This window comes from Oncorhynchus mykiss, chromosome 18 (genome assembly GCF_013265735.2).
Source record: "Oncorhynchus mykiss isolate Arlee chromosome 18, USDA_OmykA_1.1, whole genome shotgun sequence".
Lineage (NCBI taxonomy): Eukaryota > Metazoa > Chordata > Actinopteri > Salmoniformes > Salmonidae > Oncorhynchus > Oncorhynchus mykiss.
Genome location: NC_048582.1, coordinates 36,752,960 through 36,822,249, shown reverse-complemented (window position 1 = coordinate 36,822,249; position 69,290 = coordinate 36,752,960). Strand labels below are relative to the sequence as shown.

The 69,290-nt window shown below is 42.5% G+C and overlaps 2 protein-coding genes across 2 annotated transcripts; both read left to right on the top strand.

Moving 5' to 3' along the window:
• The first annotated feature begins 8,704 nt into the window (after nucleotides 1-8,704).
• Nucleotides 8,705-21,734, top strand: LOC110496119 (protein phosphatase 1 regulatory subunit 36). Its single transcript, XM_021571823.2, has 11 exons — nucleotides 8,705-8,985; nucleotides 9,240-9,304; nucleotides 9,492-9,578; nucleotides 9,770-9,900; nucleotides 14,375-14,444; nucleotides 15,680-15,778; nucleotides 15,926-16,066; nucleotides 16,331-16,373; nucleotides 16,846-17,072; nucleotides 17,804-17,998; nucleotides 19,547-21,734. The coding sequence occupies exons 1-11, from the start codon at nucleotides 8,962-8,964 to the stop codon at nucleotides 19,815-19,817; spliced, it is 1,353 nt and encodes a 450-aa protein (XP_021427498.2). The 5' UTR covers nucleotides 8,705-8,961; the 3' UTR covers nucleotides 19,818-21,734.
• A 7,118-nt stretch (nucleotides 21,735-28,852) lies between these two features.
• sdc2 (syndecan 2) lies at nucleotides 28,853-63,065 on the top strand. The gene is made up of 5 exons (XM_021571819.2): nucleotides 28,853-29,313; nucleotides 57,195-57,309; nucleotides 57,706-57,875; nucleotides 58,772-58,892; nucleotides 61,004-63,065. Exons 1-5 carry the CDS (start codon nucleotides 29,254-29,256, stop codon nucleotides 61,165-61,167), a joined length of 630 nt encoding a protein of 209 aa, XP_021427494.2. The 5' UTR covers nucleotides 28,853-29,253; the 3' UTR covers nucleotides 61,168-63,065.
• Nucleotides 63,066-69,290: the final 6,225 nt, after the last annotated feature.

The window sequence follows — 69,290 nt, the reverse complement described above, 5'->3', positions numbered from 1 at the left end:
CTTTTACACCAAACGTAATCAGTGTTTCACCGCGAAATACATGTTTCACATTGCAACACATGTTCATATAAAGTAATTGCCTTTCACAATTAAATGTGCACATCGCTTTTAATATGATTCTCTTCTCTTTTGCTAAAATACATTTTACTATTACTTAAACCGACTGCTCTTAATTGATGATCACTTAAACGTTCGGTAAACCTATAGATTTTACATGGGCAGTGCAAGTGTATTGCCTAATGTGAAAACAGTGTAATGTGATGATATGTACAGTACTGAAGCATACGACATTCAAAGGGCAATTTTTAAACATGTACCTTACAGTTTGTTCTGTTGGATTAACTGGTTGTTAAAATAGCTCAATTGAGAGGATATCATTATGTTTTGGTGATTAAACCAATGTACTTGTTATATTTCACAGTACATTTTATATTTTGGATCAATTGTTGTGTGGTGAAAGATGTGCATTCATTTTGTTGTAGACATTGAAAGGTTTTGAATGTAAGACTGGCTTTGTTACAAGTGTTACTAGTTTAGTCATTGAGAGTATGTCATTGAGAGTGAGGAAAAATGTGTTTGTGTAACGTGTGTGTTCATGTGTGCAACCATGTTTGAGTGTGTGTAATTACTGGGCATACGTGTGTTTGACATTACCATATGTAACATATGATCATTCAACACGTCTCAAGTTACCTTGACTGTGCCTTTTTTAATACCTAGAAACATCGACTTTAAATGTATGAATAAGTGAAAAGTGAGTTAACATTCTAATTGTGAATGATGATAATTTGAAAATATTGTGTCTTGTTCCCATCCCTCAGATGCGTTTGAGCTCAAACTGGACCCAAACACATCACACAGAAACCTCTCTTGGTCTGAGGTGAATAGAAAGGTGACATGTGGGAATGGGAGTCAGCCGTATCCTGATCACCCAGAGAGATTTCAGGACCGTCCACAGGTGCTGTGTAGAGAGGGTCTGTCTGGGCGCTGTTACTGGGAGGTAGAGTGGAGTGGGAAATGGGTTATGATAGGAGTTGCATATAAAGGAATCAGCAGGAGAGGACAACATAATGACTGTGTGCTTGGAGCCAATGACAAGTCCTGGTGTCTGTTCTGCTCTGATAAACATTACAATGCCAGGCACAATAATGAGAGAACTGTCACCTCCTCCGGCTCCCACAGAGTAGGAGTATATCTGGACTGGGTGGCTGGCACGCTGTCCTTCTACATGTATGGTATCTCCACTGATACACTGATCCACCTGCACACATTCCACACCACTTTCACTGAGCCACTGTATCCTGGGTTTGGGGTCAGTTGGTCCAAATCCTCAGTTTCTCTGTGTCAGATAGCCTCCTGAAGTCACACTCCCATTGAAACACAATTGGGTGACATGATGGGTTATTCTTCACTCAAATATAAAAAATAAATAAAGCCCTTCTGTGCAGAAAAAAAGTCATTCTGATTAGCTGGGCCTTGCTCTCCAGTGGGTGGGCCTATGCCCTCCCTCCAGGCCCACTGTTAGCTGTGCCCCTGCCCAGTCATGTGAAATCCATAGATTAGGGTTTATGAATTTATTTCAATTGGCTGATTTCCTTATCTGTAACTCAGTAAAATCATTGCAATTGTTGCATGTTTTGTTTTGCTTCATATACATAGTATATGTTTTTTGGAATTCGTATGATATGTTATGAATCTAATTCGTACTTTATTATGTGAATTTGTGGTGCTTACGATTCCGGACTGCATCTTTAACAGATGATAATTAGATATGTAAATAAATTCTGTCATCTTTCTGTTGACCGTAGCATGTTTGTAAAATTGTTGACGCAACAATCCTGCTTCTGTGTGAACTCAATTGCACTGAATGTAATTGTCACAGTCTAATGAGGTTAATAAAAAAGTGGAAATAAGAGATGTTTAAAATGTTTAATTTATTTGATAAGAATATGCATTTTAATGAATGGAGTTGTGTAACTACAGTACCAGTCAAAAGTTTGGACACACCTACTCATTCAAGGACATTTATTTATTTTTGTTACTATTTTCTACATTGCAGAATAATAGTGAAGCCATCAAAACTATGAAATAGCATATATGGAATCATGTATTAGCCAAAAAGGTGTTAAACAAATCCAAATATATTTTAGATTCTTCAAAGTAGCCACTCTTTGCCTTAATGACAGCTTTGCAGTCTTGGCATTCTCTCAACCAGTTTCACGAGGAATGCTTTTCCAACTGTCTTGAAGGAGTTCCCACATATGCTGCACACTTGTTAACTGCTTTATCTTCACTCTGCCAACCATCTCAAATGAGTTGATGTCAGGTGACTGTGGAGGCCAAGTCATCTGATGCAGCACTCCATCACTCTCCTTGGTCAAATAGCTCTTACACAGCCTGGTGGTGTGTTTTGGGTCAAAAAAAAATCTCATATTTGGACTCATCAGACCAAAGGACAGATTTCCACCGGTCAAATGTCATTTGGTCATGTTTCTTGGCTCAAGCAAGTCTTTTCTCCATATTGGTGTCCTTTGGTAGTGGTTTCTTTGCAGCAATTTAACCATGAAGGGCTGATTCACACAGTCTCCTCTGAACAGTTGATGTTGAGATGTGCCTGTTACTTGAACTCTGTGAAGCATTTAACTTTAATTCACTTTTCCTCTGCAACGGAGGTAACTCTGGGTCTTCCTTTCTTGTGGCGATCATGAGAGCCAGTTTCGTCATGGCTCTTGATGGATTTTGCGATGCACTTGAAGAAACTTTCAAAGTCCTTGAAATGTTCCACTGTCATTTCTCTTTGCTTATTTGAGCTGTTCTTGCCATAATATGGACTTGGTCTTTTACCAAATAGGGCTACCTTCTGTATTCCACCCCTACCTTGTCACAACACAACTGATTGGCTCAAACGCATGAAGAATGAGAGAAATTCCACAACTGAACTTTTAACAAGGCAAACCTGTTAATTGAAATGCATTCCAGGTGACTACCTCATGAAGCTGGTTGAGAGAATGCCAAAGTGTGCAAAGCTGTCATCAAGGCAAAGGGTGGCTGTTTTGAAGAATCTCAAATACAACAAATATTTTTAATTGTTTAACACTTTATTGAGTACTACATGATTGCATATGTGTTATTTCATAGTTTCGATGTCTTCACTATTATTCTACAATGTAGAAATAGTCAAATTATAGAAAATCCCTGGAATGAGCAGGTTTGCCCAAACCTTTGACTGGTACTGTAGGTGCTGAGGAGTATTTCTGTCTGTAATAAAGCGCTTTTGTGGGGGGAAATTCATTCTGATTGGCTGGGTCTGGCTCTCCACTATGCCCTCCCAGGCCCACCCATGGCTGCACCCCTGCCCAGTCATGTGAAATCCATAGATTAGGGCCTAATTTATTTATTTCAATTGGTTGATTTTCTTATATGAACTGTAACTCAGTAAAATCTTAGAATCTGTTGCATGTTGCGTTTATATTTTTGTTCTTACATGTCTGTAAAATGTGTATCCCAAAATACAGTACCAGTCAAAAGTTTGGACACACTTACTCATTCAAGACATCAAAACTATGAAATAACGCATTTGTAATCAAAAAAGTGTTCAAATCAAAATATATTTTATATTTGAGATTCTTCAAAGTAGTCACCCTTTGCCTTGATGACAGGTTTGCACATTCTTGGCATTCTCCAGTGTAGAATTGGCCTTGTGTTTAAGGTTCTTGTCCTGCTGAAAGGTGAATTAATTTCCCAGTGTCTGGTGAAAAGCAGATTGAACCAGGATTTCCTCTAGGATGTTGACTGTTCGTAGCGCCATTCAGTTTACTTTTTATCCTGAAAAACATGTCGCAGCCCCCACTATGTTTGAAAATATGGAGAGTGGTAGTCAGTAATGTGTTGTATTGGATTTACCCCCAAAATAACACTTTGTATTCATGACAAAAAGTGAATTGCTTTGGCACATTTTTTGCAGTATTACTTTAGTGCCTTGTTGCAAACAGGATGCATGTTTTGGAATATTTTTTATTCTGTACAGGGTTCCTTCTTTTCACTCTGTCAGTTAGGTTAGTATTGTGGAGGAACTACAATGTTGTTGAGCCATCCTCAGTTTTCTCCTATCACAGGCATTCAACTATGTAACTGTTTTAAAGTCATCATTGGCCTCATGGTGAAATCCATGAGCGGTTTCCTTCCTCTCCGGCAACTGAGTTAGGAAGGATTCCTGTATCTTTGTATTGACTGGGTGTATTCATTCAGTGTAATTAATATATTCACCATGCTCAAAGGGATATTCAATGTCTGCTTTTAAATTTTTCCCCCATCTACCAATACTGTAGGTGCCCTCCTTTGCAAGGCATTGAAAAACCTCCCTGATCTTTGTAGTTGAATCTGTTTGAAATTCACTGCTCAACTGAGAGATCTTACAGATAATTATATGCGTGTGGTACAGAGATGAGACAGTCATTAAAAAAATCATGTTAAACACTATTATTGCACTCAAAGTGAGTCCATGCAACTCATTAAGTGACTTGTTAAGCAAATGTTTACTCCTGAACTTATTTAGGCTTGTCATAACAAAGGTGTTAACTTATTGACTCAAGACATTTCAGCTTTTCATTTTTAATTAATTTGTAAATATTTATAAAAACTTAATATCACTTTGACGTTATGGGGCCAGTGTTTATGTTTAGGCCAGTGACAAAAATAATATATATTTAATAAATGTTATATTCAAGCTGTAACACAACAAAATGAGGAAACAGTCAAGGGGTGTGAATAATTTCTGAAGGCCCTGTATGTGTTTGGACATTTAGATCAGATGAGGTTCTTGTGTAATTGTGTTTTTAATTCCAGGAAAGACCTGTGATATAGAGATGCTACAGTCCATGGACGTCCTGACAGACGACGAGAAGGCTTGGGGCCTGGACTTCTTCAAGGAAAGTGCATTTCATCACTCCAAAGACCAATTATGGAACATTTCATCAACCAATTATGACTCTTATTTAGGTTTCACATTTTGCATTTGGTTGGGATGGTTCTATAGGGGAGGATTAGTGTCACGCTGTACCTCGAAGAGGGTGATACATTTTTCTCATGCTGGAATAGATAGAACATATTTTTTTATTAATAAACTCATATCCTTTACTCGTTAGTAAACTTTAAAAGTCACACGTTTCCAGACTGAATTAATATAACTGATCCAGGATTGTGTTTTTGATTAGGGGAAAAAGTCATTGTAAAAACTGTTTAGAAATATGTTTACCTGAATGGATCAGTAGTAAAATATTCTGTAATAAAGATTGAGTAGACATTTTATATTGCAGTAGTTCATGAATAATGAACAGGGTCACTAAGACTGCTGGTTCCGAAGACTTCCTTCTGGAAAAATCATGTTTCAATACAGGTGTAGAGGAACATTCATTTTAATTTAAATATATTTCTCTACTCTTGTATCCATCATGTATACAGCTACTCCTGTCTTATGTCAATAGTACTATCATCCAGCTTCACACATGCAATATTTGATGAGACACTATGAATGAATAAATAATATTGTATGGCTTAATGGAATCTGGATGACTCATTCTTTGTTTGTAGCTGCCTGCAGTATGTGCTTGTGTAGTGTAGCCTATCAGCAGTAAAGTTTCCGTTCAATTCGGTAGAGTGATTGGGTCAGGAATTCCATCCATTTGTTATTCTCTTGATGTCTGATTGGGTGGAAGGTATTACAGATTGGAAGCTCGGGCTGATAGTGAGGACTCTTGGAGAATGGGAGTAAGGAGAGGGAGATCAGTACCCCGTGCACAAGTAAATACATTAGTGTCTACTACTGAATCTCCCAAGTAGTTCTTAAGGGATTACAGACTGTGATTTTAAAATATGTGAAATTACGGAGATGGCTTTCACTTCGTTTTTCAGTGGTACAACATTACTCTTTGTTCGTAAATTCACTCTGGGATTTGTTATATAAATATTCATGCACATAGCTCATATAAACAAAGACATTCCGTCGCAAGAACACATACACCCAGCCACAAGACTGACCCCCTCTATTGGTCGGATGCTCAGGATAAGGCTCTGCTGTGCACCAATGGGGCTTCTGCTCTGGCTAGAGCAAGGCCCGCCTCCAACCCTCCGACCAGTCAAGAAGACCGAAACGACAAGACTCCACCTACTTTATTCTATGTATAAAAATGAATGTAACCGTTGTATAAGGCCTCTTTTTCACCTGACTCCTTGCCGAGTTATGTGAACTAGGTCCGTGCACGTAAAACTGCGGGACAAGATATCTTTGACTCATTAAAACTGTCTTTTGTTACAACTGAAATCCACTCTGTCCAGCGTCCGTGATTGGTTCTCAACTCTCCAGTATTTAAACACTAACAGATTCCAGAGTGCGGTCAGAGTGCGCTCTAGGCGTTCGTAAATTAAGAGCAGTGTCATATTGTCCATTTGTAAATTCAGAGCGTACACTGGACGCTGTGGCGGAGGAGTAGGGGTTGATCCAAGTGTTCTGACCTGACAACGGCAGTCAAACACCCAAGCTAACTGGTAAAGCTGGCTAGCTACTTCTAAACACAAATGAGAGAACACCTCACTCTGACCACTTTACTCACCATGGCAGAACTGGTTAGGCTGATTTCATGCTTTCTAGAGCATTGATGACTGTCACTGTGCTGCTGGCAATAATTTAATTATGTTTTTTTTGCCGACGTTTAATGACACCGATCATATTCAACTGGCGTTGTGCGTTCATAAATTCATCAGTTATTCTGCGCTCTGGCACACTCAGACGAGAGTGCTCTGAAATTGGAGTAGATAGCCAGAGTGAATTTTACGAACGCATCTCTAATAGGATGTTGGAGAGCTTATTGACAAGGTTCTGTGTGGACAGAAGGGAGTCTGTTTTTTATTCCCTCTGTGGGAAAGCTGTTGATATGAAATGGTAGGTGGGTGAAATTCAACAAGAAAATATAAATAAATAATATTTTTGCTCTATTTTTGTATTTGGCAAGCATTTGCACATGACTGAATCATCTTCTCTTACCTGTTGATACATATGCTTGCAGACATGGGACACTCAGTTGTTGGATATAGCTTAGATGGAGATCAGAAGTTGACCTACAGTGAAGAAGTGGTCCCAGCTATACCTACTGCCAAGGTTTACAAGGTATGAGGAAGACGATGCTCTTCAGTTGACATTCTGAGGACCAATCTATTTTGATTGTCCCTCTACGTAATCACTTCAAATTGATTATGCCTTCACTGAAAATGTGCCTTTCCTTCACAGAGCTCAGATGAAAAGATATCCTTGTACCAGTGTGACCTATACAAATTCTCCAGCTAAAGATAATTTGAACAGTAACCCATTTCCTAAAAAAAAATGTATACCTTTATTTAACTAGGCAAGGCAGTTAAGACCAAATTCTTATTTTCAATGACAGCCTAGGAAGAGTGGGTTAACAACCTTGTTCAGGGGCAGTATGACAGATTTTGACCTTGTCAGCTCAGGGATTCGATCTTGCAACCTTTTGGTTACTAGTCCAACGCTCTAATCACTAGGCTACCTGTTAAAGAGTAACATTCAAGTTTTCAAAAAAAATGAATGTTTGCTTTTTAACAGTGTCATGTAGGGATTTTGGACAGAGGCTCCTTGGTGGCCATCAACCCACGGGACAGAGAAAAGTATGACCACATGAACTGGTCTTCCCTCTGTGTTTCAACAAGAAAGCCCAGATTGCTTTGACACATAATAAGTTCTGTCTGTTGTTTCACTGTATGCTACAGGTGTGCAGCACTGATCATGTCGTTAATGGACAAGGACTGCCGATACCACTTGGACACTTTTTTTTATACAATCCTGTATTGTTCAAAGGTACGATATTTCCTGAAATAACAGTGGAAATTCTATTTGTCTTCCATTCATTCTAGATTCATGCAAGTGTAACATATTGATTCAAACATACAGTACAGTATGCATGTATGTAATTAACCTTCCATTACCATTCTTTAACACCTCTCTATAGGTTCTCCATTTGATGTGCCCGATGAGGAAGTTAACAGACTTTTCAGTGAGTTTTATTAACACAATTACATGTGTCATTGATAATACCTTTATTACTCTTACTGCCTTTTAAAACATATCTATCATTGAACTGAAATTGATATTTAACACAGAAACCAATTGAATGGAATATAAGATGATGTTGTATGAGAGAATTGTGGTAAGGTAGTTTAATGGTATTTTCTTTTAATGTATTCCAGGGAGGAGTTGTGGTACTAAGCTTACACAGTTTTCAAATGCTCTCCCAGAGGTTAAAGATAAGGAATGGGGCTTGGATGTCTTCATAGAGAGAGTTCATCTCCTCACACCAAAGGCCTCATAAACATGATTTAATGGGCTTCTCTGAGACTACAGGGAGAGATATCTGAGAGAGATAGTGCATTGAAAATGATTGTCAGGATATTTGGTGTTCTGTTATTATATTTGATGTATTGTTATTTGCTTTGTTGACAGTTTGGAAATTACCTAATGTCGAAATATGCCAAGTCAATTCTTTCATATGGAAAATGAACTGAATTTCCAGTGTTTTTGAACGTCTGCCATTTTAATATAAAATTGCAGACATATTGCCGTTCCTTTTTATTGTTAGTTGGTATCATAGATATTTTGCTTTATTGAAAACATTTCTCTACAGTGAAGGCAAGGAACTTTTAGATACTCTAGATACATTAGATACTCCATAATAATTGTTATGATGATTCTGAACTGTCTTGAAATGCATAGGCCACGTCATTGCAAACACCGGATTAGCCACACCAAGGTCCTGCATTGGATTCTGCGCTTCTCTCTTTTCAAGTGCTGCCACATAGACCCGATTGGCTGTTGCCTAGATACTAGACCTACATTTTTAGTAAACATATCGAGGGTAGCAGGGAGGAAGATGAGCTTTATGGTATAAAGGAGAAATGCCGAAACCACAAAAGGAAACGGTACGTTTGTTAAACGTGACAAGGTTGGCCCAATGTGGCCGTTGAGTTTTAGCGAATGTCACAATGTAGCAGTTGTACGGTGTGCTACAAGTAGAACGACAAAAACAGATGCAGGTGTAGCAGCTGCCTGAGAGAGCTCGAGTGCAACATTTTAACAAGTGTACGTACACCTGTTGCTGCAATAGTGACGCTCGATCGTGAACGTGTCAATGATTCATTTTTGAAGTAATGACAATGGTTACTTCATATGACAGATCAGCATACCTCCACCTGGGCGATGGAACTGGAATGATGAAACCCAAGCCCTCGAGTTCACCAGGTAACGTTAATGGGTAGCTATAGCATTAGCACATGTTACAATACTTTCTGGACCTATTTCTGTGCAAACGTTTTCTCACTATTATTTGCGGGTGTATTATGGATGTATTTTATTATCTAATTAACTTATCGTTGAGTATGCACCTGTTGATAAGTATTGAACTATTTTCTCATCCTGTTATTTTCAGTTTTAGTACATCTGTGGAGGTAAAAGAAAAGAGAAAAAAGACTAAACCTGTCAATTTTCAAGATCTTGCCAGCAAGCGTCCAGAGAGGTAGCTAGCTATTCATTTCTAGCCTAAGCCAACAGCACTTTTCCCATCCATGCTGTTCAACTAGCAATGATATTAATAGATAGAGCATTCATTATATTACAAGTGATATGTATCCTTGATTGACACATAATTAAGGGCGTTACTGTGTCCTGAACTCTTTCAACGAATACTTTTCTGTCTATTATTTGTAGGCAAACGCAGTCATCGGCCAAGAGGGGGGGACAAAGCAGCAGGAAGACTGTGGGTCCTGCTCAACTCAATGCCTACAAGTCCTCAGTAAAACGGGGTCAGAGGGACTATGTGACCATCGAGGATGTGAAACGTAGGTGTTGGTCGGTCATACACAATGTATATTGTATATAATGTATATTGACATACAATGTCAATATGTCTTGTCCATTGCTGTTCTGGTTAGTGTTTATTGGCTTATTTCACTGTAGAGCCTCTAGTCCTGCTCACTATACCTTATCCAACCTATTAGTTCCACCACCCACACATGCAATGACATCTCCTGGTTTCAATGATGTTTCTAGAGACAATATCTCTCTCTTCATCACTCAATACCTAGGTTTACCTCCACTGTATTCACATCCTACCTTACCTTTGTCTGTACATTATACCTTGATGCTATTTTATCGCCCCCAGAAACCTCCTTTTACTCTCTGTTCCAGACGTTCTAGACGACCAATTCTTATTGCTTTTAGCCGCACCCTTATTCTACTCCTCCTATGTTCCTCTGGCGATGTAGAGGTGAATCCAGGCCCTGCAGTGCCTAGCTCCACTCCTATTCCTCAGGCGCTCTCTTTTGACGACTTCTGTAACCGTAATAGCCTTGGTTTCATGCATGTTAACATTAGAAGCCTCCTCCCTAAGTTTGTTCTATTCACTGCTTTAGCACACTCTGCCAACCCGGATGTTCTAGCTGTGTCTGAATCCTGGCTTAGGAAGACCACCAAAAATTCAGACATTTTAATTCCAAACTACAACATTTTCAGACAAGATAGAACTGCCAAAGGGGGCGGTGTTAGCCTGCAGAGTTCTGTCCTACTATCCAGGTCTGTACCCAAACAATTTGAACTTCTACTTTTAAAAATCCACCTCTCTAAAAACAAGTCTCTCACCGTTGCCGCCTGCTATAGACCACCCTCTGCCCCCAGCTGTGCTCTGGACACCATATGTGAACTGATTTCCCCCCATCTATCTTCAGAGCTCGTGCTGCTAGGCGACCTAAACTGGAACATGCTTAACACCCCAGCCATCCTACAATCTAAACTTGATGCCCTCAATCTCACACAAATTATCAATGAACCTACCAGGTACCTCCCCAAAGCCTTAAACACGGGCACCCTCATAGATATCATCCTAACCAACTTCCCCTCTAAATACACCTCTGCTGTCTTCAACCAAGATCTCAGCGATCACTGCCTCATTGCCTGCATCCGTAATGGGTCAGCGGTCAAACGACCTCCTCTCATCACTGTAAAACGCTCCCTGAAACACTTCAGCGAGCAGGCCTTTCTAATCGACCTGGCCGGGGTATCCTGGAAGGATATTGACCTCATCCCGTCAGTAGAGGATGCCTGGATATTTTTTTTTTAAATGCCTTCCTAACCATCTTAAATAAACATGCCCCATTCAAGAAATGTAGAACCAGGAACAGATATAGCCCTTGGTTCTCCCCAGACCTGACTGCCCTTAACCAACACAAAAACATCCTATGGCGTTCTGCATTAGCATCGAACAGCCCCCGTGATATGCAGCTGTTCAGGGAAGCTAGAAACCATTATACACAGGCAGTTAGAAAAGCCAAGGCTAGCTTTTTCAAGCAGAAATTTGCTTCTTGCAACACTAACTCAAAAAAGTTCTGGGACACTGTAAAGTCCATGGAGAATAAGAACACCTCCTCCCAGCTGCCCACTGCACTGAAGATAGGAAACACTGTCACCACTGATAAATCCACCACAATTGAAAATTTCAATAAGCATTTTTCTACTGCTGGCCATGCTTTCCACCTGGCTACTCCTACCCCTGTCAACAGCACTGCACCCCCAACAGCAACTCGCCCAAGCCTTCCCCATTTCTCCTTCTCCCAAATCCATTCAGCTGATGTTCTGAAAGAGCTGCAAAATCTGGACCCCTACAAATCAGCCGGGCTAGACAATCTGGACCCTTTCTTTCTAAAATTATCTGCCGAAATTGTTGCCACCCCTATTACTAGCCTGTTCAACCTCTCTTTCGTGTCGTCTGAGATTCCCAAAGATTGGAAAGCAGCTGCGGTCATCCCCCTCTTCAAAGGGGGGGACACTCTTGACCCAAACTGCTACAGACCTATATCTATCCTACCATGCCTTTCTAAGGTCTTCGAAAGCCAAGTCAACAAACAGATTACCGACCATTTTGAATCTCACCATACCTTCTCTGCTATGCAATCTGGTTTCAGAGCTGGTCATGGGTGCACCTCAGACACGCTCAAGGTCCTAAACGATATCTTAACCGCCATCGATAAGAAACATTACTGTGCAGCCGTATTCATTGATCTGGCCAAGGCTTTCGACTCTGTCAATCACCACATCCTCATCGGCAGACTCAACAGCCTTGGTTTCTCAAATGATTTCCTCGCCTGGTTCACCAACTACTTCTCTGATAGAGTTCAGTGTGTCAAATCGGAGGGTCTGTTGTCCGGACCTCTGGCAGTCTCTATGGGGGTGCCACAGGGTTCAATTCTTGGACCGACTCTCTTCTCTGTATACATCAATGAGGTCGCTCTTGCTGCTGGTGAGTCTCTGATCCACCTCTACGCAGACGACACCATTCTGTATACTTCCGGCCCTTCTTTGGACACTGTGTTAACAACCCTCCAGGCAAGCTTCAATGCCATACAACTCTCCTTCCGTGGCCTCCAATTGCTCTTAAATACAAGTAAAACTAAATGCATGCTCTTCAACCGATCGCTACCTGCACCTACCTGCCTGTCCAACATCACTACTCTGGACGGCTCTGACTTAGAATACGTGGACAACTACAAATACTTAGGTGTCTGGTTAGACTGTAAACTCTCCTTCCAGACCCATATCAAACATCTCCAATCCAAAGTTAAATCTAGAATTGGCTTCCTATTTCGCAACAAAGCATCCTTCACTCATGCTGCCAAACATACCCTTGTAAAACTGACCATCCTACCAATCCTCGACTTTGGCGATGTAATTTACAAAATAGCCTCCAATACCCTACTCAACAAATTGGATGCAGTCTATCACAGTGCAATCCGTTTTGTCACCAAAGCCCCATATACTACCCACCATTGCGACCTGTACGCTCTCGTTGGCTGGCCCTCGCTTCATACTCGTCGCCAAACCCACTGGCTCCATGTCATCTACAAGACCCTGCTAGGTAAAGTCCCCCCTTATCTCAGCTCGCTGGTCACCATAGCATCTCCCACCTGTAGCACACGCTCCAGCAGGTATATCTCTCTAGTCACCCCCAAAACCAATTATTTCTTTGGCCGCCTCTCTTTCCAGTTCTCTGCTGCCAATGACTGGAACGAACTACAAAAATCTCTGAAACTGGAAACACTTATCTCCCTCACTAGCTTTAAGCACCAACTGTCAGAGCAGCTCACAGATTACTGCACCTGTACATAGCCCACCTATGATTTAGCCCTATCAACTACCTCTTTCCCAACTGTATTTAATTTATTTATTTATTTTGCTCCTTTGCACCCCATTATTTTTATTTCTACTTTGCACATTCTTCCATTGCAAAACTACCATTCCAGTGTTTTACTTGCTATATTGTATTTACCTTGCCACCAAGGCCTTTTTTGCCTTTACCTCCCTTCTCACCTCATTTGCTCACATTGTATATAGACTTGTTTATACTTTATTATTGACTGTATGTTTGTTTTACTCCATGTGTAACTCTGTGTTGTTGTATCTGTCGAACTGCTTTGCTTTATCTTGGCCAGGTCGCAATTGTAAATGAGAACTTGTTCTCAACTTGCCTACCTGGTTAAATAAAGGTAAAATAAATAAATAAAATAAACACAATACGGATCTATGTTATGGAACACATCCTTTACAGCAGATTAGTTGAATATATGGTATTTCTCTGTCTGTCTGTTTGTATGTACAGTATGTACACTGCCTTCAGAAAGTATTCATAGTCCTTGACTTCACATTTTGTTGTGTTACAGCCTGAATTCAAAATGGATTAAATCAGTTTTTTCTCCCACCCATCTACACACAGTACTTCACAATGACAAGGTGAAAACATGCAAAAAATGTACTGCAAAAAATGTGACAAAGCAATTCACTTTTTGTCCTGAATAGAAAGTGGTATGTTTGGGGCAAATCCATTACAACACATTACTACTACTACTACTACTTTCCATATTTTCTAGCATAGTGTTGGCTGCATCATGTTATGGGTATACTTACAATCGTTAATAAGGACTGGGATGTTTTTTAGGATAAGAATGGTGCTAAGCACCGGCAAAATCCTAGACAAAAACCTGGTTCAGTTTGCTTTCCACCACACACTGGGAGATGAATTCACCTTTCAGCAAGACAATAACCTTAAACATAAGGCCATATCTACAGCTGTAATCGCGGCCAAAGGCAATTCTATAAAGTATTGACTCTGGGGTGTGAATACTGTGAAATAGGTATTTCTGTATTTCATTTTCAATACATTTGCAGACATTTCTAAAATTATGTTTTCACTTTGTCATTATGGAATAAGTCAAGGGTTATGAATAGTTTCTGAAGGCACTGTATGTATATCTGTCTGTGTTGCAGAGGTGGCACTCAGTTTGCTGCAGGAGAATGATGCACTCCCCATTCCATTTTGCTTCCTGTCTGTGTTGAAGTAAGGAAGCACCCACTCACTGCACAGTATATCTGCCTTCTCTCTCCCTCTTGTCTGTCCATCTGTCTGTCTGTCTCTCTCTCTCAATCCCTCTCTCACACACACGCAAACCTTTCTTTATGGCTATGTTTTCAATCCATGCTACATCCATTTACGTGCACTACCATTCAAAAGTTTGGGGTCACTTAGAAATGTCCTTGTTTTTGAAAGAAAAGCACATTTTTTTTTGTCTATTAAAAGAACATCAAATTGATCAGAAATACAGTGTAGACATGGTTAATGTTGTAAATGACTATTGTAGCTGGAAACGGCAGATTTTTTAAATGGAATATCTACATAGGCGTACAGAGGCCCATTATCAGCAACCATCACTCCTGTGTTCCAATGGCACGTTGTGTTAGCTTATCCAAGTTTATCATTTTAAAAGGCTAATTGATCATTAGAAAACCATTTTGAGACTGTTGTATTGCGGGTACTATTTAATGAAGCTGGCAGTTGAGGACTAGTGAGGCATCGGTTTCTCAAACTAGACACTAATGTACTTGTTCTCTTGCTCAGTTGTGCACCGGGGCCTCCCAGCCAGTTTGCGCTGTTCTGTGAAGGGAGTAATACACAGCGTTGTACAAGATCTTCAGTTTCTTGGCAATTTCTTGCATGGAATAGCCTTCATTTCTCAGAACAAGAATAGACCGAGTTTCAGAAGAAAATAATTTGTTTCTGGCCATTTCATTTTGAGCCTGTAATCGAACCCACAAATGATGATGTTCCAGATTCTCAACTAGTCTAAAGAAGGCCAGTTTTATTGCTTCTTTAATCAGGACAACAGTTTTCAGCTGTGCTAACATAATTGAAAAAGGGGTTTCTAATGATCAATTAGCCTTTTAAAATGATAAACTTGGATTAGCGAACACAACGTGCCATTTGAACACAGGAGTGATGGTTACTGATAATGGGCCTCTACTACTATGTAGATATTCCATTAAAAAATCCAGCTACAAAAATCCAGTTTCCAGCTACAATAGTAATTTACAACATTAAAAATGTCTACACTGTATTTCTGATCAATTTGATGTTATTTTAATGGATAATTGTTTTGCTTTTCTTTCCAAAACAAGGATATTTCTAAGTGACCCCAAACTTTTGAACGGTAGTGTATATTGCTTAGGCTTTAAGATTTCTCTTAAACATTGCCCTGTGTGTGTGTGTGTGTGTTTGTGTGTGTGTGTGTTTTTTAGGAGCAAAGAGCTGGATGAGTTCCTGGCTGCCCTCCTGCTCTACCTGTCCTGTTACTTTGAGAGGAAGTCTCTGGAGAAGAAGCCCAAGCCTCTCATGGCGTCAGTACCATACTCATTGTGCCGTTTGTGTGTATGTATGTGTGTGTTTACATTAATTACCATCTTATATAGACTTAAGACTCTTAATTCGCATATATTGATGTTTCTCATGACTTTGCCTCTCTATAATGTATTGATTTGTGTCAGTGAGCAGAGTATCACAGAGAAGCAGGTGATGGCGGAGACCCTTGCTAAGGTGGAGCTGGCCCAGAAGCAGCTGGCCTTCTGCTACTCCAGCCTGGTCCTGGGCCTGGGCCTATCCCAGCAGCACCACATGGCCTGTGGCAGGTCAGTCACCTCGCCGCCATTTTGGCTCTGCAGGGGCAAGGAGGGGAAGTGACAAGAGTCAAGGGAATAGATACTCATTTGGTTATTAAGCAGATACCTTAGATCCAATGCGATTGACAGTTAAAGCCTATATTCAGAATAATCTACGTAGATTATACACAACATCTAATACATCCAGAAATTGTGAGTAGCGGCCTAACCTCCATGCACAAAACATTTCACTTGCTGCGTTAAACTATCACTTTAAGTGCTTTGTTTCTACAGGAGCCGTGTGTCATTGACCTACAAAGACAGGCAGTTGTATGAGGTTAGTACCAAACCCCACAGAACTGTGATTTGACCTTTGCGACTGTGTATTCCAGAGGAGATGTTGACTCAGTACTGTTTAACCAGAGGTGGTGGTATAGTGTAACATAGTTATTTTAGGGCAACTCAGCACCCTGTGTGTCTGCATCTAGTACCAGAATAGCTTTTTTGACATTTGTAAATATATTTAGGAAAAAAAGAATGATGATGTGACACAGACCCAGATGCAGCTTTAGCACCTTGATTTAGTTACTGGCTTGCTGACTGGCTGGATGAATAAATGAATGATTAAATGAATGAACAGGCCTAAACATTATTATTATTATTATTATTATTATTATTATTATTATTATTATTATTATTATTATTATTATCTCCAGAGGATGGAGCCATCAGCATTAGATATTAACAAAGGACCTACATCAAATGCAACTGTAGCATCTCATCTCTGTAATCTGTCCTATCTACACCAGTGTCTGTACAGCTTCTTCTGCTACGTGGCGTGGGTGACGTTCAGTAGGAAGGACCTGAGAGGCATCCAGGAGGAGGTGGGGCGCCTGCTGCGTTCTGACACCTTCAACCCCGCCCTCAGGACCAGGATAGATGCCACAGAGGACAACCTGGCCCAGGACTCCTCCACCAAAGAGGGACAGACTGAGCCCAAAGTGCACACACAGAGCCACAATGCCCCAGAGCAAAGGTGTGTGGGGAGTGGTGGAAGGCTGGGGTGGTGTACGCGTGGCTATCTTATCAGCTCCCATTTTGAGTCATTTTTTAAAATGTTTTTCCGGACAATAGTTTCTACTAGCCTAAGTGACTGACTGACATGATGTGTTGCAGTAAAGAACAAAATGGTTTAGGCTGCAAAGCCATCTCTGCTTGAATGCTGTCTATCTACCTCCCAGACCATAGGATTGACTGAGACAGATTCATGACTTGTCAGATAAAACGGCCTGTCACTCTTATGTCAGCTCCCAACATCTGACAGATGACTGACAGTTCTGTAAGCAGCGTCAGGTCTCTTGCTCTTATGCTGTCAAGTCCAGGCCAAGTTGGTCTTGAAGTCTGTACTCCATAAGTAGAACCAAATTAATCAAATGTGGGGAGTTTATTTTGTTGATATATTCACAGCTGTTGTCTACATATTTGATGATTAATAGTACAGCTAAATATATTTTATAATATCTGGTATTAGAATGACATCCGCTGGCATTTTAATTTAATTTTTTTCCCTGCTTAAGGAAATTCTACAGTTTGACTTGTGAGATTTTGTCCTCCCGCTGTAGGATTTCCCCTAATGACTCTTCACTCTAATGCCCACATCTAAATCAATTAATATCTAGTGCCTAGGCCCTAGGGAATAGGCGCCAGTTTGGAATTGGTTCTCAGTCTTCTGCTTCTCGTTCTTTGACCTTTAACCTTTGACCCCAGGAAGTCCCAGCGTCGTCCGGCCTTGAGTAAGATGGTGACCCAGCGCTCCCCGGTCATGGTGTCCCTGCTGCCATATCCGCGGGAGGAGGCTCCTCATCTGTTCTGCCGCTACAGACCCAGGAAGCAGAGCCAGGCCAAGCTGTGTAACCCAGAGACCCTGATGGAGGAGCTCAAAGAGCAGCTGGCCTCTGTCAGGTAGCTAACAGTCACAGCACAGGGAGGGAATAGCCCCATCCCAGATCTGTATGTGCTGTCTTGCCAACTCCTATGGTCATTGTCACACCAACTGTTGGCAAGGTCTGGGACCATGCTCGGGAAGGAATATGTTTGCTATATACATTTTACATTTACATTTTTAGTCATTTAGCAGACGCTCTTATCCAGAGCGACTTACGGTTAGTACATTCTTAAGAGAGCGAGGTGGGACAACCACATATCACAGGCATAGTAAGTACACTCTGCTGTCCTAGCTTTAGGGGGAAGGTGCCAGGATAGAGAATGACTTGGACTGGGCTGAGCGGGAGCTACCCTCCCGGAGGGTGGGTGAACCAAGAGACCAGAGGTGGCAGAACGGAGTGCCCAGGTTGGGGTGTAGGGTTTGAGCCTGACGGTGTGTGTGTGTGTGTGTGGGAGGGGGGGGGGGGCAGTTCCTCTTGCTGCTCTGTAGGCAAGTAGCATGGTCTTGAAGTGGATGCGAGTTTCGACTGGAAGCCAGTGGAGTGTGCGGAGGAGGGGGGTGACGTGGACGAACTTGGGAAGGTTGAAAACCAGGCGGGGCTGCAGCGTTCTGGATAAGTTGCAGGGATTTGATGGCACAAGCGGGGAGCCCAGCCAACAGCGTGTTGCAGTAGTCCAGACGGGAGATGACAAGTGCCTGGATTAGAACCTGCACCGATTCCTGTGTGAGGTAGGGTCGTTCCCTACAGATGTTGTAGAGCATGAACCTGCATCACTGCTTTGATGTTTGCAGAGAACAACAGGGTGTTGTCCCGGGTCACGCCAAAGTTCTTTGCATTCTGGGAGGGCGACACTGTGTTGTCAACCGTGATGAGAGGTCTTTGAGCAGGCAGGCCTTTCCCGGGAGGAAGAGCAGCTCCGTCTTGTCGAGGTTGAGCTTGAGGTGGTGCGCCGACATCCAAGCTGAGATATATGCCAGGCACGCAGAGATGCGTGTCGCCACCTGAATGTCGAAGGGGGGAAGGCGAAAATGAGTTTTGTGTCATCTGCATAGCAATGATAGGAGAGAACACGTGAGGATATGACGGAGCCGAGTGACTTGGTGTTTAGAGGGAAGAGAAGAGGGCCAAGAACCGAGGAGGATTAAGGAGGAGAAGTTGGAAAAGAGTTTCATAGGGTTAGAGTCAGAAGCATGACATGTTGAGTGATAGAAAGTATATCAGAAGGTTGAATGAAAATAACAAACTATATGTGTAAGAGATTGATAATATAACACTACAAACATTCTATTGAACTTTAATTGTCCCTCAAAAATGGATGAATATCTCTTGTACATGAAGTTAACATTCACAGCACTGTATTTTCACACCCCTGAACTTATGTCTGCAACACTCTTAGACAAAATGGCTGTCACCATAACTCTTTTGGGTTCCATGTAGAACCCTGTGTGTAAAGGCTTCTACCTGGAACCAAAAAAGGTTCTTCAACGGGTTCTCCTTTTAGATTCTAGATAGCACCTTTTTTTTCTAAGAGTGTATGTTTGAACTTTGAAATCTGTTTTTCTAGCTTTGGGATTCTGGGGAAGCCTCTGAGCCAGTTCAGCTGCACCACCCTTATGCCCCAGGGAGCTAACAATGAAGACGACGAGGAGGAGGAGGAAGATGACGAGGAGGATGACGATGATGAAGACTCCGGCGTCCATGTTCGAAGCAGTAAGAACACCTTCATGGCTCAGAGACCTGTCGCATCAGCAGTGGACCAACGCGGCAGCCTCAGCCGCGCCAATACAGTCATCTCACGGGCCACCACAGAGGGAGTGTCCTCAGACACAGAGTGAGAGTATGTGCGCGTCCCCCAAAATTTGACAAATAAAAAAATAAAAAATAACATACAATTATGTACCGTAGCATTGAATTTAATAGCAAGGTAAGCTAGCAATCATTTTGCCTCCCTTGATAATGTTTAAATAAAAAAATAACCAATCAGCATTGAGCTAAACTGAGTGAGCTCAATTGTGAATGGTCCTGGTGCACCAAAAAAAGTGTCAATGGAAGCTAGTTTGGATGTGACTTCACACCAATCACATTGCATCAAAAGTATTGACGAAAAAAGGTGCATTTTTGCATCTCGTTGCGTCGTTGTCCTCCGGTGGCTAGCTAAAATCGACCCTTTTATAAACGAGCTTGGATGGAGAAAAGGAAAAATTGGATGGAGATAAGGATTTGGACTTGTGGACTTACTGTACCGATCAGTGATTATAACGGTGATTCAGATCCAACCATAAATTCATACATTGTGCCCCTGGCCTGAGAGGGTGGAAGTTCAATATGTAGCTAGATGTAGTAGGCTAACGTTAACTAGCTGACTCATCATTGCCTTTGAAATTAAGTTAGGCTAGCTGGCAAGCCTTTTAGCCATGTAGCCTAATCGAGGACAACAACAACTAAAAGTGTGTAGGCTACTGTATGACAGAGAAGAGGATTGCATTGGCGTTCCTCTACAAGTAAGGTAAATCATTATGTTTTTCTACTTGCGCACACACACCACACACAATCAGGACCATGGACAGCCACATGTTATTTACCTTATGTTGATTGGACTAAATTGTTTTTGGTCCTGATCTTTAAGTTGCTACTCTGTTAGACTAAGCATTGGTGATTTGATGATTTGGAAGTTGAAATGATGGTGGATTTACTTTAGCAGAGGCCTCTCCTGTTTTTTTTTTTGCCACTTGTGATAACTCTGTGGTTCTCAATCAATAATTGTTTAGTAGTCAGATATTTTGCAAGCAAAACATAACGTTTTAAATTTCATTTCCTGCAGTTGTACAAATTTGACCATGGGGCGTAGAATTTTTAAAACATTTTTAAAGCAAGTTTGCTCCAATTATACACATTTTGCCATGGGCCAAAGAGAAGATTTACCAATTTCAAGCAATTCTTTACATTTTCCCATGGGGTGTAGAGAAGATTTTGCAGTTTTACATCACATTTTCTGCAATTCTACACATTTTGCCATAGGTTGGAGAGTAATGTTTGCAGTTTTTAATATTTAATATTTTTTTGTGAGAGTGACTAATTAAATCAATGGGGGGCCCCCAGTTGGTAATTCGACCATGATTACTACAAGTTTAGAAATCTGGACATTAGACTAACAAAAAATGTTAGCTGACATGGACTTATTGAGTGACTGTCAGTGACTGACATAACAAGAGAAAAACTGCTGAGGCACAACTACATTTTCAAAATGGCACCCTGTATATTCTACTATTCTAACCTCAATTGAGATCTTAATGATTTATTTTTATTGATCCACAGGCCACCAGTTGCCCATCCCTGCTGTAGGTCATCTACCTGTTTGTGACATGCAATATGCTTTGTTGACTTCACCAGACAAATATGGCTCTCTGGTTTTGTGATGAAACAAATGTGTGGTTGAATTTATTCTGCCCAGTGGTGTAAAGTACTTTAGTCAAATTACTTTAATGTACTACTTAGTTGTTTATTGGTGTATCTGTACTGCACTTTACCATTTATATTTTTGACAACTTTTACTTTACTACATTCCTAAAGAAAATAATGTACGTTTTACTCCATGTATTTTCTCTGACACACAAAAGTACTCGTTACATTTTGAATGTTTAACAGGACAGGAAAATTGTCCAATTCACACACTTATCAAGAGAGCAACCCTGCTCACCCCTACTGTCTCTGATCTGGCAGACTTAGTTTGTACATTATGTCTGAGTGTTGGAGTGTGCCCCTGGCTAGCAATAAAACAAACAAGAAAATTGTGCCGTCTGGTTTGCCTAATATAAGGAATTAGACATTAGACATTTTCCTTTTAATACTTAAGTATATTTTTGCAATTACATTTACTTTTGATACTTAAGTATATTTTAAACCAAATACTTTTAGAGTTTTACTCAAATAGATTTGACTGGGTGACTTTCACTTTTACTTGAGTCATTTTCTATTAAGTTATCTGCTTTTACTCGAGTATGACAATTGGGTACTTTTTTCCACCACTGTGTGACTATTGTCTTCTTGTTGTCTCTGCCTTTTACACTGAGTGTACATAACATTCACCCCTCATTCACAGCCTCAATGCATGGACTCTACAAGCTGTCGAAAGCACACAGGGATGCTGGCCCATGTTGACTACAATATAATGGCACACATACACAATCCATGTCTCTATGATCTCAAGGCTTAAAAAATGTTTCTTAAACCTGTCTCCTCTGCTTCATCTACACTGATTGAAGTGGATTTAACAGGTGACATCAATAAGGGATCATAGCTTTCTACTGGATTCACCTGGTCAGTCTGTCATGGAAATAGAATGGAAGAAGGTGTTCCTAATGTTTTGTTCACAATGTATATCACGGTGGGGTTTGAACTAAAATGATTTATAGAGCAAAAAACACAATTATCACAACACACACGTTGTAATATGGCTTTTTTCCTGAATTGGCTTCCCCAGTGATTTTACCCTGTGTCTGTCTGTCTGTCTGTCTGACATCTCTGGGCTATCATTTGAAACATCATTTTGATATCCTGTGTTTTCAGTGTCCCCCAGTAGACTGTCTAAAAATGTGTTTGGATGTCCTGAACTATTATTATGTGTCACCAGGTGGCGCTGTTGTCTGAGAAATAATGAAATTGGATTTCCTCATACAGACGGTACAATCAATCCATTATTGTATACAGTTCAGATTCAACTCAATGCTTGGGAAAATATACAAGGATCACAAAATACCATTGTATGTATTCAATGCATCACTATCGTTCACGACATTTGCAACTACTAAGTAAATCTCATGCTTCAGTATGTAAATCCTGCGTCATCTGTCACATTGACATAGACAGTACATCCTCTTTGACATAAGACCCCTTCCAGGACTCTTCCCCCAGGGTGACTTGCAAGCCTTCCAGTCAATGCTGCCTGCATCCTAACCTCCCATAGCAAAGGGCCATAGCTACTAAGCATGCTGCAGCAGCACCAGCCGCTGTGGCAGAAGGGGCTTTGCCTTCACCCTAATTGGCTGGGTAATCTGGGATGCCAGAGCGAGAGCTAAGCCTGCTCAGGAGAGTGGGGGATGGGGCACAGGGGACAGGGATAGAGGGGGACGCTGGAGAGAGGCTGATTCCTCTATGGCTCCTCCTTTATAAGGGCTGGATCTGACCAGAAAGGCAGGATGGCAGGAGTCAAATCCCCCTACAGACTTCATTCCACCAGCCTTGGCAGGGGCCAGGTTACGCCGCGCACCAGACTCCGAAGTCAGAAGATCCCCTTAATAAGAAGTAAGCATGGGAAAGGAGATTGGCACAGTTGGCAAAGTGACAGAGGGTCACACTTTATATTAAGTTACACAGATACTGTGGGAACGGGGACCTTTATTTTGTACAATTCAGTCATTGTTTCAAGCCCTTCTGCAGATACCACGTATAGCTAAGTGATGACATAGTGGTTATCAAAGATTCAGAGTTTTATTGAGATAGTAGTAAAGGGAAAATGACACACGGTATAGGTAATAAGTATAGAGAGTAGCTATTCAATATGTAGGCCAAAAAAGTTGCATGGCTGTTTGCAAAGCTATCAAAAAAAAAAGAGAAACCTAAGTTGGTCAATTCTGGTAAACATTATGAGTTCAGTATACTAACTCAGAGTTGTTGCTGCTGCTATAGTTAACATTTCATCTTAGAAAATCTTTGTCCTGAACCAATACATCATCTTAGTTTTGCTAGAGAAAAAAGCAAAATCACATTCAAGAACAGCACCACCAACTTGATCTATTCTCATTAAATGTTTCTGACTCATAGTTCAATAAATTCCCACAAAGCCTCAAGTCTCCTCTATTCTCCATGCATTAGGGCCCCTGCCCTGCTCTTTAGAATGTTGCGGTCATAAAGTCTATGCCCTCTGAAATAGTTTGCAGTTGAAGCATGTCACCTCTTGTAAAGGACTAGCCATGCCTGTAATTACAATCCATATTCAACAATGACAGGCGATGTCAAGGGATTTCTGTTTGAGGCAGACAACCAATAGCAGAGCACCCTGCTTGTGATGATAGGAAAGAGGCTAGGCAAACTGTGTTTCATAAAGCTAAAGGTTATACAGTGCTGCCTGTTATAGGGTATAGAACTATCGCACACCTAATTTAAAAAGTGTTATATAAAACTCCTCAGAAGTTTTGCCAGAGTCCTTTCTCAGCTGATAGTGAGACTGAGGTAAGAAAAAATTCTGAAAGCAAGGTGACAAGGCGTCTGTTGTCCCAGTCGTTAATCCCAACATGTTTCAAGCTGACCACCATGGTCACTGTTCCCAAGAGCTCCAAGGTAACCTGCCTAAATGACTATCGCACCATAGCACTCACATCTGTATTTATTAAAGTGCTTTGAAAGGCTGGTCATGACACACATCAACACCATCATCCCAGACACCCTGGACTCACTCCAATTTGCATCCCGCCCCAACAGATCCACAGATGACGCAATCTCAATTAATCTTCACACTGCCCTCTCCCACCTGGACATTAGGGGAAATAACTATGTGCAGTTGAAGTCAGAAGTTTACATACATCTTAGCCAAATACATTTAAACTCAGTTTTTCATTATTCCTGACATTTAATCCGAGTAAAAAATCCCCATTTTAGGTCAGTTAGGAACACCACTTTATTTTAAGAATGTGAAATGTCAGAATAAAAGTAGAGAGAATGATTTATTTCAGCTTTTATTTCTTTCATCACATTCCCAGTGGGTCAGAGGTTTACATACACTCAATTAATATTTGGTAGTGTTGCCTTTAAAATGTTTAACTTGGGTCAAACGTTTCGAGTAGCCTTCCACAAGCTTCCCACAATAAGTTGGGTGAACTTTGGCCAATTCCTCCTGACAGAGCTGGTGTAACTGAGCTAGGTTTGTAGGTCTCCTTGCTCGCGCACGCTTTCTTTTTCAGTTCTGCCCACAAATGTTCTATAGGATTGAGGTCAGGGCTTTGTGATGTCTACTCCAATACCTTGACTTTGTTGTCCTTAAGCCATTTTGCCACAATGTTGGAAGTATGCTTGGGGTCATTGTCCATTTGGAAGACACATTTAACTTCAAAGCTTTAACTTCCTGACTGATGTCTTGAGATGTTCCTTCAATATATCCACAATTTTCTTTCTTTGAGATGCCAACTATTTTGTGAAGTGCACCCGTCCCTCCTGCAGCAAAGCACCCCCACAACATAATGCTGATAGCTGGAATTGTGTTCTTTGGATTGCAAGCCTCCCCCTTTTTCCTCCAAACATAACGATAGTCATTATGGCCCCCCCAAAATTTGTTTAATCAGAACAGAGGATATTCCTCCAAAAAGCACGATCTTTGTCCCCATGTGCAGTTGCAAACCGTAGTCTGGCTTTTTATGGCGGCTTTGGAGCAGTGAATTCTTCTTTGCTGAGCGGCCATTCAGGTTATGTCGATATAGGACTCATTTTACTGTGGATATAGATACTTTTGTGCCTGTTTCCTCCAGCAACTTCACATGGTCCTTTGCTGTTGTTCTGGGATAGATTTGCACTTTTCACACCAAAGTACGTTCATCTCTAGGAGACAGAACGGGTCTCATTCCTGAGCCGTATGATGGCTGCATGGTCCAATGGTGTTTATACTTGCATACTATTGTTTGTACAGATGAACATGGTACCTTCAGGTGTTTGGAAATTGCTCCCAAGGATGAACCAGACTTGTGGAGGTCTACAATTTTCTTCTGAGGTCTTGGCTGATTTTTTTTGATTTTCCCATGATGTCAAGCAAAGAGGCACTGAATTTGAAGGTAGGCCTTGAAATACATCCACAGGTACACCTCCAATTGACTCAAATTATGTCAATTAGCTTATCAGAAGCTTCTAAAGCCATGACATCCTTTTCTGGAATTTTCCAAGCTGTTTAAAGGCACAGTCAACTTAGTGTATGTAAACTTCTGACCCACTGGAATTGTGATACAGTGAATTATAAGTGAAATACTCTGTCTGTAAACAATTGTTGGAAAAATTACTTGTGTCATGCTCAAAGTAGAAGTCCTAACCAACTTGCCAAAACTATAGTTTGTTAACAAGAAATTTGTGGTTGAGTGGTTGAAAATGAGTTTTAATGACTCCAACCTAAGTGTATGTAAACTTCCAACTTCAACTGTATGTGAGAAGGCTGTTCATAGACTACACCTCAGCGTTCCGGTGTATGTGACAATATTTGTTTTTCTTCAAGCTCATCACCAAGCTCGGGACCCTGGGACTGAACACCTCCCTCTGCAATTGGATCCTGGACTTCCTGACGGGCCGGCCCCAGGTGGTGAGGGTAAGCAACAACACCTCCGTCACACTGACCCCTCTACATGGGGTCCCCTCGGGATGTGTGCTTAGTCACCTCCCTGTTCAACCACAACTGTGTGGCCACACACGATTCCAACACCATCATCAGGTTTGCTGACAACATGACGGTGGTAGGCCTGACTACCGATGGCGATTAGACAGCCTACAGAGAGGAGGTCAGAAATGTCCACATCAGTAAGGACTTAACATGGTCCACAGACAGACACACATTCGTGAACAGGGCATGACAGTCTCTCTATGCAGACTCTATGCACACTAACAAGACTTTATACAGTGCCGCTTCACCTCAGGAGGCTGCAAAGAGATCTTGACTGGCTGCATCACCACTTGGTATGGCAATGCATCATTCTCGACCGCAAAGCACTACAGCCCAGTAAATCACCAAGGCCGAGCTCCCTGCCATCCAGGACTTCTATATCAGGCGGCAAGGAAGGCCTGAAAAATTGCCAAAGACTTCAGCCACCCAAGCCACAGACTGTTCACTCTGCTACGGTCCGGGCAAGCGGTACCGGAGCATTGGCTCTGGGACCAACAGACTCCGAGATAGTTTCTACCCCCAAGCCATAAGACTGCTAAATAGCCATAAAACTGCTAAAGAGTTCATTAATTAGTTAAACAGACTATCTGCATTGATCCTGTCTTGCACTGACTCTATGCACACTAACAAGACTTTATACAGTGCTTTCTGAAAGAATTCACACCGTTTTTACAGGTTTTGTTGTGTTACAAAGTGCGATTAAAATGTTATTAAATGTCATTTTTTTATGTTAAAGATCTACACACTTGGATGTCAAAGTGAAAGACCAATATGAGAAATAAAACACTTATCTTGATTCGATAAGTATTTAACCCGTTGACCTTTGGCAGCGATTCCAACTGTGAGTGTTTCTGGGTAAGTCTCTAAGAGCTTTGCACACCTGGATTGTACAATATTTGTCTATTCTTCTTTTGACAATTCCTCAAGCTCTGATAAATTGGTTGTTGATCATTACTAGACAACCACTGGGTGTATTGATACACCATCCAAAGTGTAATTAATAACTTCACCATGCTCAAAGGGATATTCAACGTCTGCTTTTTGATTTGTACCCATCCACCAATCGGTGCCCTACTTTGCCAGGCATTGGAACACCTTTGTGTCTTTGTGGTTGAATCTGTGTTTGAAATTCACTGCTCGACTGAGGGACCTTACAGATGTGTGTGTATGTGTGGGGAACAGAGATGAGGTAGTCATTCAAAAATAATGTTAAACATTATTGCACACATACATAGTGAGTCCATTATAAATTCAGACTGTAACACAACAAAATGTGGGAAATGTGGTGTGAATAATTCCAGAAGGCATCTCAAATACCTCTTACCCCTGCACATTGATCTGGTGCTTGTACTCCCTGTATAAACCTTAATTGTTTTGTATTTTACTCCTTTTTGTGTTGCTGTTTTTATACATTTTTGAAAACGACATTGTTGCGAAGGGCTCGTAAGCAACCATTTCACGGTAGTCTACACCCATTGTATTTGGCGGCTGGTGAGAAATAAAATGTAATTTGATTTGAGCGAGGATGGCAAATATACAAGCATATAACCTGATACAAAGATTGAATGCATGGTTACTTGTAAGGTGTAAACAATGTTTGCCATTCACAGTATGGGAATGTAACACAATTTAAACAGTGCTCATTTATTAAGATTCAAACGGTCATTTACTGACACTCTATGGGTGATATGATTCTAGGATTCATAAAGTAGGCCTACTAACACTGGACCCCATATAATATCACTCTACCGTTTAGGAGTGAATTATACCAGTAGGGGGAGACTTTGCATCGAAATGAACCATAGAAATGGACTGACCGGAAAATTCCTTGAAATTATCCTCTGCTATAGGGTTTCCCAAACTCGGTCCATGCCCTAGCACGACACAGCTGATTCAAATAACCAACTCATCATCAAGCTTTGATTATTTGAATCAGCTGTGTGGTGCTAGGGCAAAAAAAAAAATGTGTGTGCACCCAGGTGCCCCAGGACCGAGTTCAAGAAGACCTGCTCTATTGGACTATAGGGGCCCTCAGGAAAAACAGTTGGTAGCACAATTACAATGTCAAGCTGTCACAGTCATTTCAGTAAAGTAATACTTTGTTACAGGGAAATAATAGCTGATGATATGTCTGCAGTAATTTAATGGTTGTTTTTGCCTCTCCATTGGACAGAAGATGCAGATATTTATAACCCACAAATTAAGATACATGTTATCTTTGACAAATGGCAACTGGACTTTTCTGGAACATTTATGTAGGCTATTAAAAGGTATATCACGTCAAAGTGTATTAAAATAAATGTAGATGCAAGCAACAGGACAGTTGATTTGATGGCAATTCATTTGATGGCAGTCCGTTGATACTGTATGATGCACAGAGAGGCGAAGCTCTTGGCTTGAACAATGCTCCCATATGGTCGGAGTTACTGTCAATCATTGGACGAGCTCTCCCTCATATGACCTGTATTTTCTTGCCGACTCTCTCTGCATACAGCAATGCGGTTGAGTTTGTGTAACGTGTGACATGGCCGAATCTTAGCGCGTTATAGCGGAACATCTGACTTGCGTTTCTACTACACTCAAGTGAATACAGGGTATAATTAAGTCCGGATTCAACTGTGAAACATCCAAGTCAAGTGTCCTACGCAGCAATTTGACTCGAACTACATTTTTTTTTGTACGAAAAAGTGCGTGGAGGAATAACAAAACGCAACACGTATCCGGTGGGATTCCATTCTAGAGTAGAGAAACGCGAGGGTGCAAAGGGGAGAAGGGGTTAGTCACAAACAGAAGAGGAAAGGGAGAGGAGGAGAAAGATTTTGTATGTTTTTGCCGTATCGACACATTTTATTGAAGGAATAATGAGGAACATTTGGATAATTTTGACCCTCGGCATAACAGCCTTTCTCTCGGGGGAAAGGGTAAGTTTTAAAAGCGAACCATGTCGATTTGTTTGAGGGGGTAGCTGGGAAAACGAACAACTTCGAATCTTTGACCACTCCACTCTTTCTTGATTGTTGCATTGTAACGTTAGAGTACTCGGAGCAATTGTAAATGTAGCCTATTCTTGTCCTGAATTTGACACGTTGTAGTCTATCATATTATAACTTAAGAGCAATGTCAATTCAGTTTCGGCCAGAGATATTTTTTTAAAACTATAGTCAATATTATTTGTAATTGTTTTTCTTGGTCTGGGAACCATAACGTTACTGTACTTGCACGTCAAGTTTGTCGATGTTGACAATGTTTCAACGTTCAGAGTTTGCTTTGAACAGATACATTGTTTTTAGAGTTTTAGTTTAATGTCAGTATTTAGTATTTTATCCCCTAAACTATCATTTCGATGTACGTGGCAGGTTGCTGGTCAAAAATAGAGGAACCCTTTCTGTATGGAAATGTCAACTAGCATAGTTTTACAAATCAGTGCTTATAAGCTATCTGTTATCATTTGGTCTTTGGGGGTAATAAAACCCAGTCTGGTTCCATTTATGCGGCTTTTGTCGTTAGAATTAATGGCCAATTCATAGGTTATCTTATTGTGAAATGCAAATAAACACTTTTTGCTGCATGTAGCCTATCCAAATTGCCTAGCCTATTCATAGCCATGGGAAGTAGGGGTGCGGATGGTTCTGCAGCACCACCTGAAAATAATGTGTATGTGTGTATATGTGTATATATATGTATGTATGTATGTATGTATGTATATATATATATATATATATATATATATATAATATATATATATATATACACACACAGTACCATTCAAAAGTTTGGATACAACAACTCATTGCAGGGTTCTTCTTTATTTTTACTATTTTCTACATTGTAGAATAATAGTGAAGACATCAATGCTATGAAATAACACATGGAATCATGTAGTAACCAGAAAAGTGTTAAAAAAATCAAAATACATTATGTTTGAGATTCTTCAAAGTACCCTCCCTTTGCCTTGACAGCTTTGCACTCTTGGCATTCTCTCAACCAGCTTCATGAGGTAGTCAATTAATAGGTGTTAAAAGTTAATTTGTGGAATTTGTGTTGTGTTGTGACAAGGTAGGGGTGGTATACAGAAGATAGCCCTATTTGGTAAAAGACAAAGTCCATATTATGGAAAGAACAGCTCAAATAAGCAAAGAGAAACAACAGTCCATTACTTTAAGACATGGTCAGTCAACACAGAACATTTCAAGAACTTGGAACATTTCTTCAAGTGCAGTTGCAAAATCCATCAAGCACTATGATGAGGACCCGCACTGGAAAGGAAGACTCAGAGTTACCTCTGCTGCAGAGGATGCGTTCCTTAGAGTTACCAGCCTCAGAAATCGCAGCCCAAATAAATGCTTCACATAATTCAAGTAACCGACACATTTCAACATCAACTGTTCTGAGGAGACTGCGTGAATCAAGCCTTCATGGTGAATCAAGCCTTCATTGCTGCAAAGAAACCACTACTAAAGGACACCAATAAAAATAAGACTTGCTTGGGTCAAGAAACACAAGCAATGGACATTAGACTGGTGAAAATCTGTCCTTTGGTTTGATGAATTTGAGATATTTGGTTCCAACCGCCATGTCTTTGTGAGATGCAGAATAGGTGAACGGATGATCTCCGCATGTGTGGTTCTCACCGTGAGGCATGGAGGAGGAGGAGGTGTGGGGGGGGGGGGGGGGGGGGGGGGTGCTCTGCTGTTGACACTCAATTATTTATTTAGAATTCAAGGCACACAAACATGGCTACCACAGCATTCTGCAGCGATACACCATCACATCTGGTTTGGGCTTAGTGGGACTATCATTTGTTTTTCAACAGGGCAATGACCCAACACACCTCCAGGCTTTGTAAGGGCTATTTGACCAATAAGGAGAGTGATGGAGTGCCGCATCAGATGACTTGGCTTCCACAATCATACAATCTCAACCCAATTGAAATGGTTTGGGGTGAGCTGGACCGTAGAGTGAAGGAAAAGCAGCCAAAAAGTGCTCAGCATATGTGGGAACTTCTTCAAGACTGTTGGAAAAGAATTCCATGTGAAGCTGGTTGAGAGAATGCCAAGCGTGTGCAAAGCTGTCATCAAGGCAAAGGGTGGTTACATTGAAGAATCTTTAAATATGTACATTTCATAGTTTGGAGTAATCACTCTTATTCTGCAATTTAGAAAACAGTGAAAGCAAAGAAAAACCTTTGAGTAGGTGTGTCCAAACTTTTGACTGGTACTATATATATATACATATACATACATACATACATACATACATACAAATTGGGGGGGGGGTAATTTTTTCATGAAAGTATTGGAAAAGTAGTGCACCTTTTCTGTCACTTTTAGAAAGCAGAGGGCAGAGAGAGTGACATTTGCTTTGCCTGTTAGCTGTTTAGGCATTGCACCGATTGCTTTGAATTTGGTTTTGGCATTTGAACTTGGCGTTGTAAGCCTTGTTGTAATCTTATAGCCAGGGGTTGATTAATTGGGAATTGGGAGGTGGGGAGCCCTCCTTTTTGGTGACCATTTGAAACCAAAAGCTGTTTTATTTCTATTACGATACAGGCTGTGATAGCTGTAAGCCTAATTGTTATTTTTTATTTAGTCTCCAAGTAGGCTAGTGCAATTTTGGTTTAGTGTAGGTCTATTGGTATGAAAATAAACAACTGAACAATTTTCTACTTAGAGCATTTCCCCAAAATACATGTCATGTTTTTGGCATCAAAGACAACAATTGTAGGCTATAACACATTTGCATTGTCATGCATTGACAGAATGATAATTGAGATAACCTTAATGATTACCTAGTTGGGCTAACTTTTTAACTTCTTGCTGTATGCCAACATCATCATCATCCTCTTCCTGCATCCAAACCTGCATCCCTACCTGTAGCCTACCTGCATCCCTACCTGTAGCCTACCTGCATCCCTACCTGTAGCCTACCTGCATCCCTACCTGTAGCCTACCTGCATCCCTGCCTGTAGTCCACCTGCATCCCTGCCTGTAGTCCACCTGCATCCCTGCCTGTAGTCCACCTGCATCCCTGCCTGTAGTCCACCTGCATCCCTACCTGTAGCCCACCTGCACCCCTACCTGTAGTCCACCTGCAGCCCTACCTGTAACCTACCTGCAGCCCTACCTGTAACCTACCTGCAGCCCTACCTGTATCCTACCTGTAGCCCTACCTGTAGCCTACCTGCATCCCTACCTGTAGTCCACCTGCATCCCTACCTGTAACCTACCTGCAGCCCTACCTGTAACCTACCTGCAAATCATAAAATATTACAAAGTTATTTAGATATAGTGTGGATGTAGGGCTGTTTTTTTGTGTGTGTATATAATGAGCACCCAGATGCTGCGTAGGCAACACAATATCAGACACAAGCTGGCCCGGTGAAACATTTCCAATGTTGGCTACTAGGTTGCTCAAAAATGTTTCAATATTCTCAGTGCTGCCTCATTCGTTGATGCAATGCTTCAATATTCGCAGAATGTTTCCCTTACCTGGTAAATAATGCAGACAGGCAAATACAAAAAATGAGCTGGGTGCACACATAAGGAACACTTTTGGTGGGTAGCGCACGAAACAATGACACTGTCATAGTACACTGCATGCACTGTTCCACAAGGGTGACTTCATATAGCCTATAGCAGGGGGTCTGCATCCTTTTTCATAGGAGTGGCAATTTACAATTGATCCTACAATTTCTAAAGGTCTGGGTGCCAGTTATGATTTTCAGATAAGCATTGTAGGCTACTCAACTGTGCCCAGAAAATGTCTAATTGCCCACAAACTGAATAGCCTAATTCTAGCTGCCTACTAGACAGAGACGCTGTTCATTCAGCGACACTCCACAGAGCTCCACTACGCCTGCCTGTACCGAGGCGTTGTCGATTCAGCGTTGCTGAATTACGGGTGTGTCCTTAATGTGTCGATTCCTTGGTCGAGTTTCTTTTGTCTTTATGCGTCCTGGTCTGTTGAAAGCCTAAGTAATACCTTCGATGTATGCCTTTTTATTTCGATGCATCTGGCATAGTTTTCATTTTGCCGTCAGCTGTTTTTCGCTCTGGTTACCTTCACATTGATGTCGGGATTTGAAGTGGGCCTTGATAGTGTGTGTTATGCATCTATTTCATGTTGCACGGTATATGTATGCACTGTTCCATAAGTAGGCTAAATGAGTAAATGTAGCCTGTGTATGATGAGGTTGAGTCGTACGTTGTAGACGACATTCCGCAGACCCTTTAAACCTAATAGAAACCTAATATTGTGGTGAGAATGACCGGGGGACGTTTTTGTTTTGTTTTTGCTGTTCTCCAAATAGGATTTTTTGTGTTTTAAAAATGTGTAGAAGTACAGTAAATGAGCTTCAACTGGTGGGTGTATCTCGACACACCCAACTTTGCCATTCAATAGGCTAAGCTGAACTGCCCACCGCCCACCCCCAAAACTACTGACCCGCGGCTATGGACCTGTTCATCAACTTAACCGGGAAAGTAACCTAGCTATAGTCCTATCCCTATGCTATGTTATGTTGCGCTGCTCAGCTCGGTTTACTGCTTGGTTATCAGAGTCAGACATAACTCCAGGCAACCCAACAAGATACTGTGATGTTTGCATTCACTTTAGTGAGGGCTGAATAAGTTGTTTGACGCATTTCCATTACAGGATGTACCCCCCAGTGTTTCCTAAAAGGCTCAGACGTTTCTGTCTCCATCTACACGGGCCTCACCCGAGTCACTATGCCATTGGCTCTGGTGGACCTCTTACTAAGGGGCCAAACGCCAGGCCACTGGTACTTTTCAGCTTTCGTTTACATAACAATGGCTAATTGTGAACTTTAACACTTCAGAAAGCAACTGTTTTGATTATGCAGAGGTTGATTCTGCTCTTCACAGGTCCTCACTGTCACCATTAGCTATGAAAACAATTTCCCTATATAAAGGTGTATACACTCGTGTAACACTGGTGTTAGTCGAAAAGCAGCATTATTGTCCAACCTATTAGAAATATGTATAGTATGCTTTAAATGATAAAGTCCAAACTTACTCTTATGCGATTATGTTGTTTCTATATCATGTTTAGTCATTCAATTGGGGCACACTGTTTATCCCATACATTGGCTAAAATGCCAGCATGGATATCAGTGAGCATTTGTGTCTCATGTAGTTGGTGCTGTAACTGAACTCTTATTCCAAGTGTCCTGCTGTTTTCTCTGTGGCTTACAGACTTGTCACTTGGCTCCGCTCCTCTATGAATGGTTGTCCAATTAGCTGATTCAGACATCAGTGTTTTTTAATGAGTCATAGTTTGGCATGAGGTCACTCCCAGACTGCACGTTTTTTAATAGACGAGCCTTAACCTGAAGCCCTTATGTCTGCTTGACTCAAAGGTGTCACTCCCTTGGATATGATTGGGGAGAAGCTCAAAGCTCAGAAAAAACACAAGTGGTCATGTTACTGTGCATTTTTGTTGTTTCAAACAATGTTGTGATCAGGCAATTGTGAAGAGAGCCTCCCAACCTGTCATTTTCTTTGACCCTTTGGGTTGCATGTAGCCTACCCAGTTATGATCCATGGTTGTGTGGGCATGACAACTACAGGCCCAACTGCTCACACTGTAATGAACACGAGGGGAGACAGAGAGCTGGTTTCAAGCGCAGGGCGCAGCAGGTGTTTATCGCAAAGGACCACATGAGGAGACATGTCGCTGGATCCAGGGGCAGGCTGAAGGTCATACACAGGGGTCCAAAATGGCAACAGTACAGGCAGGGAACAGGCTAGTAACGTAGTCCAGGAGATCAGACAATAGGTAGATAACAGGAAATCCAATAGGCTAAAGTACAGGCAGGGAATAGGCAAAAGGCGTCGTTAGTTTTTGCCTGCCTCACTATCATAAACGGGAGGAGTAAATTACGGGAAAACACAGTGCTCCGAAAGACGTGTGCCACAAAACAAACAATAACTCCGTGATGGGGTGCAAAGAACTGAACTAAATAGTGTGTGATAATGACATACAGGTGTGTGAAAAGGTGATTAGAATTCAGGTGATTGGGATCTGGAGAGTGAGCTGCGTTCAGGGGATCTAGGTGTTTGAGGGTTTAGTCAACCATATATGGTTCTATATCATAACCCCACCTCCCCTATCAATCTATCACTTCTCTCTCTATCTGTATTTCCCTTCTTGCAGTGAGGGGCGTAGATATCCGCCTCAATGAAACTCGTCACGTGGCATTGATTCTCAATGTTGGCATGGCAATCAAGTGGTTTGGCTGATAACCACCAGAAAAATCTATGTGTTAATTAGAAGGTTGACGTTTATTGTCATGAATCTTGCCCTGGAGGTAGAACTTAGATTTCCGCTAGATGTGCCGGCTGGAAAGTCAAAATTGGCTATAAGTGACCGACCGGCTTGCTACAGTCTTATGTAGTAGAATTTGAAATGGTATTTCTGATAAAACTAGAGACTCAGAGCTAGAAAATGTTATATCATACCTTACAATTGAGGAACATTAGGTAAGTAATTCTGCTTTGAATGTTGATTAACTTGTAACCCCACTTTTGAGAAAATGGCCCTTGAATGTTTTGTTACACCTACTGGAGAGCTCTTTGTCTACATCCATTCAGCATCTTTCACACCCTCTTAAGCCTTGGCCCCACCCATCTCTTTAAGGATTCACATGTGTGGCCATGTGGTAAACAGAATGAGTACAGTAGTGTACTAAACAACCAAATATTTCAAGACTAAAGGCTTGTTTATGGTACGTCTATTGACATGTCTCTAGACAGTTGTCACACTGACATCATGAATATTCAATTGTTTTATATTTTGTTTTTTAAAATAACTTTTTACCCTTTTTTCTCCCCAATTGTGTGCTATCCAATTGGTAGCTACAGTCTTGTCCCGTCGCTGCAACCAAAGCACGACCCTGCCAAGCTGCACTGCTACTTGATACACTGTTTGCTTAACCCGGAAGCCAGCCGCACCAATGTGTCGGAGGAAACATCGTCCAACTGGCGACCGTGTCAGCTTGCATGCACTCGGCCCGCCACAGGAGTCGCTAGAGCACAATGGGACAAGGCCATCTCGGATGGCCAAACCCTCCCTTAATCCAGATGATGCTGGGCCAATTGTGCACTGCCTCATGGGTCACCCGGTCGGGGACGGCTGTGACACAGCCCGGGATAGAGCCCGGATCTGTAGTGACGCCTCGAGCACTGCGATGATGTGCCTTAGACAGCTGCGCCACTCGGGAGGCCCTTTGAACATTCTATTCTCGTCCGACATCAAACTTGTCATTATGAAAAAGTATTAACACAAAAAAAATGTATTTAGTATATGTCAATCTAGCTAACCAGGCAACTAAAATAAACTTTAAAAAAAAATGTTTTGGTTCTTTTTTAGCTTGTTAGCTAGCTAACGTTATGTTAGCCGGATAGCCAGTTCAAATAATGACCATATCATATAGCTGACAGTGTCTTATTACAGGAATATAAACTCACAGCTAGATCATTATTTACAATTTAAATAAGATAATTACAGAATATAGATTACGGTTATGAGTGTGACAAAATTAAAGCAATTTTAGAACTTGGACACTGTCTCGTTGGCCTAACGTTATAACCTAATTTAACTTTGATGCATTTCATGTTGTTCTTCACATTACCGTCTCTGGTAAACACATTATATCCAATAGAATCTACATTTATTTGTCACATGCACAGGTGTAAAAGGTACAGTGAAATGGTTACTTGTATAGTGGCTAGTTAGCTAAACAATTAACCAAAATCCCAACTCATAATGCATGAATCTCCAGGTAGCTAAATCTAACCAACTAGGTTCAAGCTATAACTAGCAATGCAAATGGCTCTGATATACGAATAATATTACTACACAGATCATACACATAAAGTTAGCTAACGAGCCAGCCAGCTAATATTAGCTAGCTAGCTAACAGTACTCTTTAACTTGCAACGAAAACTACTTTCTGACATTGTAGTGAGCTAGACTCTCTTACCTGTATACATGGATGAACGCTTTTCCCTCTCTGTCACGGATGCCATAGTTGCCCTTAGTTTGAAGATGTAATCCGAAGACAGGTGTTTTATACAACATCCTTCTGTGTGTTCTCTTACGACTCCCTCCACATATTTGCAGTCAAATGCCACAATTTTCTCCATCTCCTTAGCGATCAAACTCTGCTTCCACCGGACATTCCGCTGATTTCAAAACTCGGTCCTCCAGAAAGTGGAGAGGATTAGTAACACTTTTGCATTTCTTTGTGATCTCTTTCAGAAAAGCTGCGTTAGAAAGGATTACCTACACATACTGAGCAGCTCATGTTATATGGCAGACCAATCCAAACTCATCTCTCGGCATGTCCAGCCAATCATGGTTAGCGGGAAGGTTCCTGTATTTTGCTGTAGCTAAACCAACTAGGCTCATAATTTGACAATTGAGATCGTATTTACAAATGGCATACACGTTTGTTATTAAAGCACATGAACGTTCACATGTTCCAGAAGGCATTTCTTCCAAAAAACATATTTAGATAAACTATTTACGTTCAAATGGCTCTCCTGTGAAGTAGTGACACACGACATACACCTAGTTTCTTGAAACGAGTCAGATATCGTAAAAAATTCATGAAAACCAAAATGAGCTTTTTGGTCTAAATGTAAGGTTAGTGTTAGGCATTAGGGTTAGCAGTGTGGTTAAGGTTTAGGGTTAGGTTTCAAATAAGGTTTTATGACTTTATAACTGTGCCAGCTAGTGGCCACTCTGGAGAGCTGCCTCCAGGGCAAGATTCCCTTCCCACCACCCTTTTCAGTGTATTGCGCACTACTTTTTAGTTACACTGAAATGTATGATCCAACAATCGATTGCATGCTATTATCTCATGTTGATGTTTTGAAATGTATTTAGACTCCAGGCTTTATTCACTCCATGTCGCGGATGTTCAGCATTGCAGCGTGATAGAAATTTAAAGGCAATGTTCCCGCGTTAGCAGTATAAGCTGCATGTGTCGGCTCAATCAGAAATGACCTTTTACATTTCTATCTTTCAATCTGTAACGCTTCAACAATACAAATTAAGTAGAGCCCTTAGTGTCATGCAATGCAGGACCTCAAAGGAATAACTCCGAAATGGCCTTGGAATCTTGAGACACTCAAGGACAATGAGTGGGGAACCACTGAAATTCCATTCTATACACTTAGAGGGACTTTGCATCCAACAAAATCGGTGATTGTTTACAAACTGTATATCATGAAGCATTACACATCTATAAGCACACCATAAATGCATGAATGCTTACATTAAGTTGTAATAATGCTATGTAGCTGTAAAGAAATGTTTATGATGTGCTTATGAATGTGTATTGTGTGCTTTATTATCCCGTGCCCTTAAATAACACGAAATCAAGGGGGTCAGGGGAGATGTACTACACAGCACATCAGAGTTTCATTTGTTGGCCGTTTTTTTTTTTTTTGTTCACTGATTTAAGTAATGTTGTGCCCGAGTAGCACAAGCTGCTAACTGACCGCTGCATCACCCCACACTCCTGACAGCTCATCACCTGAGGCTGTTTGGCTTCGGCATAAAGAAGAGGGTAACAACATCGATACACAACCTGCATTCGCTAGCAGGCTCAGAACCACAGATGCGAGGCCTTTTTTTTATTTCCTAGTTATACAATTTTTGAACAACTTTATCGATATTCCTGTAGATTCTTGCGACTTTTTTTTTTTTGAACATTTTGACCGGAATATTTGTACACGCTGCTATTGTGCAATTTTAGGACCAGGCTCTTTTAAGGTGAGTAGAGGAGGCCTTTATCCATCCTTCTTTTATAAAAGTAAGCTATTTAAGAAGAGCATCATCTCTAATTTAAGGCATGATAAATAAATAAAATGTGTGTCTGCAGTGGGCAAAATATTCACTTTCCTTAGCCTCCCATCTCATCTTGAACATTCTAGTCTTTATCTGGGAGCAAGCCTTTTAGGTACATACAGCCACATAGAAACCAGGGCTAAGTTTGTGGACCGTGTTTTTATAAACCTACCACAAATCAAATCAACGTTTATTGGTCGTGTAGACAGTTTAGCAGATGTTATAGCGGGTGCAGCTAAATGCTTATGTTACTAGCTCCTAACAATGCAGTAAAATGTCAACAAGTACACAAATACAAATATTTTTTTTTTTTACAAGAAATGTTGAAATGTCGGAATGAATTTGATTCACCTAAATAGCACTAACTGTAATACTAGATTGCATATCTTTACATATATATACCATATCAATTTACACAATATATACTAAGAATGATATGTACAGCAGTAGATACAGTTTTTTCGAAGAATCCAGGAAATAAATCAATATGTGGTGTGTGTAAGCAGTGTAACTAAAGTGCAATAAACTGTAGTAATAATAGAATACAGTATTTAATTACACACTACAAAACTCCATGGCAAAATGGATAGAATTGCAGGAATTTAGCTTCCAGACCAGAGCCTGGAATATACATATATATGTATGTGAATGGTCTGTGTGGACTGTATGTGAATGGTGTGTGTGGACTGAATGTGAATAGAAAAGGTGTGTACAGCAGTGGTTATATAAGATGAGCCATGACTAGAATATACTATATACATGTGAAGTGGGTAAAAAAGTATGTCAACATTATTAAAGTGACCAGTGGGAATAGTCATGTCTTGCTGTGTGCAGCATCTACTTCATGCCCCTTCCGGGGGTGTATTCATTTGCTCCCTATCTGACAAACATTATGTAATCTCTAATGGATTCTACAGGCCGAGGCTCCTTGGGCCTCTGAAGGAAGGCGTCCATCCCTTGTGCTCTTGCTTCGTCATCAGCCACGCAGCCCTGATTTGTCGACGCAACCCCGAAGCTAAGATTCTGCTTGTCATTATCGCTGTCTATTTGAGTTGCGCTGAGAACAGTTGCATGAATATTCCCTTTAAGACAGCTGAAAAGAATGAAGGCAAATGTTTTTTATTTTTTTTATTTAAAGAACAGAGCGATGCAGCAACACACTCTGCTTTGTGGACACTCAAGAAGCGAGTGTTTGTGTCGGCGTCGCGAACATCTGCAGGACGTATGTGTGTTTGTTTGAAAGGAACAGCTTCTCCCCCTCACGCCTCTTGACTGGTTGGAAGGGATTCTTTCATGAGGCTGAGGTTGTGTGTTTCCAAAAGACAGTCAGTCCAGCCTTCTAGGAATGGGGAAAACACATTGGGGAGAGGGCAGCACATGGACAGTGGTTTAACTTTGGCACCTTCCACCATGCATGTGGCAGGGGCAGTAAAGAGCCACAATTTGACAAACTAGTGACCCCTCATCTTTCTCAACATGGATGTCAAGTTTTTGTTGAAAACAGTAACTCATAGCAGCTTTTGCTTATAAAGCAGTCTCTCCGCACTCTCTTGATTAGCATAGCAAATGGAAAGTTCCTTCAGTGGATTGCGGTGGAGGTTCTGTGGTTGTGACGAAGAGAAGAGGGAAAAACCTTTTTTTCTTTGCTTGTTCCATTTACTACCCTGCATGCAGCCTGGTGACACTTTTTCATGGAAGAGAACCGTGTGAATTTGGTTTCCCTTTTGGCGAACAAATCTCCCTCTATCTGGTGCTTTACTGCGGGGGAACGCGTGAGTCCGTCTGACTTGGCGGGGGGGGCGCGGCAGACCCATGTGCCGAGCAGAATGGCACTGGATTGGGCTAGTTAGGACAGTAATGAGAGTTAAGTGTTTGGCTTGAGCACAGCATCACAGATCTGCCTGATACTATCCCCAAGAAATCTGGGTTGCCAAGAGTAATAACGGCAATATTGTGTCAAAAAGCAATTTGTGCTTTCCCTCATTGAAATGAAAAATGTATGATCCAACAATCGATTGCATGCTATTATCTCATGTTGTTTTGAAAGCTATTTAGACTCAGGGCTTTATTCAATCCATATCGCGGATGTTCAGCATTGCAGCGTGATAGAAATTTAAAGGCAATGTTCCCGCATTAGCGGTAAACGCTGCATGTGTCGGCTCAGTCAGAAAGAAATGACCTTTTACATATCTTTCAATCTGTAACGCTTCAGCAATACAGATTAAATGGAGCCTTACTGTCATCCAATGCACTAGATACTTCACTGCAAGTAGTGAAATCTGAGCAAGCCTTAAGGTAAAATATCTTGAAATGATAAATACATATATAAATATAATTTTTTTAAAATAGCTAAATGATCTGCCAATAATTTTACATGAGTAAAAACACATTTGTGTTGAGTGAGGTAAAAATGTACAGTTTCTGCAGCCTTGAAGGTCCTCAAGAACACCGTGGCCTCTATCAATCTTAAATGGAAGAAGTTTGGAACCACCAAGACTCTTCCTAGAGCTGGCCGCCTGGCCAGACTGAGCAATCGGGGGAGAAGGGCCTTGATCAGGGAGGTGACCAAGAACCCGATGGTCACTCTGACAGAGTTCCTCTGTGGAGATGGGAGATCCTTCCAGGACAACCATCTCTGCAGGACTCCACCAATCAGGCCTTAATGTTAGAGTGGCCAGACGGAAGCCACCCCTCAGGAAAAGGCACATTGACGGCACGCTTGGAGTTTGCCAAAAGGCACCTAAGGGACCCAGACCATGAGAAACAACATTATCTGGTCTGATGAAACCAAGATTGAAATCTTTAGCCTGAATGCCAAGCGTCACGTCTGGAAGAAACCTGCCACCATCCCTATGGTGAAGCATAGGGAGAGACATTAATAAACTGTGCAGCGACCCTCCCCATCCAACCTGACAGAGCTTGAGAGGATCTGCAGGGAACTCCCCAAATACAAATGTGCCAACCTTGTAGCGTCATACCCTAAGAAGACTCAAGGCTGTAATCGCTGCCAAAGGTGCTTCAACAAAGTACTGAGTAAAGGGTCTGAATACTTATGGCAATGTGATATTTCAGTTTATTTTTAATGTGCAAACATTTCTAAAACATTTTGCTTTGTCATTATGGGGTATTGTGTGTGTGTAGATTTAGTTTTTATTCCCATCCATTTCTGAATAAGGCTATAAAGTAACAAAATGTGGGAAAAGTCGAGGGGTCCGAATACTTAACAAATGCACTCTGTGATTGTGTAAAATTGTGTTTTTACCGTTGCCACATTTAAAGGAAGGACATCTCCTTGGTTTTCCAGGTTCAGTAAAGAGGAATACATCTGGGTGGACATTCTTTAATCTGGGCCTCCTTTCACCCTCAAATCATATTTTAGGTGCCACGGAATTACTCTCAAGTGAATTCAGTCACAACTAGAACTTTGAACAACACTCTCCAACTCCTTGCTCAGACTTGGGCACACGCACGCCACACCAGAATTCAGAATTTACAGAAATCTTTGTTGGTTCACAGTTTCATAGTTTGTGGTCAAGCTTGTTGGTCTGCCGTTTTGTATATCTACTGCCTGCTAAATCAAACGTTGCTTGGAGGCCTCTCCTTGTCCCTTTTGGCTCTGTTCTGCTGTATAGACAAGGATCTGAGTGGGAATGTGCTCCATCTGTGTGGTGTTATCCAAAGAATGGGGGATATATGAAGGCATGACGTCAGTTTAACTTTTTCCATCTCTCTCCCAAGATTGCTCTGGAAAACGACACGGTGCATTTAACACATCTGTGCTCACTCATATTTACGAGCCCATTTTATCAGTTCTAAAAAGCTCCTAATTGAAACCTGTACTGTGCTCCACGAAGCAGAAGAATGTACTTTAATGTCTGGTGTTTCCATTATTTTTCCATGGCTTGATTCTATGCAACACTGAATCAGCTGCCAGGTGTACATCTTGCACTCTAATCAGGGTGTGTTAGGGACCACAAATTATACCTAATAATCTCGTAATGTTTTCATGAGAAATCTCCCAGATTCCAAAGGCATTTGAGGAACTTCCGTAATGAAATGGATAGAAATTTGTTAGGGGCTTTCAAAATAACACCTCTCATTTGAATGCTGTGGTCATGTGTAAACCTTTCTCTTTTATTCAATGGTACTGCATTTAAAGTCCCTGATGGCGCACTCATGAATATTCAGCAGAGTAGTGGTTGTCATAGGAACAGTTTTATAAAAACAGGAAGTACTTTACTTCTCTGTCTAGTTACACCGTACCGTAGGGAAATACTATATAACCAATAATTGCTCTCTAAGGCACAGCTATTTTTTTTTACTATTTTGCTCTCCTTCTAGCATGTAGGAAAATTGCCTCCAATTCAGATTCGGTTCACTTGTACAAAGACATTTTCACCTTTTGTGTTTTGTAAAATAGCTACATTATTATCTTTAATCCTAGCCGTGTTTAGAATACAGCTTCCCGCGTCTTCTAATTTGGATCCAGAAGACAACCATGATGTCATGATTGAAAGGAACTAGAAGCACAAGCATTTCGCTACACTCGCATTAACATCTGCTAACCATGTGTATGTGACAAATAACATTTGATTTGAAGACTCTTTCAAAAATATTCTGTAGTTTGGTTCTCCAGGGCAGCGGTGGCAGGCACACTGTCCAAAGCCCTAAACCCTGACAACACATCATCAAACAAAGACCGACAACGCGTCATTCAGCAAAGGGCAAACCAACAGTAATCAATGGCATGGGATAAACATAGTACAGGTCAGATGTAAAGCCCGGCCAGACGAGACCGAAAGAGATTTGGTGGATCTTTAATTAGCGCAGGTCAAAAAGTCTTTGGCGTGCTCAGACGCATTAATGCACCGGTCCTGCGAGCCCGTTAATCTTTACTAATGCATTCTGTTAACACCCATCTATGTGCTAAACACCAACTGTAAACCTGGCGCAGCCAGATAGCTATGTCCAGTGTCCCGTAGCGCTCCCATAACAGAGAGAAACAACGAGGGCACTCTTATTCAACAGGGGAGGAGGCTTTAGGGAACCGTGTCGGATGGAATCCATTTTGATTTGAAATGCAAATGCCACTGACATGCTCATTTCTCGCCGTCCTTTGGTGGCGACTGCACAGTCCTAATGGGAGGAACATTTCAAGGAGAGCCTCCAAACAAACAGGAGTTGAATGGGTGGCTGGCTGGAATGAGGGCCGACTGCCCTGACTCCAGACCCAGGATGTCCTGCAGAGACAGTTGAAGCCTCATGGCTGTCTCCAATAATTCATCCTCAGTGCCAAGGCTTGGTAAAATATGAGACCTGATCTACCATACCAGCCAGTGCCTGGACTTAGATATTAGGTACAAAGTTTTCAGAACCTCTTCAAAATGTTCCACGGGTTCATGGCATCTTCTGAAGCGTTGTGTTCCCCTTTTTGCGTGGCTTCACATCACTATGTTTTGACTTATTGACCACATAAGGCATCTTGACAGGTTTTGTTGGGGTCTAGGCTACAAATGCTTTGAAGACATCTGTACTTGTGTGGGGTATAGTAGCATCTCCCCTTTTGGTGAGGTGTGTACGTACCACCACAATCTCTGCTCTCCAGCTTTAAGGCGCTATGCGTCTCTTCTGTTCCTGCTTAGAGGTCCGCCCTTCATAGAGTTCCCGGGTACCTGCTACTGAGACCTATTCAAAGGCTCTAAAGTTGTCTTGAAGTTTCCGGTAACCAATGAAAACACTGGCTAGGTGCTTGGTGTGTCTCCGGGACCAATATCAGAATGCTTCTTCTACTTGATCCTAAGCATCTTCTGCCCATCCATATGGAGGCAGTGAGACAGATGGTGGAGCACAGGGTGGCCTTGTGTTGTTTCAGGAACTCAGGGAAAGCTAGGCGGCAGATTTCATAACTGCACATTCTTCAGGAATTACAGCAGAGGGATAGATTTGGGTTGCGTAGCGAGAGTAAGATTTGGCAGATACGTTAAAGCTGTTTTTAGCTTCACAGTTTTGTCAGCGATCACAATTGCTGGTTCTTGACGGAGGACAAAACGATACATTTAGGAGGTTCTGGCCGTGTGTGTCGAAAGTGTGTTTTCTGTGTTGATAAAGTTGGCTTCTCCAAGGGTCCAGAGGGGGGAAGATGTTCCTTCTGCCACACATTCATTAATGATGGAGAAAGCAGCCAAGACGTGGTACTGGTAAAGGACCTATTTCTGTTTCCACAGAATGGAATATGAATTGCCTCCTCTTTCTCAAATATGAGCTCAGGGCTAGAGCGCTGCTTTGAACAGTCAGACAAAAGCTCCATAGAAACCAAGCAAACCCGCTTTTTGTAAAAGCCCTGATATTTTTATTCAGAGGGTAGCTTATATGCCTATGGGTTTTGTGACTTTATAACTTTATTGCGCGGAATACAGAAAACAGAGACCGGAAAATCCTGGTCTGTTACAGCTGTTTTACAAAAGTTGTCTACATAATGTGCTGTAGATGATATTGTCCAGAACCGTGTGAGTTGTTTACCCTTGCTTTGTGAGCTAACTGTGGCTACATTGTTTTTCTGTTAATTAGCTAGGAATGCAATCCCAGCAGCTGGCATGCATAAAACATGGAGTGGAAAATGATTTTCCCTTTGTTGTGGAGTGGTTTGTTTCAACAAACATGGAAACCAAATCGGAAGGAGCGGTGGTATTCTGTCAAGCGTCACACACACACAAACTCAACTGGCTTCCTCTCTGTAGAGTAGTGTTTGATCTCTTCCTGTGTACGAGGCCTGACTCGCTCCCCGAACGCCGGCTATAGCAGCTAATCTTCAGCATATGTCACTTCCTAAACTGATAATCCTCCCAGTAATTGTGTGACTGTGTGAAAGGTTAGTATGTACTGTAAGTATGTGTGTCTCTCCCCCCCACCCCCACCCCCCCGCACCTTCTTGTTAACAAAACAGGAAGAGGCCACATATTTAAATCTGTGGCATCATTCAGAGCAGCTTTGTTCTCTGAGAGTCTGAGGTTAAGGTCAATGTTTCAATATGTCTTCATGATGCACTGTTGAATAGTATGTGACTGTGCAAACCTATAAGGTAACTAGCCCAGCTCCCAGGGCCTTGTCTCATTAATTGGCTATCAGATGACTCTTGGCTTCCCACTCTTCATATGTTGCCACTTGGCTTGAGCATGCCTTTAGGGCTGTTATTGTTTCGATCTTACCTCCGTAGTGCGGACAGAGTATGTAGCTTGCGGTGAGGGCTAAGTGCCCCAGTGTGAAACTTCAGACCTGTCTCTGAATCAGTGTTTGAACGAAGCGACCGGGGCTAACCCTCCTAGTCCTGGATCACAGTCCCTGCAGGTTGTGCTGAGACCCGGGTTGGTGCTCCAGTCATTTTATTTGATCTTGTGCTAGCGTTGGTTTTGTGCTCTGCTGGATTAGCTTTGGATAATGGGATCAGGGATCACCACCTGCTTCTCTCTTCCTCCCCCTGCCGGTACTGGCTGTGTGTCGCTCCCTTCATCAACCTCTCAACATTAATTTTCCTCTTCATTGTCAGCATTATAGTCCGCATCGTCATGCCCTCAGGTACACTAACAGATAAACAGGTCCACACTGCTCTCAGAGGAACAAGTCATCACCGCTATGGCAACTCCATCTCCACTACCTCTCTCCCTCGTCATTATTTCTTTCATCTCTCTTCCCCCCCCCCCCCCCCCCCTTCCTATCTCTCACAGTCCACCCTCTTCCTACTGTCGCCCCCACCCCCCACCACCAGAGTGTAGTGCCCTCCTGACTCCCGTGAACACAAATACTCTTAAGGGAAGGGTTGGATGGGAATTCAATTGCTGCACTGTTAAGACTGAAGCAGATCAGCCACTGAAGCGGTGAAATCACCCCCCATACACATGGCCCATATCTATCCAGATAAGGGCTCATTTGCAGCAGTGGAGCAGTGAGAGATGAACTGAGCTTTGGAGGAATTTGGCAGGTCATATTTTTTTCTGCACAAATAGATAAGTGGGTGGGGAAAAGGCCATATGTATAAATGAGCTTGAGTGTGGGTGAAAGAGCATGAACATTTTCGCATCCCACCGGTCCGTTCTCAAGTTTTCTTCCTGTAAATGAAAGGAATAAGATTGCAAACTCTAAATACTATGACCTAACACATTTGGAAAATAATCTTGTTACGACAACTCAACTTGCCTGTCCATGCCTGTAAAATTGGATAAGTTATCAAATAAAATGACAACAAATCCTCAAAAGTCACATAGCGCCTTGACTATGAAGAGACAACGAAAGCCCCCTCCCAACGAGCCACTTTTCTGCATTATGTTGTGAGAAAGACAACATGACATTGTGGTCAGGTCACCTTTGACCCCCCCCCCCCACTCCTAGGAGCTATTTCATGTCACAGCCCTTCCTGGCTGCATGGGGTTAATGAGCTGGCTCTGAAATACTCATGAGTTTCCTGTTAAGAAAAGGGTTAAAAGCCTGGATGGAAGCCGGACAAAGGCTCACCACACAACAACTTTTTCCACCACTCTAGCCGAGGCTTAGAATCTGGATTAAATTAAACTTTGAACCAGAAGCTAATTTATCCATCACGCCCCCCCCCCCCCCCCCCCCCCCCCCCCCCCCCCCCCCCCCCCCCCTCCCTGGATGCCATAGCTCTTTTAGGGGCCCGGGGAACCAAACACAAAGGCTTTGAGCGATGCTGATTGAAGCCATGCCTTTATCCTGACACGCTGAAGGGGATAGCAGACTGTTTGAAGTGTGAATGAGAAGTGCCTTGTGACACAATGGCAACAGTGGCATGGATCAGAGGTATTGCTAGTTAGCATAGTGGTTTAGTATAGCTGGCTTAGGCTGAAGCACATGGGTTGAGGTGACTGGTGACTTCTTTGGTCGCCTTTGTGCCTGAAATTCTTTCCAAGCATGTTGAAAAGGCTCCGAACGGGGATACAGCCCCACAATACAAATAGGTCAGCCTTGAGAAGGTATTAGATTCATCTACAGTTTGAAATGTTTTGTATGCCTTTTGGAGTGGGAGAGGCAATGAAAAGAAATGTAAAAATCTGTATTACTGTGTGGGCAGTATTGGGGGGGGGCATCAAAATACATATTGTACAATGAATTTCTCACGCATATGCCCACGCTTTGTTTACAAAGTGCAGTCAGCAGTGCAGAACATGGGTCCGGGTGATACCATGTGGTCCCCTTGACTGCTTATATATGCCGTAGCAGAGGGATGAACCCCCCCCCCCCCCAATTTACTCATCCAGGGGGTAGCTAGCTAGCAGCACCTGGAATGGTGGAGATGGCAGACAGGCTGTGGCCTGGAAGGGTGCATTCATCTCCTGCTGTTGAGCCCTGCAGAGCACCTGAAACACCCCCGACTAATAGAGGGGTTAGAGGGGGGTCGGGGGGGGCTGGGACATGCGAGGGAGCATGTTTCCCTGTGTCCGCTTCATTTGTTTGTGCCTCTCTGCATGCCTCTAGGTTTGTGTGCCAAGGCAGTGTAGGTCTGCCGGGCAGCTTCCCCCGTGAACCAGGTGTTTGTTGCTGTTTTACGTAACTTGTTTTCATTGCGAAAACCTTGAATCGAGTCCTTGTAATACGAAACTGAATACTGTAAGGAGGATTTGGTTCACTCATTGTCCATGTCAAAGTCAAATTATACATTGCTCTTCTTATTCAAACAATGCAGTAATCGGGAGGTACATCTTTGGTGAAAAGCATCCACCCTCCTCCATTCCCTCCCTCTGGCTCGTATTAAGATATAAGGAAAAAGCGAAGGCCTGTTTTCTCTCTCCAAGAAGAGGACTTGGCAGATCCTCTCAGCATTCCTCCTCCTCCGATAGCTTTTCATCAGGGAGGAATGCCTTTCAGTCACTGACAGCTCCCGGCGGAACGGTACGAACCTGGACCACACGCTGTAAGCCAGCCCTGTGTTCAGGAAGAATCCAATCGTACCCGAGTGTTGCATATCAAACCAAAGAGATGAGCGCTTTGAACAGAACCCAAGGCCTGTTTCCTGCAATATCCATCCTTCATTCTCTCCGCTAATGTGCACAGGCCCCATCGAGAATAGTCAAGCATACTGGGAGCAAAAGTATTCATTTCCTTTTTCTAGAAAAAGCAGGCCTCTCTTCCACCTGTAGGTTAAACATCTTAGAGATTATTAATATGCTGCAGGTGAAGTCAGAAAGGTGGAATCTAACTCTTTGAGGCCATAAGGACATTTAAACATTTTCCTCCACACGGCCACCAGGGATTTTACTACAGGAATGGAAATCCGGTCTGTGTTATATTAAGATCAATGAGTCACGGTAGAGTTACTCGGACTTGGAGAATGAGCTCTTGGGAAAGTGTTAATTTTCTTCAGCGTGATTGTATGGAGCCGACCGCGGGGCAGGCCTGCTCATTTTCCCCATGACTGAAATGGCCTCATCTTGCTTTAATGTGCCTCTAGCCAAAAGTGCTTCAGTAGAGGTTACCGTGTGAGACAGTTTTGGTCCGGCTATTAATTAAAGGTGAAACTGATGACGCCGTTGGAATTGTGTGTGTGTGTGTGTGTGCGCGTGCGTGTGTGTGTGTGTGTTGGCTGCAGTAATTGCTCTTACCTGAGGCTTTCAAATGCCCCCTCGTGCTTTCTCTTTTGTGCACTCTCCTTTTTTAACGTTCTCTCACTTTCCCCCTCCCCTCATCAACCTCTCTTTTAGGTGATATGAGCCATGATTTATAAGGCCAATGATGAACTGGCTGGAGGAGTAATTCAGTGCTTATAACCTGAATAGATTACATTTTGTCAACCGCTATTCCACTATCATCCTCATAGTAATTTTGCTGCATGATATGTGGCCTTGGAAAGGCCTTGGTCTGTTCCAGACCTTTAGTGAAACGTTTCTTTGTGATGAAGTGCGTGTTGCTGAGTTAGTCAGGGATGTGTGAAATGAACGCTAAGCAGGTACAAAGGCAGGGCGAAAGAACAGAGTGTCTCCAACGACATTCAGACAAGTCAGAACCGGGTCAAAATGGTGAGTTTGCGAACATGGCGTGGTACTTTTCCTCTTCAGACGATATCAATTAGGGGGTCAGTGGTTTGCTGAGGATTGAGACTTTTCTAAGCCCCTTCCCCTCTCTCCCCACTCGTGTTCAACAAGCAACATCCCTCCTCTCACAGATCTGCCCTCTGAAGAGACCTACCGTTCATGTTTACACGGGCACCATTTTGACTGGCCCAGTGTTATTTGTGTGGATAGTGGACTTTATATATGGTAGTCAAGTAAGAACATTGCTCCTGGATGTGGGAATTCTAGATTACTGATGCTTCTGAACTCAAATTTTTTTTTTTTTGGTTACAGCAAGAGATTTTATGGTTATAGAACATTAGACCTGTTTTTATACAGGCCTAAGCTCTTAAAACCACCCTGTGCTCGTTTCTGTTCAGCCTTGCCTCTGTTACAGCTTCCTATTTCCACTGTGACTTGAGGGAAGAAACCTGCCGTGCTGCGGCAAATCTGTCAGTTTCCCTCCTCACAAAAAATGACTCGCAGGTGAAGCCCATTTCCCAGCATATTGGGTTTCCGAGCTGACAAAGAATCTAGGGTTTCCTATGCGTATCAAAAGATGTTTAACGGGGCCGAGGAATTTCCCAATTCCCAACCCCGGGGGGGGGGGGGGAGTATTCCAAATGGTAGACTTGGTGTTCCAGAGAGGGCTGTGTGCAGAAAGAACTCTGTCACTTTCTACAGGCTTAGATGCAATAGAGCTGAGGTCTTCACTCAAAACGTTACATGTTGAAACCTCGTGAGCTACCTTTTGCTTCTTATTGTTTCACTCAAGGTTTACATTTAACTTTACATTAGGTTCATCAGGTGCCTCAGCGAATGAGTCAAGCAGACGGGCTTTAATTGGTATGCGAGTAAAATATTTAGTGGTCCGAGGTGAAGTTAATTAGCCGTAATGTGTTGCAGCGTGTGTGAGCGTTCACACACATTGACACACCGATACCAGAGCGCGCAATTGGCACATATGTCGCATGTTATGTTATATTGCAACATTGCAAAAATGATTGTGTCTTATGAATCGTGTTATGGCTTGTTATGATTCATGGTCTCATTTAGGTTTACATTCAGACCATTAGAATACATATTTCTTGCCTTATTTTATCTTGCTGAACTGCGTAAATAGGATTGTACAGGCAGGTAGGTTTACTCTATTGTCCCACAGCCAGGCTATCAGTGAGCGTCTGTTTTCATTGGAAACCTTGAAATTGACTTTCTTCCTCTCAGGATGCTGTCTCTTATTGGGCGTCTATAGGAAAAACATCAGATTTTTTTTGGCACAGGCGCAAAATAAAAGTATTTTGACAAAATACTTTTTTATTTTGCACAGTCTGTACTATCAGGTTCTTTATGATTCTTGCCTCGTGTTACATTAATGCAGTCTGAGGTAGATTAACCGACAGTGTATGTGAGGACAGAATTAGTCAAGCGCTCCGTTCTCTTTTTGTGAGACATTTTTTGCGAAAACTCCTGAGCCTGGTCTTATTTTGGTCAAACTGTAACAAAGGTTCCCCCCAGCCAGCTTATGCAGCTTGTGTTTGTTCACATATGGATGTAGTTTAAGGTACTTTGAGCTGCTTGACCGAACTGTGACACGTTGTTTGTTTGGAGGACTAAAGCAAAGCTTTATGCATCAGAACTTGATGGCCTTTTTGGGGGTATAGAATGTCCTAGTATTGTGGAAGAACTAAAGAAACCTATCTGTCAAACGGTTCTCAAAGTACTGAGCATATTTACCCAGCAGTATGTGGTGAGCTGATCCAGTTCCATAGATCAGCAAGGTCTGCTGGTTTTAATTCTAGCACAGTCCCAGACAGTTTACTCAATCTCTATGAGGACATAAAGATCAGCTAATGCACCCGTAAATGGCTACTCTCCGCCATTTAATTTGATGATGGAGTCCAAACTGCGCCCCGGAATGAAAAGGTAACAAATCCACCTATAAACTCTCCGCGTCAACCCAAGCATGGCACTGCTTTGAAACGGGAAGGAGCCATAGCATCTAGATTACTTCCTGAACTTTCCAAAGGAGCACTTCAGCTGGGTTCATTTCAGTGTTCATCATTCAGTTTATTACGAGTGGTGACCGTTTTGGAATCTCAGATCAACCACCGATCAATTGTTCAAAAGCTAGTCCTAGATATACTGTCAACGCTCGTCTGTGTAGCTCTTCTTAACTGTGTCTTTGTATTCCAATTAGGATTATAAAGGCTTTATACTTAAAAAAAATCATTAACCAGAAAGCCCTGTTGTGGATGCATTATTTATGCTGTTATGCGTGATGAAAAAGGAACATGTGGCAAAGTGAGCTACTAGCAACAGAGCCAGATGAACAGATTTTGTTTCCTGGATTTTGTGGTAAATGTCAACACACACACACACACACCAAGCTACAAAGCTGTCCCCCGCACTCCGGGAATAGCTCCAGGGCACACAGTCTGGTTTTAGGGAGAGTTTGATTTGTGTCAACTTCCTGCAGTAACAGCCCCTCCCCTCCAGTGTCTCAAAGACCATCAATTTGTTTCTTATTATGATCCCAGGAGGGCAATAAAAGTTGACGGTTCTGAAGAGCGCGGAGAGACATCCGTCCACCCTACTCCCCCTCCTTTCCTTCACCACCACAACCATTTGCTTAGCTTGTGGGGTCAGTGTTTGAACTCCCACTTCGTTGCTGTAGACTTGTAGCCTTTATGAACTAATTTCTCAACCCCAATTACATTTGACAAGCAAATCCTCACCAACAAACATCAATCATGAAGCCAGCTTGCTCCTGCCGGTTGTTTGTTTAGCATTAGCATGTGCTAGTGTTAGCCTACAAAATGGCCGCCAACAGGTGCCAACCTAGCAGTCCATTTGCTGTTGTCATTATCTCTTAAGACAAAAAGTGACACACTAAACACCACACAGAACCGATAATAAGAGTAAAGTCTTCACTATTGAAACACTGCATCTCGAATCCAGCCATTCTAGCCCACTCAAGCCAATTGCTCTCACCCAGTCACCTCCAATCCTTTCCTCCCAGCCAGGTCCGGCACTGGGAAAAGCCGTAGCCATCCCATCCGCTCAGGGCCAATAAAAGCCACCTTGTATATGTGCCTGTGGGAGAGAGATGGGAAGGAGGCCAGGCCAGAGTTGTGCCAGTATTGATCACCGCATGGATCCGTGGCTCGCTGAGTTTACAGATAAACTCACATCTACCTGCACTACTTTGTTGTTTAACAAAGAGCCACTCTGGCTTTTTTTCTTTCAGAGATATCATTGACTTTCAGGGTTCACGTTTGTTTTCCCCAATCCTGGGGAGAGGAGACCGATTTCTTTTGATTGTACAGTGGTACCTAATGTTCTTACAGAAGCGGACTGTAAGACCATTGAAGACTTAACTGTTCTGTGAGGTACAATGACTGGCATCAGTGAATATCCTTAAGAAAGATGAAATGACAGCATAGCAAGTCAAGTGCTTTATGTTGTAATGGTTCTCTCTCGCCCTCGTAGTTAACTTGAGGTTCTCTCAGGTTAACTGAAGTTTTTGAGCAGGAGCAGAGCAACAGACGGACAAGGAATGTCTGAGGCACTGTCTGCCCTCTGTCTCTTGCTTTCCACTCCTGTCAATGATGTAAGCCGTACTGTGTGTACGTGCCCATGCGCGTGTGGTCTTTTTCGTGTGTCTTTTTTTTCCTCCCCTGTTTCCCCTGTTTTGGGGTGGGATAATATTGACCGTGTAAGAAGTGAATGCAATGTGTCTTCACGGATTAGAGACGGGACAAGATGGCTCACCCAAGTTACCCTACACTACCCCCATGACCCATAGCCACCCACCCTACTCTAACTACCTCCTCTCACGATAGCGCTAGCTTACTGCTAACTGCACACGCCATAAAGAGAGCCTCTTTGACTTTCGGACACCGCCAGCCATGGGCTTGGCGGTTTAACAAGCTTTTAGCAAAGCAACCTGCAGGCCACAGATTGTCTACTGCAGCGCATAATCTTCCTCTCTTTCTCTCGCCCTCCTACCAGTCTCTCTCTCCTCTTTCTATGTCACTCTCCCTCCTTGTCACTCTCGCTCGTTTCTGCCTCTCCTCTCTTCTTCCTCCTCTTGTGTATTATATTTCTTTCCCTATAGACGTTCTCCATGGAGACTGACTGCATTCACCACCAAGCCTCCTGCTGGTCACTAGTTGTTCATTAGGTGCAGACAGACCGTAGCTCTGTTCTAATAAATGCCACAGTGCTGCTTGTTATCGCAGTCTCGCTGTCAGTCAGGCGCTAGGCTAGGTGCTGCTTGTTAGGGTCTCGGGTAAGGATTAGGCAGCTAAGGCTCTGACTGGCTGGATTCTTCATGGGTTTTTTTCCCCATTCAAACCAGTGAAGAGGGATTGTGTTTTTTTGTATCTGCCAGCTCTGTGTTAGTTAGGGTCATACCTGGAAGTGGACAATGACCCCCGGACGTAGTCATTAACACTTTGGGGGGGGGGGGGGTATATTTACAAGCACAAAGTTTGTGTGTGTGTGTGTGCGCTTGAAGCATTAACAGATCTCTGTCCGCACTCTAGAGCCCTCGTCTTTCTAAAGGAAGGAGTTATTTAAATAATTGTTGTTCAAATAATGCCAGTGCGTAGTAGTCAAAGCATGTGTAGATTAGGCTTTGTTTGGGAAGAGAACCCGCTTTTTTTTTTTATGGTGTCCCACTACACGATTACCACATCTTGAACGTCAGTAGCTATAATAGGCTAATTGCCATTTACACGAGTGGCGTTGACCAGCTGAAAGTGAACCCGACGCTCTGTCTGGCCTCTCACTTTCTGTGGAAGGAAAGTAAACAGATAGCATGGACTGGAAGGAGAAGAGGGTTTTTCATGCACAAGAGAATGGCCATAGAAATGGAATTACTAGTAGCCTAATTCTAGAAATTATATTTCTATGAGGAGGGTGCTCCTTTGTTATGGGGTTCCAGGCTTGAACTCCCAGCTTGTGATAAGGATTCAAAGGCAAGTCCTCCTGGAAGGTTAAACATGTCAATAGTGATAAGAGGCAGGAGTTTACGGACCATTTCCGCTCCAGAATGAACATCTGATTTGATTCACTCCTTGTCTTGCTCTTTGTGCCATGCACGCTACAGTTGTTTAGTTTCACTTTCTTTAGATTTGTGCTGTGTTGAATAATGTGGGTACACGTGTGGCCTCAATTGCCTCTATCTCATTAGGCTCTGTTTTTTTTTGTGGCTTGATTTGTGGGCTCCACCCTTTGGTTCGTTAATTGTATTATTACTGATGCGTAGTGATGTGTAGGCCCAGCTAGTGAACTGAACTGGGGGGAGGGGTTGGTGAAACAGAATAGGCAGCGAGGTTAAAATGAAGTTGCTTTGATCAAATCCAGCCTTTGATCTGCCAGCTCTGGCCTGAATGCCTTTCTGTTGGAAAGTCATTGCTCCTTTTTGGAGGGGAGGCAGATATCGTTCTGTTTTATCATCCCCTGCCTTTTCACCAACCGCTCACCGCCGCAGACCTGCCCCTTTGTGGCGGCGGAGAGTGTCAGGCAGACAGACCTTCAAAACACACACTTTACCCCCACACCCCGAGGCATTTAGGGGCTATGTTCACTCATTCCCATAGGCTCAGTTTGCAGTTTTATACAGTCAGTTGTACACCTATTGCAGTCAAAGTAAAACAGGCAACCATGCATAGATACAGACACACATATGCAAACGCACGCACACACACACACACAAACGCGCGCGCGAACACACACAGGTTTTGTTATTCTGTCCTGGTGAGGACCGAAACAAAAATTCCATTCAAAACCCTAATTCTAACCCTAACCTTAAAATAGCCTTTGTCCTCATGTGGATGTGGGAAATGGTCCCTCACATGGTTAGAACACACACACACACACACACAACAACACAAACCTACTTATCACAGCTTCCTTCTGAGAAATGTGTCATCCCTTATGTTATGTCCTCACACTCTTTCTTTGACTTTTCTGCAAAAGCAACAAGTGTAAAACTGATCCCAGGTCATTTATTTCCAGGGAAATAAACTGAACAGCACAAGAGCAGGTTTGAAACGTGACAAAAACATTGGTGCACCAAACCAACGAGCACCACCGCCACCACACAAGCACTAGTAAAGCAGGGATGATTTTTTGTTGGCCCTCTTTTGTGTCCTTTTTTCTAAAGCAGCATCAGTATGGAGGGGACATCACAGTCGGACTCAGACTGAGGTTGAATGGAGGTTGCCATGGGTCCTACCTAGCTATTCCACTTAATGCACACACGCACGAAGGTGCGCACTCACACAAACGACAATGATGGCAGTGTTTTGCCCATTGTGCAGTAATTTCACTGAGTTTGTATGAAGTTGTTGTTTGTAAAGGAAATTGTTAAAGGAAATTTTCTATTGGCCAGTCCGTTGTAAGACAAACACACACACACACACGCACGCGCTTCTATGAACTTTTACCCCGGCAACGATGGTGGGAGGAGCTAGACGTTTAGAGAGGGGTTGTTTGACTCCGGTGTGGTTTGTTGAGACAAGTGCCCTCTGTGGTACATGGACTACGATGTTCAAGCACATAACGATGGGTCTACCTGGCAGAACATACTTGAGTGCTGTAACGACTAACTATCTTTGGGTCAACCATGGCTTTGAGTCAAGTGATAAGCCCTTTTGGTATTCACTTTTCATTGAAACTTAGTGCTTTCTACCAAACAATCAGATCGTGGTATCCAGAAATGTGTTCACTGCTAGAAGTATTTCAAAGACAAAAGTGGTGACTATAAGAAAGTTATGTTGGACTTGCGCATTGAAAAGTGGCCTCGGGAACAGTCTAAATGCCCAGTACTTTGTCTAGATTTCTGTTGTTCTCCATTTCAGATAGCGGACGCGGCCAAGTCGTCCTCCGAAGTGGATGAACTTTTCATTGACGACACAGGGTCCGGGGGTTACTACCCTGAGGATGACGACGACTTTAACTCGGGGTCAGGATCAGGTAAGAATCTGGTCACAGTAGCCTTCGACTGGGTCGGCAGGCTGGCAGGCAGGCTGGCTTTTCACCCAGAGTGGGCATGTCTGTGGAACTGAGGTCAACAGTACAACAACATGCAGATGGCCAAAGCAAAACAGGCTGTAAGAAAGAGCTTTGATAACTGTGGCGAACACTGTTCCCAGTAAAAATGAAACCAGACTCAATTTACCTTCACCTGATCCCATTCTAGAATATCAGGAGGTGGCCTTGTCTGTTGTGATTGAATGTGAACGTGAGGTACTTATGAAAAGCCGGATTTCTCTTAGGGACAGACTCAAACATAGACTGACTACCAACTGAAAGTAATTGAGTGCTGGTGAAGTAGGAAAAACAGTGCTATCTCCTCATCTTGCTCTGCAGGCACTGCTGAGGAGGTGATCGAGGAGGCGGTGACCGTGAACACGTTGTACATTGTGCCCAAAGCAGAACCCACCCAGGACTCCACCAAAGACTTCACTCCCAGAGTGGAGACAGACACGCCCAGAGAAGACCTGCCTGGGGAAACGCCCTGGAAGCCAGTCAGAACTGAGGTGAGGGAACACAACAACCTTTTAGACCGGCCCACTAAGCTAACGATGGACCGGCCCATTGGGCATTTGCCCAAACTGCCTTAGAACCAGTCCCTTTTTCCCCCCGTATGGTAGATATTGAAAGATTGGAAATTGTGTGGTAGTCTGTGGGAGCCTTTCCCCTCCCAAAATAACAGTTGAACATGCATTGACCCCGATGCTGGAATGCTATACATAAAAGTAGTCATTGGTAATAGAGCCCTAATAACGCACTAGTATTATAGCATTTTGCTAGACAGTGATCTATGCTCTTTGACCTCACCACAGATGAAGAGTATAAACCATCAGCCATAAGTCTTAACTCGTTGACATAGAATGTCATCAAATCCCTCTAATGCAGTGATGATAATACCCTCCAAGAGGTTCCTCTGGGGATAAGGATCAAGCAGTCATCTAGGCTCCTGATGTTGCTCTGGTTTAGTTGTACATTATGCTGGATTACTGAATCAAACAGTCATAATCTCCCGTTTTAGAACACTACAGAATCCGCTCTTGTTGGGTGATGGCCTAGATTCTTTCTGGCCTGGTTCCATTGTGGTCCCTTTCTCCTTCCCCTAATCCCTTACCGTTCAATATTTACACAGGAAGACACTAGGGAGGTGACAGCAATACAGTGACGACTCCACCAACCCCTCCAATAGTTTTAGTGTGGCTTCTGCCATGTTGCTGTCACCTATCCAGTCTTTGGCCCTGGTTTCGGAGCTAGAGACCCAAATATGGACCCGGGCATCTATGTTAGTACATAAACGATATCCCTCCACCTCTAGCTTCCATTCTCCTGGCCTTTTATGTTTGTAAAAAAATAAATAAATAAAAACGGTATACCACCATCGTATCCTTCCATTCTCTCCTCCCAGCCCCCAGTACCCGTCACCGAGGATCTACGCAAGAACCAGATCACCAGCACCCCCAGCTCCCCCCTGGAGCCCATCGATGTTCGCTCGGAAAACCTCTTCCAGAGGACGGAGGTGCTGGCAGGTATGTACGGCAACAGCAGCACAGGGGTTCACCATTTTCCACACTCGTCGCAGGCAACAGTGTGCAGTCTTTACACCTGTGTCTACCCATCTAAATGTTGATTATGGGTTGTTGAGCTGTTGAATGGGACATTCTGTCACATCAGGTAATTACACTGCCATGTTATTTCTGAATGTCTTGATTACAACGCTGATTATGAAGTAGGTCAGGTGGCGGGTCTGGAGCGACGCTAAAGTGTGTCTGCTGCCCAGATTGATGACAAGAAAATCTGCGTTTGGATGTCTGGCGAGTTTTGTTGGTTGGATCTTTGCTGCATCTTTAGCATATGTAGCAACTTCATATATCCTCTGCCATATAACACCTAATAATCTGTAATATAATTGCTATAACATTGCTGTTATACACTGAGTGTAAAAAAAAAGCAACATTAGGAACACCTTCCTAATATTGAGTTGCACCACCTTTTGCCCTCAGAACAGCCTCAATTCGTCGGGGCACGGACTTTACAAGGTGCCGAAACCGGTCCACAGGGATGCTGGCTCATGTTGACTCCAATTGTTCCCACAGTTGTCAAGTTGGCTGGATGTCCTTTGGGTGGTGGGACCATTCTTGATACACACGGGAAACTGTTGAGCGTGAAAAACCCAGCAGCGTTGCAGTTCTTGACACAAACCAGTGCGCCTGGCACCTACTACCATACCCCGTTCAAAATACACTTAAAGCTTTTGTCTTGCCTATTCACCCTCTGAATGGCACACATACACAATCCATGTCTCAATTGTCTCTTCAACTTGTCTCTTCAACTTGTCTCCTCCCCTTCAACTGCAGTGATTTGAAGTGGAGTTAACAGGTGACATCAATAGCGGATCATAGCTTTCACCTGGTCGGTATGTCATGGAAAGAGCAGGTGTTCCTAGTGTTTTATCCACTCAGTGTACATTGTGTTTATTTCCAGATCAGATCCACATTCCTTAATCATGATGTTCTGCCCACGTCTCTAATGCTCTCTACAGCTTCTGAAAATAATGTATAAAATACATTTCTACCCGTCAGTGGGACCTTCCAGAGTTCATAATTTAGTGTTAATTCACTTCTACTGAAATCCAAACTAGGAAAATGATCTGACTGGCAATCGCACTCTCTGATGCTGTTTTCCTTTCAGTGTCGGCGATAAACATGTATAGTGTTACAAATGGACTGGCACTTCTGTTCCCCTTTGTTCTGACATCCGTCTGATAGTTACTGTGAAAAAAAGTGACATGAATGAGGACAAGTAGGGGACGTCAATACAGTCATGCTGGAAATATATCCCACAAACATCCAACCAGTTAGCCGCCTTTGCTCGTTTGGATTTTGTTGTTTATTCCAAAGTTTGCAACGTCGAAAACATGGTCTAACTATTGTATTTCAAAATTGCTCAAATTACTGGTCATGTAGACAGACATGTGAGGCCCTGACTTTTCGAACTCTCTGCTAGCTAGACTACTTTTTTCTGTTTTCAATTATAGTCATGTTGGCCACATCCACTAAAACCCTGGCCTTGACAGGGCTGTATATACTGTGGATTAGAGTAATGTAAAACTCTTGGGTTCAGGAGGCCCAGGCCCACTGTGTAGAAACAGATCTGGCTAGCTAACCTCCTCCTGTCCTCTCTACCCTCCTACCTTTCCTCATCCTGTCCCCTATGGCTCCCACAAGCTCAAATGGTCTGTAATCTAATTTACATTTATCCGCTCCACACCGAGGAGCCGCACGGTTTCTGGCTGTAAGCGTGCCAGATATCTTTTTACCCATGGGGCCGAGGCGCCAGTTCAACATGTGGAAATATAACTGGAGCAGAGGGGAGATTGTTTCGCCACAAGAGCCCTAAAACAGATTAAGGGCTGTAAAGAAACCTTATACAAGTATAATTGGAAGAATGATGAAATCCTATGTAAATAATTAGCATGCAGGAAACAAGGGCATGTCCTGGGAGTAATCTTGAGTAGCTTGATAGGGGGATTGTGTAAGAAAGGGCACAGTGCATTCAATGTTCCCTCTCTAGATGCTATAAGCTTTAATGTCCTCTGAATAGCCTTTGACCTCTGACCTCACCCTCTCTCTGTCCACAGCTGTCATTGCTGGTGGAGTTATTGGCTTCCTCTTTGCCATCTTCCTCATCCTCCTCTTGGTTTACCGCATGAGGAAGAAGGACGAGGGCAGCTACGACCTGGGAGAGAGGAAACCCTCTGGGGCAGCCTATCAGAAGGCCCCAACCAAGGAGTTTTATGCATAAAGCCCCGCCCCCTCATGAGAAGATTGACAAATCGGAGTGACGGTTTATAGCAGTCCATGACAACGAGAAAAAACCTGTTCAAATATACTGTAACAACAACAACAAAAAATAAAAAGTTAATTGAGGAAAAATGACATAAAGGAAAGCTTTTGCATAGAGTATTGTAATTAAGACATTTTCTTTTTTTTTTTAATGAAAAGCCAAGCATTGCTTATTTTATGGCATATCTCAGTGTATTTAAACATTTTGTGTATTATTTGAAAAGGCAAAAAAATATAAAAACATTTAAAAAAATCTGTTACGGTGATAAAAAACTATTGCATCTGTCTTCTGTCAAAGGAGCTGTTTTTAGTCACTGACTACTATTTAACTGTAGCAGTATGTATTTGTAAAGAAATGTTTTAAAAGTGGAAATAATTGAATATAATTATTCTGTATCAATCCTATAAAAAAATATTGTCCTAGCATGTCTGGCGTTGATCTTTAAAAGGTGTATTTCATTCATTTATATTTTTTTCTCAGATGTTAAAAAAAAAAAAATATATATATGCCTTTTGTAGTTTTCATGAAGCTTTTTCATCTTCATATTAACGCTGATAACTGTCAATGTAAATGTTCTCCCTTCAGGTTACAATGTCAATCAATCTAGTTGAACTTGAGCGTTTCATTTATTTTTTTTGTTCGTCTTGTTTGTTTTCTTTCAATGTTTGTTTTGGTCAAAACCATTTCTTATACAGCATACATGTTAAAACACAGTAATCGGTCTTAAAAAGCTAAGATGTGTCAGGGGCTCAAGAAAAACACAAGACTTACTTTACAGTATGTCTTGTGGATGTTTTTTTTAACATTTTAATTTAATTGCATACGACTTCTCATATTGCACATTCACCTCATTGCTTCTTTGCTGGTCTCGTTCAGCTCTGAGTGTTTACGATGTTTGGGGTTAAATTTGGCTCTGGGGCAATGTTTTCCCCTAGTTTACTCTGCCTGTCCCATCTGCCTTTGCTCCTCCCTCACATCCTCAGCATTCTCTCCATCTCCTCCATGTAAGCGGTCGGCCTCTCCCCTTTTTCTCACTCCACTGTGTTGCCAGTGTTTTTGTCTCCCCTGTGTCGATGGTTTAGCCCGGAGATCCTCGATTCTCAGAGAGCGTGAGGTTGGTTACCAGGAGCAAGACAGAGAAATACACCATGGGATTGACCTGTTGTTGCCATCCTCTCTCATTGAAACAGTCACCTCTGCATGAAAGGTACAACAGGTTGTGAAGTTGCCTTTTGAGCTGTACACAAATGTGAAGTAGACGTCATCTGAACTCCCAACCACCCACATGAGGCTATCCTCCCTGCACCCCCTCCTCCCTCATTCCCTCCTCCTTTCTGCTATACCCTCCAGCTTCTGCCTGCAATCTCTTTCTCTCTCTCTCTCTCATATTATCATCATAGAAAAGATAGGTACTAAACTGCAAACCAAAACCCAAAGACACAGTATTCTCACCATTGCTTGAACGTATTCCCATTATGGCCACGTTACTTTCTCATTTTGTTTTCCTTCATTTTTTTACATTTTTTTTTATAGCTTTTAATTTTGTTAGAGACTTGACCATTGAGTCCAATTGCTTATTAGTATACAAAAAGATATATATTATATATATAAATGCATATTCACAAATGTTTTAAACCTTCAAAGTGCCTACCATTTGGAAATGTACTTGCTCTCCCGGAGAGCATAAGGAGATGCATACGTTACACCAGGAGGATGATGATAATGACTGGCATTCTGTGAGCACAGATGACTGTAATGGTCACCACTTTTTTTTTTTTTTTTTTAAGTCTTACAAAAGCAGACAGTATTGTACCTATACGTTGAAACAACACTACTGAATAAACATTGTGGCCTAATATCGATCTTGTGTGGGCTTTATTGATCCCTGTGTCTTTTTCTCTTCACGGTTTCTTCTCCCTCAGGCCACAACCAATGACTGAGGAATACTGTATACTGGTCTCCCAAGACGCCATTTTACAGATGCTTATATCTCGGTAATGATTAACATCAACTATATATCATAAAAGCATCAATTACTTATCTATTAGCACATACTGTATATCACCACCCGATAACCATTAAATAAGCTTTGGGCTTTGATTGTCGGTGTTGATGAGTGATGGGTGAAGCATTATCATTTTACTGAACTAATCTGATGGGTTCTGGATTGAGATTAGTATAATGGGGATGTAAAGTGCTAACTGGGAGATTATCCTGCCTCTTGTTTCCATATCTGTCACATAGATTTATTTTTCACCTTTATTTAACTAGGCAAGTCAGTTAAGAACAAATTCTTATTTTAAATGACGGCCTAGGAACTGTGGATTAGCCTTGTTCAGGGTCAGAACGACATTTGTACCTTGCCAGCTCGGGGATATGAACTTGCAACCTTTTGGTTATTAGCCCAACGCTCTAACGCTTAGCCCAACGCTCTAACCACTAGGCTACCCTGCCGCCCCAAATATACAGTAGTGCCATAGTGTTCCTGAGGCATCCGGATCTCTTATAGATGGTGAGATTGAGAGCAAGTAAAATCTTGGCTAGAGCGCCAGCACACTACAGCTACTGTAGCATGTGAGCAAGGTTTGTTCATTCAGAATGGGGTTATTAAGGCCTTAGTTGAGCAATGGTCGTGAAGACCCCGACGCTTCAAAGTGTTGAAATGGAAGACATCATATTTTGGTGTTTTCTTGGAAGAAGTGGTAGGAAAGGGTGGATGTGTGTGCACATTAGTGGGTAGCGTGGGCATGTTTGTGTGTGTCTTTGCTCGCTTGATCAATGGGTTAACAGACCCATGCTATCACTAGTTAAAGCACATGTTGTTTCGCTGTACGAATACGCTTCTCTATACAGAACAAGGTCAGTACGTGTAAGTATGTGATATTTGCCCAAGAACGATATATGTACGACACATCCCAAAGAGAGGCATCTCAATAGGATAAAGCAATGAGCCAATAGGATAAAGCAGAGCCAATAAGAGAATGTCTCTCCAACTCTTGCTCAACAACACTGATCGATCCATTCCCTACACATCCATCCAGTTTCCCCACTTCTGTTTGTGTGCCTATGTGTCTGGGTGTGACCACAATTTATAGCCCCCTGAATGGTTGACTCTGTTGATGTTTGTGTTGGGGTCAGGGTCGGTGTGTGTCTATGTCAGAGTGTAGAACATAAATTCATTACCCTTTCAATAGGAGAGAGACTAGGGAAAGGGGTTCGGGTGGATGTTTTTAGGGGACAAAAACCACTACGTCTCTCTCTCTCCCTCTCTCCCATGCTCTGAGACAGAACTAATTCAATAAAGAGGCCGGCCATCAACTGTTAGTGAGCGCCAAACCATGCAGAAACTTCTAGGAAATGGAGTCCAAAGTAAACACGCTGTCAAGCCTCATAAAGACTCATGGCTGGAGGTTAAGCCGTGGCCGGCGTGGAGACGTAGCACCTCAGTGACCCAAACACAGCCGACCGACACTCCACTGGGCCACTGCAATGCACTGTAGTACTACTATATGGCCACAAACTGGGTCAGACATTACAGGATTGGATGTGTGTCTATACCAAACACCACAGGAACCTTACCGGACAACACCTATCATTGCCAAACGTCTGTGCCAAGAAGAGGTGGATAGAATGAATGGATACTAGGCATCAGTGGAGTTCAGTTCGAAGCTGTTCTGTGCCAAGTTGCAAGGTACCTAAATGACTGCATTACTGGACTGATACTTCACCCGAAAAGACCACACCGTTCTAATACCAAAGTCAGCTGAAAATCAATCAATCAATCAATCAAATTTATTTTATATAGCCCTTCGTACATCAGCTGATATCTCAAAGTGCTGTACAGAAACCCAGCCTAAAACCCCAAACAGCAAGCAATGCAGGTGAAGAAGCACGGTGGCTAGGAAAAACTCCCTAGAAAGGCCAAAACCTAGGAAGAAACCTAGAGAGGAACCAGGCTATGTGGGGTGGCCAGTCCTGTTCTGGCTGTGCCAGGTGGAGATTATAACAAAACATGGTCAAGATGTTCAAATGTTCATAAATGACCAGCATGGTCGAATAATAATAAGGCAGAATAGTTGAAACTGGAGCAGCAGCACAGTCAGGTGGACTGGGGACAGCAAGGAGTCATCATGTCAGGTATTCCTGGGGCATGGTCCTAGGGCTCAGGTCCTCCGAGAGAGAGAAAGAAAGAGAGAATTAGAGAGAGCATATGTGGGATGGCCAGTCCTCTTCTGGCTGTGCCGGGTGGAGATTATAACAGAACATGGCCAAGATGTTCAAATGTTCATAAATGATCAGCATGGTCGAATAATAATAAGGCAGAACAGTTGAAACTGGAGCAGCAGCACAGCCAGGTGGACTGGGGACAGCAAGGAGTCATCATGTCAGGTAGTCCTGGGGCATGGTCCTAGGGCTCAGGTCCTCCGAGAGAGAGAAAGAGAGAAGGAGAGAATTAGAGAACGCACACTTAGATTCACACAGGACACCGAATAGGACAGGAGAAGTACTCCAGATATAACAAACTGACCCTAGCCCCCCGACACATAAACTACTGCAGCATAAATACTGGAGGCTGAGACAGGAGGGGTCAGGAGACACTGTGGCCCACTCCGAGGACACCCCCGGACAGGGCCAAACAGGAAGGATATAACCCCACCCACTTTGCCAAAGCACAGCCCCCACACCACTAGAGGGATATCTTCAACCACCAACTTACCATCCTGAGACAAGGCTGAGTATAGCCCACAAAGACCTCCGCCACGGCACAACTTAAGGGGGGGGGGGGGGGGGGGGGGGGGGGCGCCAACCCAGACAGGATGACCACATCAGTGACTCAACCCACTCAGGTGACGCACCTCCTCCAGGGACGGCATGAGAGAGCCCCAGTAAAGCCAGTGACTCAGCCCCTGTAATAGGGTTAGAGGCAGAGAATCCCAGTGGAAAGAGGGGAACCGGCCAGGCAGAGACAGCAAGGGTGGTTCGTTGCTCCAGAGCCTTTCCGTTCACCCTCCCACTCCTGGGCCAGACTACACTCAATCATATGACCCACTGAAGAGATGAGTCTTCAGTAGAGACTTAAAGGTTGAGACCGAGTTTGCGTCTCTGACATGGGTAGGCAGACCGTTCCATAAAAATGGAGCTCTATAGGAGAAAGCCCTGCCTCCAGCTGTTTGCTTAAAAATTCTAGGGACAATTAGGAGGCCTGCGTCTTGTGACCGTAGCGTACGTGTAGGTATGTACGGCAGGACCAAATCAGAGAGATAGATAGGAGCAAGCCCATGTAATGCTTTGTAGGTTAGCAGTAAAACCTTGAAATCAGCCCTTGCTTTGACAGGAAGCCAGTGTAGAGAGGCTAGCACTGGAGTAATATGATCACATTTTTTGGTTCTAGTCAGGATTCTAGCAGCCGTATTTAGCACTAACTGAAGTTTATTTAGTGCTTTATCCGGGTAGCCGGAAAGTAGAGCATTGCAGTAGTCTAACCTGGAAGTGACAAAAGCATGGATTAATTTTTCTGCATCATTTTTGGACAGAAAGTTCCTGATTTTTGCAATGTTACGTAGATGGAAAAAAGCTGTCCTTGAAATGGTCTTGATATGTTCTTCAAAAGAGAGATCAGGGTCCAGAGTAACGCCGAGGTCCTTCACAGTTTTATTTGAGACGACTGTACAACCATTAAGATTAATTGTCAGATTCAACAGAAGATCTCTTTGTTTCTTGGGACCTAGAACAAGCATCTCTGTTTTGTCCGAGTTTAAAAGTAGAAAGTTTGCAGCCATCCACTTCCTTATGTCTGAAACACATTCTTCTAGCAAGGGCAATTTTGGGGCTTCACCATGTTTAATTGAAATGTACAGCTGTGTGTCATCTGCATAGCAGTGAAAGTTAACATTATGTTTTCGAATAACATCCCCAAGAGGTAAAATATATAGTGAAAACAATAGTGGTCCTAAAACGGAACCTTGAGGAACACCGAAATTTACAGTTGATTTGTCAGAGGACAGACCATTCACAGAGACAAACTGATATCTTTCCGACAGATAAGATCTAAACCAGGCCAGAACTTGTCCGTGTAGACCAATTTGGGTTTCCAATCTCTCCAAAAGAATGTGGTGATCGATGGTATCAAAAGCAGCACTAAGGTCTAGGAGCACGAGGACAGATGCAGAGCCTCGGTCCGATGCCATTAAAATGTCATTTACCACCTTCACAAGTGCCGTCTCAGTGCTATGATGGGGTCTAAAACCAGACTGAAGCATTTCGTATACATTGTTTGTCTTCAGGAAGGCAGTGAGTTGTTGCGCAACAGCCTTTTCTAAAATTTTTGAGAGGAATGGAAGATTCGATATAGGCCGATAGTTTTTTATATTTTCTGGGTCAAGGTTTGGCTTTTTCAAGAGAGGCTTTATTACTGCCACTTTTAGTGAGTTTGGTACACATCCGGTGGATAGAGAGCCGTTTATTATGTTCAACATAGTAGGGCCAAGCACAGGAAGCAGCTCTTTCAGTAGTTTAGTTGGAATAGGGTCCAGTATGCAGCTTGAAGGTTTAGAGGCCATGATTATTTTCATCATTGTGTCAAGAGATATAGTACTAAAACACTTGAGTGTCTCTCTTGATCCTAGGTCCTGGCAGAGTTGTGCAGACTCAGGACAACTGAGCTTTGAAGGAATACGCAGATTTAAGGAAGAGTCCGTAATTTGCTTTCTAATAATCATAATCTTTTCCTCAAAGAAGTTCATGAATTTATCACTGCTAAAGTGAAAGTCATCCTCTCTTGGGGAATGCTGCTTTTTAGTTAGCTTTGCGACAGTATCAAAAAGGAATTTCGGATTGTTCTTATTTTCCTCAATTAAGTTAGAAAAATAGGATGATCGAGCAGCAGTAAGGGCTCTTCGGTACTGCACAGTACTGTCTTTCCAAGCTAGTCGGAAGACTTCCAGTTTGGTGTGGCGCCATTTCCGTTCCAATTTTCTGGAAGCTTGCTTCAGAGCTCGGGTATTTTCTGTGTACCAGGGAGCTAGTTTCTTATGAGAAATGTTTTTAGTTTTTAGGGGTGCAACTGCATCTAGGGTATTGCGCAAGGTTAAGTTGAGTTCCTCAGTTAGGTGGTTAACTGATTTTTGTCCTCTGGCGTCCTTGGGTAGGCAGAAGGAGTCTGGAAGGACATCAAGGAATCTTTGTGTTGTCTGTGAATTTATAGCACGACTTCTGATGATCCTTGGTTGGGGTCTGAGCAGATTATTTGTTGCAATTGCAAACGTAATAAAATAGTGGTCCGATAGTCCAGGATTATGAGGAAAAACATTAAGATCCACAACATTTATTCCATGGGACAAAACTAGGTCCAGCGTATGACTGTGACAGTGAGTGGGTCCAGAGACATGTTGGACAAAACCCACTGAGTCGATGATGGCTCCGAAAGCCTTTTGGAGTGGGTCTGTGGACTTTTCCATGTGAATATTAAAGTCACCAAAGATTAGAATATTATCCGCTATGACTACAAGGTCCGATAGGAATTCAGGGAACTCAGTGAGGAACGCTGTATATGGCCCAGGAGGCCTGTAAACAGTAGCTATAAAAAGTGATTGAGTAGGCTGCATAGATTTCATGACTAGAAGCTCAAAAGACGAAAACGTCATTTTTTTTTTTGTAAATTGAAATTTGCTATCGTAAATGTTAGCAACACCTCCGCCTTTGCGGGATGCACGGGGGATATGGTCACTAGTGTAGCCAGGAGGTGAGGCCTCATTTAACACAGTAAATTCATCAGGCTTAAGCCATGTTTCAGTCAGGCCAATCACATCAAGATTATGATCAGTGATTAGTTCATTGACTATAATTGCCTTTGAAGTAAGGGATCTAACATTAAGTAGCCCTATTTTGAGATGTGAGGTATCATGATCTCTTTCAATAATGACAGGAATGGAGGTGGTCTTTATCCTAGTGAGATTGCTAAGGCGAACACCGCCATGTTTAGTTTTGCCCAACCTAGGTCGAGGCACAGACACGGTCTCAATGGTGATAGCTGAGCTGACTACACTGACTGTGCTAGTGGCAGACTCCACTATGCTGGCAGG

Bases quoted from the DNA above. Each gene is read 5' to 3' on its own strand.
- LOC110496119 (XM_021571823.2), top strand. From the start codon at position 8,962: ATGCCGAAACCACAAAAGGAAACG. The intron at 9,579-9,769 runs GTAGCTAGCTAT...TATTATTTGTAG, and splicing joins GCCAGCAAGCGTCCAGAGAG to GCAAACGCAGTCATCGGCCA. The intron at 14,445-15,679 runs GTAAGGAAGCAC...TGTGTTTTTTAG, and splicing joins TGCTTCCTGTCTGTGTTGAA to GAGCAAAGAGCTGGATGAGT.
- sdc2 (XM_021571819.2), top strand. From the start codon at position 29,254: ATGAGGAACATTTGGATAATTTTGACCCTCGGCATAACAGCCTTTCTC. The intron at 57,876-58,771 runs GTGAGGGAACAC...CTCTCCTCCCAG, and splicing joins GGAAGCCAGTCAGAACTGAG to CCCCCAGTACCCGTCACCGA. The intron at 58,893-61,003 runs GTATGTACGGCA...CTCTGTCCACAG, and splicing joins GAGGACGGAGGTGCTGGCAG to CTGTCATTGCTGGTGGAGTT.